The sequence below is a fragment of the Mercenaria mercenaria genome, chromosome 12 (genome assembly GCF_021730395.1).
Source record: "Mercenaria mercenaria strain notata chromosome 12, MADL_Memer_1, whole genome shotgun sequence".
NCBI classification, from domain to species: domain Eukaryota; kingdom Metazoa; phylum Mollusca; class Bivalvia; order Venerida; family Veneridae; genus Mercenaria; species Mercenaria mercenaria.
Window position 1 is genome coordinate 37551388 of NC_069372.1, and position 61732 is coordinate 37613119.

At 35.3% G+C, this 61732-nt stretch overlaps 1 protein-coding gene across 1 annotated transcript; it reads left to right on the plus strand.

The window, feature by feature from the left end:
* Positions 1-33950: 33950 nt before the first annotated feature.
* Positions 33951-50312, plus strand: LOC123535387 (uncharacterized). The gene is made up of 6 exons (XM_053520517.1): positions 33951-34072; positions 34893-34970; positions 40745-40831; positions 41366-41482; positions 46306-47100; positions 47369-50312. The coding sequence occupies exons 1-6, from the start codon at positions 34058-34060 to the stop codon at positions 48722-48724; spliced, it is 2448 nt and encodes an 815-aa protein (XP_053376492.1). The 5' UTR covers positions 33951-34057; the 3' UTR covers positions 48725-50312.
* Positions 50313-61732: the final 11420 nt, after the last annotated feature.

Below are 61732 nucleotides of genomic sequence, written 5' to 3' on the forward strand. Positions count from 1 at the left end.
CTTTAGAACTGGCAGGAAAAGAACAAGACTGGTCTCAAAATTGGTAGTCTAACGCCTTGACCACTCGGGCATGGACACTGCTGCTAAACATTTGATCTCTGTCTATATTGGTTCCTATTTTTAATCGCTAATTTAATGCCGTATGTCGTAGTCTGGGTTCTTACGTCCGGGGTTGGAGAGTACTTGTGGGTCATCTGCCTGTAAATGCACGCAAAGCGACACTAAAAATTTGTCGTAAGACAAGACAAGAAAAATGGCTTCAACTACCATGTATTTCTATTTACTGAAGTGCATAATTCCATATTTCCAAGCGAATGCAATACAAATATGATATGAAATGAAAGACAAATGAATAATACACTGAATGAAATCAAAATTACCTGTAAAGGCACACAAAGCGGCACTAAGAATTTGTCGTAAGACAAGACAGGAAAAATGGCTTCAACTACCATGTATTTCTATTCACTGAAGTGCGCATGCGTGACATAGGAGTGCGGGAAAGTCAAATATGTTTGAGGCTCGTCACCATGGTTAATTAATATGAAAATGAAAATGACAGATGAATGAATGTATTGGAAATATATAGGAATATTGGAAATATGGGATGATAAGACATTTAACATAGACAACACAAAAGGACAATACATAAATCATACAATAGACAGATACAAAAATAAAGTAGGTATCTGACCCTGCGACATACTCCCCCTCTTAGGGAAATGTCGTCCCGACATTTTATATTCTCATTTCAATCTGTACCTTTAAGAGCTGTAATTCTAATATGAAGGTACAGCTGTAAAGCTTAAAACTACCTATCTAGTTCTAACTACTGATGTAATTTCTACATACTTGCTAGAAAAAATACTTGTAAAAGTAATACTACTCAAAAAGAAAAAATGAAGCAGACGTCAGCCCAAAAGCTGTGATAATTGTACACTCGGTGCAAAATTTCACAGAACATAATATATTTCAATATGCTGTTAAGCACATTTCACAATAGGCGAGCTCAACCTATTTAATGTGAATACAGTGTTAATAACAGATAACTGTAAAATTAAAGCTATCCAGGCAATGCATCTTTGCATTACACAGATAAATAATTACAAATATTCAAGGATGCACAAAATGACCAAAAATACATGTACATGGTCAACTCTAATGTATACAAAAATCAGTCGACGCATTATATATTTACATGAAATCACAATTCCAAAATCTGATCCATAAAACATTCCTGGTCACTGTAAAATTACTCTGAAAAAGAAGTGAACTATTCCATTTTAAAACTAACTTAAATGCCAATCATCTGATGTCATCCATTTTGGCTTAGCCCTAGTTCTGACTGCCCTTGGCTGAAATGGCTGTGCTGCAGGATTCAAAGACCTAAGAGCAGGTATGACATATTTATTAGTATTTGTTGAAACAGGGTCCTTCTGAGTATTATTAGAATCTGAAAAAGAAACATAGAACAATTTGATGGATCCAGTACAGAGTTATCTGTTGGTTGATCTGGTTCCTGATTGTCCAACACTTGCTGTTCAGAGCCTGGAATATCAGAATTACCTGAAACATTTGTTACAGAGGAAGTAGTAGTTTGTTTGGAAGCAGGGACTTGTAAGGGGATACCCATAAATGGGAGGAGGAGGTTGCGATGGAGTAGTTTAGGATGACTTTGGCCATGTTCCCGTTTCACACTATATACCGGGAGATCTGGATTGGGCTGATCAACGACTACATGGACGTCTCTCTCCCACCTATCGGCAAGCTTGTTCTTACCCCTGATGCCGACATTACGAACAAGAACCCTATCTCCAACTTCCAACTTTGCTTCTCTGACACGGAGATCATACCTCTTCTTGTGTCGACGTCCTTGTTTCCTGGGTTCTCTGGAGGCCACTTTGTAGGCGAAATGGAACCTACTCTTCAAACCGGAGACATAACTGGACTTGTCTTTGGTGTCACCTTTGTCTGGCTCAATCCCTAAAACCGCTCAATCCCTGGGATGACGACCAAACATCAGGAAATGAGGGGTGAAACCAGTGGAGTCATGTCTGGTTGAGTTGAAGGCGTGGACCATGGTTGGGAGATGTGCCTTCAAGTTAGACTTCTTCTCCTCCTCAAGCGTGCCAAGCATGTTGAGTAGAGTCTCGTTGCACCTCTCTGGCATTCCATTCCCTTGAGGGTGGTATGGTGTGGTCCTCGTCTTCTCCACACCTGCTAGTTTGCAGAGTTCTCGGATAACATCACTCTCAAAATTCCTCCCTTGGTCGCTGTGAAGTCTACTAGGGAAACCATAACGGGAAATGAAAGAGTCGAAAAGAAGTTTAGCAGTAGTATGGGCTGTCTGGTTTTTAGATGGTAAAACCTGAGAAAAACGAGTGAAATGGTCGGTTATGACAAGAATATTCTCAAAACCACCAGAAGACATCTCAAGAGAAAGGAAGTCCATACAAACAAGTTTACTTGGGTAATGGGACTTGACAGAAACAAGTTTGGCAGCATTTCTATCTAAAGTTTTCCTGCGAATACACCTTGAGCAATTACGGATACGGTGCTCAACAAACTGGTCCATTTGGGGCCAAAAAAAACGAGACTTCAGCAAGCTGATGATTCGATCCCGGCCCTGATGACCAGCTTCATCATGGAGGCCATGGAAAACTTTATCACAGAAACACTCTGTCAAAATCAACTGATGGACGTCAAAACCACTCATAGAGCCTTTCCTGTAAAGAACACCGTCTTTAAAAAGCAGAGAATTCCATTCCCGCAAGTACCTTCTAACAGTCATTGGTTCACTTGCTCTCTGGCGTTCAGATAACCAGTGACCGGCCCTGAAAATCTCAATTACTATAGAAATGGCAGGATCCTTAGCCTGTTCCTCCTTCCAGTCAACTGCTTGGAAACTGGTGCCAACTGAATTGTCATCTGGAGGGTTATCTCTAAGTACCTGTTGTGCAAAAGAAACACATTCCATGGCAGGTAATGCCTCATAGACAGAAGAATGAGCCTGCAAAAGAGCTTTGATGGCATCTGAAAACAAAATAGTGTCATTGGTGTCTGGTTTGGGAAGCCTCGAAAGAGCATCAGCATCCAAATTCTGTTTTCCAGAGCGATAGTGGATCTGGATGTCATATGCAGACAAGGCAGCTAACCACCTGTGACTCATGGCATCTAACTTTGCCGTTGAGAAGACATAAGTTAAAGCGTTGTTGTCTGTATGGACTTTTACAGAATTACTATAGAGATAATCATGAAACTTATCACAGATGGACCATTTAAGGGCTAAAAACTCTAACTTGTGAGCAGGGTAATTGCGCTCATTCCCTCGTAACCCTCTGCTGGCGTAGGTAACAACACGCTCCTTGCCATTATGCTCCTGGTAGAGAACTGCACCTAAACCGCTGCAACTGGCATCTACGTTCAAAATAAAAGGTTTAGAGTAGTCAGCATATGCCAAGACGGGAGGTGATGTCAGTTTGTCAATCAATAATCTGAAAGCATCCTGTTGCTTCTGACCCCATGTCCAAGGTGCAGCAGGTTTGGACGATTTAGCCTTCTTGTTGGTAGGGTGACCAACTAGGAGGTCATTTAATGGTTTGGCTATCTGGGAAAATCCAGGGACAAAACGACGGTAATACCCAGCAAAACTCAGAAAGCTTCTAAGTTCCTTGACACTTGTAGGGACTGACCACTCCTTCAAAACCTTGAGCTTGTCTGGATCTGTCTCGACTCCATTTCTGCTTACAACATGGCCAAGGTATTTCACCTGAGTTTGGAAGAACTCACACTTAGAACCTTTTAGCTTCAAACCAGCCTTTTCCAAGCGTTGGAATACAGCTTCAAGACGGCGGAAGTGAGAGTCTATAGTGTCAGAAAAGATGATGATATCATCGAGATAGATAAGACAGTCTTTGAGGTGCAACTCACCAATGCAGCGCTCCATTAGACGTTGGAAAGTGGCTGGGGCATTTGTAAGTCCAAATCCCATGCGGTTACATTAAAAAAAACCTAAGGGCCCAACCTGGAAAGCGGTTTTCTTCTTGTCCTCTTCATTCATGGCAACCTGCCAATAACCAGAACGTAAGTCAAGTTTGGAGAAAAGAAGTTAGAACCAACCAAAGAATCAATAGTTTCCTCAATACGGGGTAAGGCGTAGGCATCTTTTACGGTCCGACTGTTCAATGTTCTGTAGTCGATACAGAACCGTAGAGAGCCGTCCTTCTTCCGGACTAAGACTATATTGGAAGAAAAGGGACTCTGTGATGGTCTGATGGCATCTACTTCCAACATGTCCTTCAAGTGCTCTCTAACTTCCTCGAACATGCATGGTGGTATCCTACGATATGGTTCTTTAAAAGGAGTGGAATCAGACAGTTTAATCTCATGCTCGACCAAGTTGGTACAACCTAGATCAGTAGGACCTGAAGAAAAGATGTGTTTCCAATTACTGAGAAAAGTTCTAGCCTGATCACGTTGATCGTTGGAAAGAGTATCAGAAGGAATAGAAATACCAAGATCATCAAGAGATTTTTCTTGGTTGTGACTCTTGGCAGTATGACCTTCCAAAGGATCAATGGTCCGAACCACCGCAACATCCTGGAGATTACAAAGTGTAGATCTCGGAAAAATAGACAACGGCCGTGTCGTAATGTTACAAATACGCACCGGTATCCTAGAAAAAGAAGTACCGGGAGTGACTTTAACAAGTCTAGGACAGATGTTCAAAGTACAGGAATCATTCGCTTCTGTTACACCTGCAGTCATGTTTCCTACTGACCGTGCTTTTCCGGTTATGGTTGTAGTCTCGAAGGGTTTCACGACAATAACTTTCTCATTCATGGATGTAACTGGTACAATATGATCTCCGGCCAGAGAAGCAAAGGCATTTTGCAATGCAGCAGGAAAACCAGAAATACCTGAAGACCTTACATGAATGACAACATTTGTGCCCACTATCATTGGGACAGAAGAGGAATACCTTGTATCTGGGACAATCAACACTGGGACTGAAAATGGAGAGAGATCAACATCAGGGATGGAAATGTCTAATACACTATACCCAACATAAGGTACCTTGGAACCATTAGCCCCTGTAATATCAAGGCTAAAATCAGATAAATCATGTAACTGTGGTTTAGGTACAAGAGAAGAGAAACTAGATTGGGAAAGCGAAGTAACCATTGACCCAGTATCAATTAATGCTCCTACTCTCTTACCATTTACAATAAGAACTGTCTCATTTGAATGTCCAACAAAGGGCACAGAACTAGGGCTAATACTACCATGGCCGTCTATCTGCCCTGCGATAGAGGCCCTTTCAAGTTTAAAGTACCATCCTTCTTATCATCAGAGGTGTTTGTACTATCTGCACTACTCTGAGTACCTACTTCTCTCCTATTATCTCTATTTATCCAAGGTGGTCTTCTCTCTCTTTGACTTCTCTTGATATCTTTGACTTCCTTATCTAATTCACACAACTTACTCTCCATTCTGTTCATCTGTTTCGTCAGGGCTTCTATCTGTTGGAGTACCTTGCTTTCTACTGATGCTACAAACTGCTTTGCTTCTGCTACACCTTCCTCCTTATCTGTGATCTTTACTTCTGATTTGTGCTCTGCCTTACTTACCTTCTGTGTTCTTAAATCTTCTTCAATTCCTCTAAGTTCTCTCCTAAGGGTATTAAAATCTATTACCTTTTCAAATAAATACCTTGACACATTCTTCAATTCCTGGTCCCTAAGCCCTGACCATAACCTACTTCTTAACATCTCATTTCTACTAAATCTATCTAACATTTCCGGAACACGACTCAACAAACGCTCCAACCTTAAACTATTATCCGCTACACTCTCACCTTCTCTTTGGCTTTCACTGTAAAACATCTCCTTCAACTTCTCAACAGGTCTAACATTTCCATATACACCCTCTAACTCTACTAAAATATCACTGACCGAAGCAGACTCACCAAGATGTAAACGAACTCCTCTCGCAGCACCTTTTAAAGAGCGACGCATCGCTTCTCTAATTACATGAGTAGGGTACACACCTTCATTTATCAAACAGTTGACATCATATTTCCAGATCTCAAACTCTGAAACACCATCTCCTGAAAACTCAGTAAGTTTCGGCATTTTTACTGAACTAGGTAGTCTTCCATGTTCAGGAGGGTAATCAGTTGGTAAGGGAGGTCTAGGTGGGACATACTGGTCTTCATATGACAATGAATTTAAAGGATCTAATCTTGGAGTGGGAGGTAGAAAGGAATGTTGCAAAGACTGATTCTGATACTTGGGCATATCAGACACAAAGAAGCCATCATCTAATGCCGAAACAACCGTCGACCTCGTAGATGGTGTTTGCAAATCATCTTCAGCTCTATATTCTGTATTAAAAGAAACAGAAAGAGGTTCTCCCATAGTATGTCTCCGACGATATATCCTCTCAGGTGTAGGGGTTCCATGCTCTCTGAGAAATGGAACAAAGGTACTGGACAAAATAGGGTTAGGTCCAGCTGCAGTAGGTGGAACATAAACATTTCCAACTGAGGTACTAGGTTTACTAATACTGGGAGGATAGACTGGAGTATCACTGATGTGCATTGCAGAAGGGTCTTGTTGCACAGGAAAAATCTTATATTTCCCAGTACGTAACAACTCTTGGATATATTGCTCCTCCGCCTTTTCCTGAACAGAAGGCAAATCCATGGTAGACATTGTGTTTTAAAATAATTTATATACACACAAAATCTGAGAACACAATTGAAATAAATGTAGAACAATTGATGTCTACACTGGTACACCATACACTGTAGAGCTAAAATGGTTACTCTATGACACCATACAAAATTTCTAAAATTATATTTCATCTTTTTTTTTCAAATTGAAAACACGTAACATAAAATTCAGGTTTATCAACAGGTTCACCAATGTCATTACTGGTACACCATACTATAACGGACACTGTACACACATGAACCTAAATTTCAAAATTGAAAACACGTTACATAAAATTCGGGTTTATGAACAGGTACACCAATGTCTTTACTGGTACACCATACACTCATGAGTTTCTATTGTTATTCACAGCTTCCGTAGTATCAATCACTTGAGAGTACTAAGAAATCATGTTCACAACTGAAATGGTCAAAACACTACACCATACATTTACTGCTTCACAATGGCAACTATTGTACACCGTATAATATGAAGGACACAAACAAGTGCTATTCCTTTTTCAAAACATGACCACAAGGTATTCAAACTTGAAATTCAGAATTTGCATAAATGTCCACAATGTACACCATACATTCGGAATTACTGTATAAGAATCTACAAATATATATACTGTCGCAATAGAACAACACCTGTAAATTCAATTCTCTGAATAAGTTTCAGAAAATTTTGACAAAGCAACACAACACTATGAAATTTATTTTATTTCATACCAATTCAAATTTCAAAGTTCAAGTTACCTCTCCTTGTTAGTTCTTAAACACCGCACACACAGCTTCAATGAAACTTCTTTTCTTCAGAAAAATAACTGTCAATCCATAGTTATGACCGCACTCTTTCACTTTTCACAAAAAGTGACAATTGTACTAGTAATTCCGAAAATTCAGGTTTTGCAAAACACTCTGTAGCTCAAATATTTCTCAACACTTATGTCAGAATTACTTTTTCAAAGTAAATCTAACATCAAAAATATAACAAGTGGCTACCTTGTTCAAACAAACGAAACTGTTCCTTCAAAAATACCAAATATATTTTCTTTGAATATGAATTTGGTAATGTCTGTCCAACTGTCCACTTTACCAATGAAATTCTTCACCAAGTGTACAGCATACCACAAATTCACCAACTGAATTTTGTTACCACTAAATTTCAGAGCACCAAACTAACCTATGATCTAATACTAAACACTACCATTCTGTCTAACTGCTACTTAAAGGTATGATTTTATAGAATCCAAAATATAAAGGAAAAGAGCCAGATTTTTCCTTGTTTTTTGTTTTTTGTTTTTTTTTTCAGTCAGACACCATCATGGATGATAAATGGGATACTCACACAAATAAATTTCACATATTTCAGGGATTTATAGGAATACCCGTCTGGCTACCAATAAGCCGGCTTTCAACAGGCTATGTATACAAATATGGTCTTTAAAAGATTTTTTTTTGTTTAAAGGCCAGTAGATTTAATAACTGATGAATAGATGAAATGTTAGTAAAGGTTAGATTTGCTCACCAACACCATGCTAAGTGAAATGTAACCCTTGTTCCATTTGTTACTCTGCTGTGAATTCTGTGAAGTACAGTGGACCGGTCTTTGTAGTATGACTCTCAATTTCTAACAGTTCAAAAAAGGGTACACAGTGGAATTATCACTGTGACAAAATTCAACCTGAAAAAAAAACAACAGTAAATGTTTAAAATACACTGTCAAAAATATACAAAACACAAAAACACAACTGGTAACTGCTGTAAAAATACATTTCTATCAATAAAACTGATGAATTTTCAAATCTAGATACTTTTAATGTCCTTATATACACTGAAAATAGCTGTCACTTCTAAGTTCCTTGATACTTGTAGGGACTGGCCACTCCTTCAAAACCTTGAGTCACAACCAAGAAAAATCTCTTGATGATCTTGGTATTTCTATTCCTTCTGATACTCTTTCCAATGATCAACGTGATCAGGCTAGAACTTTTCTCAGTAATTGGAAACACGTCTTTTCTTCAGGTCCTACTGATCTATGTTGTACCAACTTGGTCGAGCATGATATTAAACTGTCTGATTCCACTCCTTTTAAAGAACCATATCGTAGGATACCACCAGGCATGTTCGAGGAAGTTAGAGAGCACTTGAAGGACATGTTGGAAGCAGATGCCATCAGACCATCACAGAGTCCCTTTTTTGAAGTGGGTATAGTTAATAGGTCGATATTTTCTGACTTTCATTGTGTTATTTTATTACTATCGGAATGTTTTTACTGTAGCGTCTGTAAATGGGAGGATCAATTGACTGATGTTTACCTTCAAGGAGCCTCAATTTCTGTGCATGCGAACTGTAACTGGAATTCCCCCGCAGTTGACAATCTCTTGTGTAAACATTACATTGAAGTAAGTTAAAACTACCGGGATATTCAAATAATAAATAATTTTGGTATTGCTAGGTTTTCGCTGCTATGTAGAGGTAAAAAAGGTCTAGATGATATGATATTGTTACCCAAATGCTTTACGACGGCGTAAAGTCTACACAGCACGTAATGTAAAAGGTCCGGAAAACTACTTGGGTCCGGAAACTACTGGGAAACCAGTAGGACTCAGTTTTTTTAATTAGCACCAATATTTAAAGAAATTTCCTTAAAAACTACGCTTTGTCTAATGTATCTTTATATTTTACTGCAATTTATGGAATTTTTGAATATTTTCTATCTTTCCAGATGTCGTCAGGGACAATTGCAAGTGCATTTGAATCCAGAAATTCAGGGCCATACCCAAAGGCACTTACGGTTAAAGTTGTGGCAGTGGACGAACCGTACGAGTTCAAATCAAAGACTGGAGAAACAATGAATGGACAGGTGACTGCTGCATCAGATGGAACACAAGTGGCAAAGGTGCTTTGTTATGATCAGACGAAGTTCAAATTCCTGAAGGCAAGTAGTGTGTTAAATCTCTTTCCATTACATCTTTGGCATTTATATAAATGTAATATTAACCAGAGTAGTCATCGTGTACTTGTAAGAGTAATTTACTCTTGATGTAAGAATTGGTGCACTGATTAGGAATAGTAAAATAAATTCCGTTAGAAACAAGCTTTCACTGGCCTGGCATTACAATTGACATCACACGCTTTTGCCGATCTTGCGACGTATGCCAAGTAGTTATACCAAAGGGTAAAGTCAGAAAGGTACCAATTAGAGATATGCCTATTATGGAAGCGCCATTTCATAGGATAGCTGTAGATCTTTTAGGTCCGATAGACCCTGTGTCCGACAAAAAGGAACAGATACATCTTGACAGTGGTCAATTATGCCACACCACTACAACTTCCTTGTGCTTTGAATATCAAGAAAACTGAAAATTCAATTGCAAGAGCAAATAAAACTGTCAAGGTGATAATAGCATACACCTTTTAATTTGTGTCACGTCTACAAATGGTTTTAACACATTTAGTACATTGTCCTCATTTTCCTTTATAAAATAAGTTTTATAGATCTTGAAAGAAAAGTCGTGAGTCAAATTCCTGCCCATTACCTCTCAGAAATATGCATGCTTGACATCCACGCCTCCCATGAATACACTTTCTAGCACAAGAACTGTATCTCATCCAGGTGTACACAAATGTTTTATTACAGGTTGGTCAGACAACTGTACTGAGGGATATCATCAGAAGGCAGGATGAAGATGTGCATGCACTAGCGGTAACTAGTGTAACAAAAGCATTTATGGCTGCACATTTAGTGGTGCCCTCTGAGCACACCAGGGAGAGTCAGCTATTGGTAAACCCACCTTCAGACATTGTGACTGTCACTGTGGCATTGGCATCCCCAGCCAAGAAGAAGGTGCCACTCAGTGCAAAGGTCATTCAGGTAAGTTTTAATGTCCCCAGCATCTACTGATGCGGGAGGCATATAGTGATTGTCCTGTCCGTTCATCCGTCTGTTTGTCCGTCCATCCGAGGTTAACCAAATTGGACCGTTTCGTCTAGCATCAATACCCCTTACTGGAATGACTTGATACTAATGCAGATGTAACCTGTGACCATTCCTCATCTTCAAACATAACCTGACCTCAGTTTGACCTTGACCTTGACCTCATTTTGGACTTGGGTTGCTTTATATGGGCCATCTCTTGGTTAACCAAATGGGACCGTTTCATCTAGCATCAATATCCATTAAAAGAATGAATTGATACTAATACAGATCTGTAAACGGTGACCATTCCTCATCTTCAAACATTACCTAACCTCAGTTTGACCTTGACCTTGACCTCGTTTTGGTGCAAAATCTGTCGACAAGGTTGCCACTGGGGGCATCAAGCGTTTATTGAACGCAGCTCCTTCTTGTTGTTTCACTTTTTCAGAGTTCTATTGTTTTAACAATTCTGTTTCCTTAAGGTAACTTTAAAATCATTATGAAACAAGAAAATCTCAGAATAAGACTTAAAATCAAGACATGTACATGGTTTATAAACTTAATAAGACTTTAAAGCAAGTCATTCCCATGGTTTACAAACTTGTTACTTAAAAGGGAACCTCAAGAAAACTTTAAAATGCAGGAATACCGTACAATCAAAATTTGTTTGAATAGGACCATTAAAGGATAAAAATTTTAATCAGAAAGCATGTACTCATCTGTGTTCTGAATAGTTTGTGATACTTGTGACAATGCCTTCCTTAGTAATATTACTGTACCACATGAAATTACTGTTGATACAATTCTTTCTCCTCATTCGATGCGAATAGTTGGGGCAAGAAAATAGATTCTTTCAAAAGAGGCATGTTGCTGCCGTGCACTCTTGTTAACTTGGATTAGAGGTAACATAACTGATACTGAAATACCGATAACATTCAACTTTTCAAGCAGTTGAAATAATTATTTCCTATCACCTATTTCAGGAAGATGAGCAGAAGACGGTGCACGTCAAAGGAGATCCTGTTCCAATTAAAACGTTAACAGTAGAAGACAAAACTGGTCTAGGGAAGGTTACTCTCTGGAGAGCATGTGCTTCAGCTAATGTAAGGCCAGGTGACTTTGTTACCATAACAGATGTTGTAACAAACACGTACAACAAGACAGTCACCTTGTCTACAACAGCAAGGTCAAAGGTTAAGGTAAGCAATTTGACTAATATATCTAATATTAGCAGTGAGTAGTTCGAAAAAAGGGCCAAGTTTCTGCAGCCCTTGAGGCATTGTTTATCTATTGTAAACTGTGTTCTTTATTGAAAATAAAACAGTCATTATTTGACTAAAACTTTACAAAAAAAAAAACATTAGAAAAATTAATTTGTGAGCTGGTTGGAAGTAAAAGTTATCACAACTGACTGCTAGAAATCTGCTCTTGCTCTTTGCACAGCTGAAACTTGCAAAACTTGAACTGGCCAAAATATAATATCTCGTAATCTCAAAAAGTTAGATAATTTTCTGCAAAATAATGTTTCAAGTGTTCCAAATTTTACCCTTTACAGACATAACCAGTCAAACCATTTTTATGCCATCAGAACCCAGTTGGAATTATCTTTTAGGTTTATACAAAGTGGCACTAGGGCTGTAACAAACGACATTTAAACCATTGGATCTTCAGCATACCCATATATGTGATCACTTGGGCAGCTTTGAAAAAGTGTTTTATGGATAATTAAATCAGTGTGATCAACCAAGTGTATACATTTATTGTAAGATACGCTAGGCCTACAATGCAAGCAAACTTTTCAACAATAAAGTATTGTTGATTAAAATGTTTATAGAGTTATAACCAATTATGATTACCCTGGCAGTATGATATTCCTTCAAAGACTAAACTTTCATTTTTGCTTATGTTTCAATTACAGCCATGTGAAGAACCGTAGTTCACAAGACAAGTCACAGTGGAAGGTGTTTGTGTAACCGGGGATGATGTGGAACTTTTCCTGACAGACGAAACCTGCCTGAATGTGAAGACAGAGATGCTCATGACAGCTCTGTCAACCGATGAAGAGCCAATGCCAGATCTAGAAATGGCCACTTCAAGTGGGCCTTTGAAACTAGAAGTTGTCTGTAGTGGTGGAGATACACTCTCTATTGTTAAACAATGCTAGAATTTACCAATTGATTTGTGTTTAACAGTGCAATGATATTACTGGACGTGCAGTCTTTCAGTTTCAGTCTTGCGTTATTGGATGAAACATATTTTGCTTTTGGACCATAACTTGGGACCAAATTAAAAGATGTCACAAGAAAAGTAATGTTCAGTATTTTTTGTTCTAGTCCATTGTTTAGGCTTCACTGTTAAGTGTTTTAGCCAACCTGCAGTTTCTTGAAAACTGTGCAGTGTTTTGATTCTGCAAGTTGTTGCATTCTGAAGTTTGGTTTGACAGCTTTGTAAGTGGTGCTAAGTGTGTAAATATTTATTAGTACTTTTTTTGTTTTTGTTTTTCTATTAATGACTTGTTTATTTTTGATTTCACTAGTCAAGTGAATGTGCCTGTAAAAGTTTACCAGTTGATTTGTGTAACGGTACAATGATATTACTGGATGTAAAGTCTTTCAGGTTCAGTTTTGCATTAACTGCCTATTTGATATTATTTTTAGTATTTTACTAGTTTCCCCTTAAAAATATAAATGCTATGTAAAGTTTATGTATGTATATTGCACATGAATGGTGTGTTCAGTCAAATATGTTCAGATTGAAGTTTTATTCCTTAAATGACTTTAGTCCATGTTCTTGTACATGTTTCAGTAAACTGTAAGGACTTGAAGCTCCAGTTTAACATGCATTTAGGTAAATGATGTATTTGAAAACTGATACAAGTATTAAAATGATCTCAAACAATCCCCAATATTTATAAATGTAGCCAACTGTATGTCAAACAGGCGATTTAAGTGTAACCAATAAAGATCTCAGCAGGAATATTATTAATCTGTATGTTAGTGATATTTGATGCTTCATATTTGTTTTGTTAAGAAGCTGTCTCTGTTTATATGCCATCACATTTTATTTATTGCATGTTGATAACTTGGATGAAACATATTTTGCTTTTGGATCATAACTTAGGATCAAATAGAATATAATGATGTCACAGAAAAGTAGTGTTCAGTAATTTTGGTTCTAGGCTCATTGTTAAGTGCTTTAACAAACCTGAAATTTCTTGAAAAATGTGTAGTATTTTGATTCTGCAAGTTGTTGCATTCTGAAGTATGGTTTGACAGCTTTGTATATATAAGTGGTGCTAAGTCTGTATATATTTATGATTTCTTTTTTTTTCTATTTATGACTTGTTTATTTTTGATTTCACAAGTCAAGTGATTTTACCTTGAATATACCAGCAAAAGTTTACCAGTTGATTTGTGTAACGGTGAAATGATATTAATGGATGTAAAGTCTTTCAGCTTCAATGTTTGTTTTGACTTAAGGTTATCAATTCTAAAAGATTTTTGTCGAGCCCGCTTGCGGAAGCGAAGACATAGTTGTCCAAATGATTGTCCGGTGTATGTGCGTGCGTGCGTGCGTCAGTGCGGATTTGTTTGTCCGGACCATATCTTTGACATGCATGGAGCAATCCCGTTTATAGTTGGCATGAATGTTGACCTTTAGCGGGACGGAGTGTCATGCGCAAACCGCAGGTTCCTATCTCAAAGGTGAAGGTCACACTTGGAGGTCAAACGTTAAATTCAATAATGACTTTGTCCGGAGCATTTATTCTTCATGCATGGAGGGATTTTGATGTAACTTGGCACTAATGTTTACAACCATGTGACGGAGTGTCATGCGCAAGAACCAGCACTCTAGGTCTAAGGTCAAAGCTCAGATACAAGAATGACTTTGTCCGGAGCATTTCTTTTTATGCATAGATGGATTTTGATGTAACTTGGCACAATTGTTCACCATCATGAGACGGTATGTCATGTGCAAGAACCTAGAAATACTTCCCTTTGTTGTTACTATAAATAGCTTATATTGCAACTTTTTTATTACTGGTCGTAGGGAAAAATCAAGACCACTTTTCTGTAATATAGTATGCATGTTACATCCAATTTGAGGTGTATTTTGACCTATCTCTACTGGTAGGGATTTTGTATGGATTTAGATTTTTTTAAGATTTACTTCCCTTTGTTGTTACTATAAATAACTTATATTGTAACTTTTTGCAGTCATTTTTTTATTCAATTGGCATTAATGTTTGCCTCAATGAGACAGGGTGTCATGTGCAACTCCTAGTCCTTTTGACAGCTGGTAGGCTCGACATGTTGCCCGTGGACATCTAGTATTTCTGGTGATAATTTGCAGTGTTGTCCAGGAAAGCAGTTATGTGTTGAGTATTTTTTTATAAAATCCTGTGTTTATTTCTGTGTTATTTCCTTGGTTTGACATCCTTATATTTCATAAATGCCTTAACTGGTGATGTTTTTAAGATTTGGATTTTAGAAAGGGTTTGAACAAAATGGGTGAAAGTAGGCATTTTTTTTGCATATTAAAGTTTACATATTTCTTAAAATAATTCAAAAATTTAAATTTATTTAAACCGACCTGTCATTAAAAAAAATTCTTTCACGTTAACTATACATATAATCAGTGTTTTATTTGTTGTGTATATCTGAGGCTTAAAAAGCTGAATAAAAATGGTAATTGTTGGATGGTGCTATGCATAATGTTGTCCCGTTTTTTATAGACAAGGGTTGCTTTTGTGACTATGATGAGATAGTATTCAAATAGATGTATATCTGTACTAAAGGCAACCATGTAGTTTTTAAGTTTTTACTTGTTAACAAAATCTTACTACTTCTTATGCAAAATAAAGCTTGTTTTTTTTTTTTAATGAAATTCTTCTGTTCTTTACCTCACTTGACATCCTAGTCATGTTGGTTTTCATCCAAGGTCTGTCACTCCGTCCATTAATAAGCATTTATTTGTTATCTCGCATTTCGTTGGTGGTTCGTTTTCCTTTCTTATTTTATCCAGTCAGAAACTACTGAATAGATTTCAATATTACCCCATGGTCCAAAGTGTGAATGAGACCACTGGGTCAAAGGTAACAGTGACATTGAACTTGTCAGAAATATTGTCAGATACTATTTGGTGGATTTTAGTGAAACTTGGTCAGAATAATCTGCCATTGCGATAGTTGGTTCCTAGTGTGAACGAGAGCATTGGGTCAAAGGTTACAGTGACCTTGACTTAAACTCGTCAGAAATATTGTTATTACATCTTGTCAGATATTACTGTAATTCAATAAATTTTTGCGCAAACTTTTTTCGCGTTTTGCCGAGGTCGGACATATTCGCTAATATTTAATTTCGCGTATGTCCAATCTCTGAAGAATAATTTATTATTATTATAACTTATTAGCGCAAACTAATTTTCGCGCTTCATGGTCATCCGCGAATATAGCAAAATTAATTGGTCGCGAAAATTTATTGGTTTACAGTATTTGGTGGAATTTATTGAAACTTGGTCAGAATAATCTGCCATTGCGATAGTTGGTCCTAAGTGTGAATGAGACCACTGGGTCAAAGGTCACAGTGACCTTGACCTTGAACTCGTCAGAAATATTGTTATCACATCTTGTCAGATACTAATTCGTGGATTTTAGTGAAACTTCGTCAGAATAATCTGCCAGTGCTATAGTTGGTCCTAAGTGAGAATGGGGTCACTAGGTCAAGGTTACAATTACCTGAACATTGAAATTTGAAAAATGTACCGTAGTTGGTCCAAGTGAGGTCACTGGGTCAAAGCTGAAGACACAGTGACCAGATCATTTTCTTTCAGGGGCGGGGGCTTTAGCATAGATCAGAGCTCTTTAAGTCAGCCAACTTCATTGCTTTCAGCGCTTTGATTAATTATACAGGCAATTTTGCATTAAATCAAGAGTATATGAAAGGTAAAGCGTTAAAAACATTAAATACGTTATTTTTTAATTGTAAAAAGTTCAACTTAAAACCAAAGACTTTATGCCAGTTATTCGATGCTTTTGTCGGTTCTATTTTAGGATACGGATCTGAAATATGGGGTTATACTAAGTCTAAGGAATTGGAAAGAATACATCTGAAATTTTGTAAAAGATAATTAAATGTTAGAATAAATACATGATCAGCAGCTGTTTACGGTGAGCTTGGCTGATACCCGTTGTATGTATCTCGTTATGTTAGAATTATTAAATATTGGTGTAAAGTGAGAAATTCCCAAAACATTATTTTAGCAATTTTGTATAAAGAAGGTTTAAATGATTGTAACAGAGGTAGTAAAAACTGGGTATCAAATGTCAAAAAAGTTGTTTTGTGACTATGGATTCTCAGGCGTTTTTAATGAAGATTACTTTGTGGATCCCAATTTGTTTCCTAATGTTTTTAAAGGTAGAGTTGTAGATACTTTCAAGCAAGAATTGGCTGGTACATTGGATCGAAGTACATTACTTAGTAACTATAACCATTGTAAATTCGTTCTTTGCTATGAGAACTATCTTGATATATTACCACGAAATTATAGATTTTATTTTTGTCAATTGAGAGTCTCTGCGAATCCCCTTAGAATACAAACTGGAAGATATGCAGGTAATAACATTCCACACGAGCAGAGATATTGTCAATGTTGTAACCTTTTAGATTTAGAGGATGGATATCATTTCGTATGTGTATGTCCATGTTTTCAAGATATACATAAAAATACTTGAAAAAAAATATTATTATGTCTATAGATGTATAAATTTATCGAATTACTTAAGAGTCAAAACAGAACGGTCTTGATAAATATATCCAAATATATTAAAGAAGCTATGTCATTAAGAAACGCAATTTTTAATTCCCAATAGAGTATTCATAAATAATTGTTCAGCCTCAGTAACAGTTTAATGTGTATGTTCTTTGTATTTTGTTGTATATATTCATTTGCCCTGTACATATTCACGTGATCATGATTACTATTTATATTGTATGTAGACAAGACGATGTACTTATGTATAAGTCTGGAATAAAACATTTTGTTCTGTTCTGGTGTAAGATGGAGTAATCCAGCACCTGTGAAATCACCAGAAACCCAAGTTTGGTATGCAAGAAATATTCTTATGAAAGATATAGATGAAAGGAAATATGTAAATCTGTCAGGTATATTGATGTGTTTTCTTCAAATAGTAGTCTGAAATATTAAAAATAATACAGAAACAATTGTTGTATAGACATTAAAATAAAATAACTATCAACTGACTCTACTACCAGGCTTAAAAATGTGTTTGTAATTGTAACTTTTGGTTGTGACTCAAGGAATACAGTAACACTGCTGATGAAGCATTTTGAATGGTACATTATTTCGACATAACATGAACTTGACAATGTACCATGATGTAGTACTACAATAATAACGAAAAATCATACATGTAATGGCAAAATTACATCAAATTTATGACGATAATCTAATAATACCTCAAAATTTAATCGGTTAATGTTGAGGAGTATATCATAGAAACACTGAAATATCTGATAAACAAACTACATCTTTACCAACAATCTACCTCCGTAACACTGTCCCTAAGATGGATACTAAGAATATTCGGAAAAAGTTGTCCCCCTTTAAAAATGAATACCATTTGTCAAGGTATGAATAAAAACGATTGTTGCAAACTAATGTTCTACCTATTTATGTGAAATTTCAGTGCTGGGACATAATTGCAAAATGCATCAAAACGAATACGTGTAACAGTTCTTTGAAAATTTTGAGTTTCTGAAAACCTCGAACTGTCCAAAAGTTTGCCCCCCTCTTATGATATATTGTCCGAAAGTCCCCCCCCCCCGCACCAACTCCCTCCCTCATGCTGTCCTTTTCTGAAATTCAATGTACATAACCGCAGGAAAGATAATTATTGCAAACACTTCAGGATGTCCAAAAAATATGACCACAAAAAACTGGAATGCTCGCTTTCACTTTTTAAACCTAGTTTATTGTGTTACATGTAGGGTACCTTAAATACTGTATGATTTTTAAGACAAGAACGTGTGCAGATTGGAAATTATACGCCGTTTTTCAAAGTGAAAGTACCATACATTTGAATGGGACTAAAATTTCATTTTCAATTTTTTACTGAATGGCTGCATAATCTCCCTAATGGAAATCTTCCTTCTTGTGGATAAATAAGTCATATTCAAATAAATCAAATACATGTAGCAGAAAAATGCAATTAGCTGCGGTCACTTTTGCACAAAAACCTGAAAAATGTGTTACGTGTCATTAATATATTTATAAGGTAATAGAATATTTGAAATGATCTTTTTCGCGCAAAATTAGCGATTGAAATTCTTTCTCTCTAACAAAAATACCTGTAGGAATGCAAGTCTATACAGACTGGTTTTCGAATTTATCTGCTCTACTACATTACGAAGATTTATTACCGGGAACCATGACACTGCAATAAATTTCTCCTGTGGATAGAGATCTTAATTAACATTTAGTTAATAGGTGGTCAGCGCGTCTTCATAAGTTGAGATTCAGTTTTGTTTTACTAATCTCACTAGTTTAAATCATCATAAAGGTCTGAATTGCCCTTAATCTTCAATTACAATTATGTAAAAAGTATGATACCTAAATGGAAACATATTAAATAGTCTTCTTATTGGTTAGACTAATGAATATGTATAAACAATTTAGAAGTGCATTATGTTACTTTGATGTCAGTAAGTCTTATCTAATAGCACAGTGCATAATAAGGTAAGAAGTCAATTACCGTTCAATTTGATCCATGTTTAAGAATATAATCAGTAGATATATTCAACAATGTATCCTCAGCAGCAAGTATTACAAGTATTGCAAAAATATTTGTTTTTATATAAAAAAAATGATATTTAAGAATAATATTAAACCGATATGGAATGGTGTTGAGTTAAAGTTGGACATAGGCAGAATGAATATTTTAACAATGGATTCAGATTTAGAAAAGGGACAAATGTTTTACAATATAAAGTATTTAGACGTAATTAAGGCATAATTAAAAGGAAATGATGTTTTCCTCTTTTTTTTTTTTTTTTTTGGATTATTTAAGATGGTTTAGAAACGAAAACTCATTTTCTAACGTTCATAATAAGACCAAGCCGAAATCTGTAGATCAGTACCTTTACTTTGCAAAACTTGGATTGTGATAACTTTGATTTAAATGAAGAATAATTTTCTTTGTGTTGGAATGAAAGGAGTATGTGTGCGACTTGCAAAATAGGCACCAATTTATCAGATTTTTAATGGCAAGTTTTAACTCTGCGTGTATGACAAATTATAGAGATGTAAAGCCCTAATATTCCATTGGTCAAAAGTAGCAGAAGTTTGTATTAATGATTCAAAAACCTTAAATCGAGAGGTTTTCGGCCCGTGTAAAATTGTAATCAAGTTATATTTCACATTCCAAGACGTCTGCTAACTGAATAAAATATATTTTTACATAGCAGTTATCATAGTTACTGTTTCTATTCAGTGATGCAGCGGTATAAATTTACATTTTGGTACATGATGATTTTGTTGCTAGTAGCTGCTGTGCCGGTGTGCACATGGGTTCAAAACATAACTCGGGTTAACATATTTTTTAGACAGAAAGAGTTAGATGGAACTAAATTTCTTTACAGAGACTCCTACCTCAAGGTCATACTTAGTGGTCAAAGGTCAAACTTGGTGCTGTTAGTCCCTTTGACACCTGTCGAGCTTGACATGTTGTCCAAGGTCATCTAGTTTCAGTGTAAAATAATTCCTAAGATGTTGTATGGCATGCAGAAGGATAATTGACTGATATTTCACCTGTCCTAAATAAATGACGTATAAATCTGAAGTATTGATGATACGGAATCTTAACATCACCGTGCACCAATCATAATTTTACGTGGTGCAAATTTATAATCATTTATTCTACTAAACCTTTTACTTCATAGACAACTTCCATATTTCTATGTCTAAGACATTTTAAGGAACAAAAAAATTGCGGCTTCTTTGATGCCATGAATCAAATATTCGTCTTGTTACATAAATACCAGCTTTGATTCGTATCCACAAGAAAGAAATATACAACATTTAGAATGTGCAAAAACTGAGGTATCTCTCTCGTATGATTGGACAAGTTTAAAATGACCCGTAAAGTCATTTATAGTCGGAAGAATTCTAAATCGATATATTCAAACTATAAACACATGTTTCCTCTTTTTTATGACACATTTTGTTATTAACATTGTGTCTTTGTTTGAAAACAGAATGAAAATTTTACGATTTGTGAACCGTCCTTTTATATAATTTATTTATCCCTTGTGATACAAATTATTCACAAAGTAACCTTTCTTTAACATTTTTTTTAAATAATGTAACTTTGAGAAGCTCTACGTGGCCCAATTGTTTTGTCACCAGAGTATTAGAAATTTAGAAAAGGGCGATAAAGTTTTATACGTTGCTAAACATGATCAACTTATTTTTACGAATTCAAATGTCCTAACGATGGTTGACTGATTCGAGTGTTCCATATCCAAAAATTATCATCTGGTACTGTTCTTTAAGAAATATATTATCTTAAGTCTCTGCTAAAGTTTGCAAGGTTCGGCAATATTCTAGGATTTATAAGCCAGGCTACAAGTCCCCCAAAACATAATTTTCATCTTGTAAATTTTCAATAATCAAAACAAACCAAAAAGTTGTAGATGTTGCTATATAAATATCAGTATACTGACAATTGTTTTGAAGCGTTACATACATGTAATTGTCATGTGAAATAACCCTTTCTTTCTATGATTTGGTGTTGCTTGATTTTTCTTTCTCAAATGTAAGGCTAAGCGTTAAAATAGCACCGACTGAGTATTTAGCCCCAGTCGCCTGTGAAACAGGTCGACGCGCAACCAGTACGCCATTCTGATTAGTTATAGAAAGTGGTATGCTGATTTCCCTATCTGACAGACGAGTCTATAAATTAAACAGTCAAACGGATGTGCGCATTTGAAAATACCTGATGTTATTTATAGCCTAGATGTAGCGAAATGGACAATATAAAAGGCTTATAAACTTATTTTACAGCTACAGGTATGTCATTTTATCTAAAACTAGTACAATGTTTATCTTACGGTTACTAATTAGTTCGAAAAACACGTTAAATTAAATATTAACTTAAAATTTAATGTCATGTTGTTTCGGTCCAGTTACTTTGTTTAAGGTTCTTGTAAATCCTTTTGAAACCTCCCCTCGAGAAACTTTTTGTTTTAGGTTTTTATCCCACATAGACGTTGGTTTACTATAAAAAATATATACCAAGCTGTTTATAGTAAGTAGGAAAGATTTCCAAGACAGGTTATTTTCTATTGAACGGCACATTTTGACCTATAGCACATACAATTTGACTGTTCACGTTGTATTGTGTAGAAGATATCAAACATCTTTTTCAAAAGTATTGTATCATTACTTTTTAATGATTATTGTTTGTCTAACATATGGAGTTGAAAGTGTTACAAACCATGTACATTTAAAAACAAAACATGCAAAACGTACACAATGGAAGTTAAATTAAGGCTGTCTAAATAAATATATACATTAACTATTTTTCCCTTTCCGAAGTACCCAGATAAGTATGGCAGACACACAACAAAAACAAATTTAGAGAAAAAATATGTTTGAAAAAGATGTTTGATATCTTCTACAAAATAGAATGTGTACAGTTTCAGTACCTGTGTTTTAAAGCAAATACATATTACCGAACATGAGGACTATAATTGAATGTATTTTCTACTTCTTCTAAACATTGCCGTATATATATGCTATGAATATTACAGTTCCATCAGGTATAATGTCCAAAATGAAAATTTACCTGAGGGGTGGTCTTAAACGTTTTACATGAACCTAAAGGGAATATGAGCCTAGTTATTTCAGTATAAATTGAAGATTTATATTATTAGATCTATTCATAAAAAACTGGGCTATGCAATACCATTTAACTATTTAGTAAATATAAAATGTGTAGAAATGAAATCTATATAAAGACACATTTGCATATAACTGTATAATTATCAAGACAAATGGGTTAAATTTCTGTTCGGCTGAGGTTGTTCATGAGTCATTAATATATTTTCGTATCATTTTAGAGATGGTAACTTTTGAAAATAAACCATTATCTTTTGTTGTTTTTATCTGGTGGATTTAATTAATAGAACTTATCTCAGTGTAAAAATTAACTGAATGCAAGCTTAATACCTATTCGTTTAACCAAAACAGAACATATTCTGAAGACAGAACCAACATGTTTTCCCTCCTGTAACAAAAATATCAGTGACTGATACTTTATCATAAGATACAGTAAACACATCCATACCATAACAATATGAAAGTTTGAGACTTATTTCAATAGGAAAAATAACATCTACGTCCTAATATATTTCATAGTTAAAATATTAATTGTACTTTCAATTCGGTCAATGGATCAAATTTCAACCATTGTTCTTTTGAAAGGAAAACTCTGATGTTTCTAAGTACTAAGGTTATAGGGATAAGAAGATAACAGTGGAAATTATAATCGAAGTAATACAATGTTACAGCTGTTATGGCGGTGACGTTTAAACAGAAAACTAAGAACAGTTACTGTGTTTATTGAACATAAAATTAGAACAATTGCTCAACAAATGCGAAACATGTCCCGTACCGAAAATAGCGGAAATGTTTTTAAAAAAGGTTTACAATCTCGTGTGTTTTTATATAACTACGACAAGGATGCTGTCTGTAACAGAAGAGAAATTTGACAAGAAAAGCTAGATAAAAAGTTCTTTTCTGAAAGTCAAACAATATTTTGATAAGCTTTCAAAGATATAACCATTCTGTAAAAAATAAAAAAAAAATAAATAAAAAAATTATGACCATGTATCTTAAACATTTGATATAATTCTTCTATATATTGTTATGTAACAGGAGTGAACAAAAAGTATGTTTAACATCATTCTATTGTAACAGAAATTAAAATATATATATATATTAGATTTACATTAACTGTAATAAAGATTCTTATCTTGTTAAACTGTAACTTTATTGATCATTATAATTGTACAGAAAAATATAATGATAACGAGATGACAGGTTTGATGCTCTGTGCTTCCGAGAAATCTACCCTTACCTATTATCATTTATTGTAACACTAGTGACGTATCATTTAATTATATTATACCAGATTTACATAGCACCCAATCTGACTAAAGTACTTGATCTTCTAAACAAAGATCTGAGGATGACCCATTCACATTCGTCTTCTGTATATTTTGGATTTCCAATATTGCTACATTTTGTACTTTTATTTTCGCAAATCTATTTTTAATTGAACCAATCAAACGACTTGTTCGAATGTCAAAGAGTAAGAAAAGTGTGCAGTCATTCCAGGGTTCGAACCCGGGACCCCTCGCTTACAGAGCAAGTGGCCTACCGACTGAGCTATCAAGCTATCTGACACATTACGACGTAAGAATAGAATTGTTAATATCAAAAACCAAGGCTAAATATAGATTTGCAAAATGTTGTAAGTTAAACTCTGATTGGCTAGCGAAAGGGTCGTCAGAACGAGGCTATCAATAGCTCGTTCTCAGATCCTAAGCGTAGCGTAATAGGAAATGTACTTTAGTCAGATTGCATAGCACCCTTTTTAAAATAAACGCGTTTAAATACACTTTACATACAAAGATAGCCACCCACCACGACAAATTCGTATCCTCTACTAATACAGACACAGAGAGAGATAAAGAGTGAGACAGAGGGAAATCTGACCAACACAGTTCTTTAACATGTCCGATTAATAGCACTGATACACGCAAATCCGTTTCTTCTGGCAAGAACCTGGATACCGGACTTTTAGTTAGGTGGGAGACACTCAAGAACATCTCAGAGAGTTCAAGTACTCTGACCATGATACGAACGATTGACCTTTGAATTGACATTCGAAACGTTACCTTTAGACTGCCGGGCAAGTACTTATGTTTGTCGAAACACATGAATGATTCAACGTTGATGACAAGTAATCAAGTATCAACTTTGCATCAACGCTGAATCAACATTATTTGTCCAGTGACTTGGCATTAAATGTTTAAGTATAATTTATCTTCTTTTTAACGAGCAAGAAAGAAAATTGAATAACCGTATGCTATTTCAACGTTTTGCCTTCTTCCGTCAAACCGTGTGATATTGATCTTTTTAATATTATTCTGCAGGCTATAGTTCTTCAGGCATTGCGATTCCACGTGCTACAACCATCTTTCAACTCTTTGGGCTATATTACATCAGACGACACTGCTTCACTTATTATTTCTGATTCATTTGTTTTCGGATTTGGTTTTATACTTCCTGGAATTTCTGGTGTATCTGACACCACTCTCTGCTAGTCCATCCATGTGTTGTGTCAACTCAGGTATTTGGTTTTCCTTCATTTTATACATGTACAATGTATATTTGTCAGCTCTCTACAGTCTTGTGTTTGGCTTCTTCGTGCATTTCAAGTTTAAGTGTCAACGGTAATTGTTAGTGATCGACAGGCATTTTAACCTGTTTCTCTCTCACCTACTTCAGGAACTACGTTGTGTTCTCTTACTTATGTTTATGTCAAGATTGTATATTTTTGATCGTAATTCTCACTGCTTGTTTATGCATCGCTTTTGTTTTGTCCGTACCTACGGGTACTGTATCTTCTTGCACTTCTGCAACTACTGTTTGAAATGTAATATCTTTTGGTTTTTGCTCTTCATGCTTTACTGACCCGTGTGTTACTACTCAGGCATCTGTCGACTCATTGGGAAAATCTTGTTCACGTGTCTCGACCACTTGTGTACATGATGTCTTTCTAGGTTCTTGATCTTCATACACTACTTTAATATTAATCTTAACTGGTTCATCATTTAACTTTATGGGTTTACAATAAATTACACTCGCGTATGACCTGAATACAAATCCATTTTGAGGCAGAATTTTTCTGTAGTTCAGCATTTGACATAACCGTGTCGTCACCTGTAAAACTATATAAATGAGTTAGCTTTTTGACATAAATTTAGTAAATTAGATCATTTCTAGACTGCAAGTAACCTTAGAAGAGCACTTGTTTCAATCATTCATCGATATGCCTGTCTGTTCCATCCCAGATCAGTAGGATGTTCAATCTCATTTCTTCAGTACTGTTTTAAATGTTGCGCAGCGGATTTAAACAAAATACAAAAATATCTATTCAGGGATGCACTCAAACTAAAAATGTAAATTGTCATTCACATAACATCTTGTTGTATCCCCTGTAACAGTTAAATAAAACCCCAATAGTTTCCATGCATGTAAGTAAAACTTTTCTGATTCAGATTTTGAAATAGTGCAAATAATATCTTGTTATCATATTGTAAATACAGCTTGGTTCAGACTCAGTGGTTGGTATATTATTTATATTTACAGACTAGACGTCTTTCCTGCTACTGCCCTGGACGTCTCTCCTGTTACAGCTTTCTTGTGAATACAATTTAAATAGCAGACTCCTTATTGTTAAAATGAAACTTAACAGTTATCTTTAAAGTAGGCAACACATTCAATTACAACTTGTATATGTGTTATTAAGCTGTATGTGTCAGGATAGTGGTTATATGACCCAGGGAAGTGCCTACGCCTTTAGTATCTTGAACAATGGTTTGGGTCCAATCGCTAAGGTGACTATGTCTTAGACTAGCTGACAAGCGATGTAGAATGTCCTTTGTTATAACGTAAAGCTGGTGAGACCAAATATCTCATATATATAGAATTTTCCTCTGGCTACCTTGCCTAAATGATTCGTGTACCAATGATTCGTAAATGATTTTTAATTATGAGCTAGACAATTTCAGGGATCAGGCAAATCACAAAATGTTTCAAACTAACAATTTTCAATTAGCTCAAATTCCTATAGGCTGGAGACTCTATACTTGACTGGTCTTTTTGTTGAAGTTCCCGTCAGACAATGTCTTTGAATCAACAACATACGAGTCCTATCGCATAGATGCTCGGCCTCTGTCCTCTCAACTCTATATGATTGCCCTGATACCTGGATGCTCAGCGCCTATATGCTATCACATGTAGCATTCAACTACCATATAGGTATATCCCCGATGCCTTGGCTGTACTTCGCCAGTAATGCTGAACCGTCTATAAGCTGGAACTTTCTTACTATCTCAGTAGATTACCAAACTCTGGGTCTCTGTCTCAGCTTCCCGATGCTCAGCCTATATCTGCTATCGTCTATAGCATTCAACTACCCTTAAGGTAAAACGCCTATGCGCTGGCCCTATAGCTCGAAACCTTGTTGAAATTCTGCAACTCTTTTTTAATCTATGAACTTCAAACGTCTTCTTTTTAATAATTTATCCGCCCTGACAGGGTAACTGCAATAGTCTCCTTATAAAGGTACTGGGATAAATTATTAGTTGAATCCTCGATGTGTCTTCTTCAACCGCTGGATACCGAATGCCTTCTCCGGCATCCATCTACCTATTTATACCCCAGCAGACGTGCTATTTTTAGAACTTGTTTCTGATTGGTCTAAATTTAAACATAGCGTTTTACAACGAGTACTTGCTCTATCAAATATCTGGTTCCCGTTAACTTTTATATATGACATATTGTGTGATGCTGGGATCCAGCTATCTATATAATGAACCCAAATCAGCCACAAATGACCCAAATTCTATTAATTACTGCAATTTAACAATAATTATAGCAATGGCAACATAAAAAAGGAGTCAAACACTATCTGTGCCTATGTGTTACGTGTTCAATATATCAAACATACAAATTATTCTGACAGTATGTATGTTAAAATGTAAACAGTTGTCTTTGCTGTCACACAACATGTCTCTCTTGTAACAACAAAATTAAATATACGGCGGGAGAATTAAAGATATTAGCACTATGCTTGCTGATGTATATATTTTATTGGATTATGAAGTTATTGAAACAATGTTTGAAGTTAACTAGATCTGCTCTTCATATAGTTTATTTTATTCGCTGTTTTGCAAATAATTTCATTCCTGTAAGAGTTTGCGTTTTTAAAAATGGCCGTTATATGAGTGACTGTTACAGGAGTGAATCATTTTGCCTATTTGCATATTAAAAATAATGATGGATCCCCTAGGAATGCATGATGTGTTATCTTGGAATTGTCGCTTTTGAAACACTAACCTTACATTAATGAAGCCTCGCGTGTTTTTCATTTAATGAATCATTACTAATATATACATTATTAATAATCGTTAGAAGGTTCTATAAAATCTACGTTGTAGAAAAAATTATTTCGCGAAAATGTAAACCATAGACTCCGATTATGAAAACTTGTTTTCGAAATTTATTTTAAAGTAGCAAAAATGAAGCACCCGACTTTATGTTTTTTGCCAAATTTTCTAATTACATTCTGATATTTTGAAAAATCAGGGTTTAATCAAATTCTACATTGTAGTTAAAACTTCAAATAATGGTCTTAAAGACTTTACATACGAAAAAGTATACTTTATTTTTGAGGCACAGTTTAATCGGCTGATGAATTCTTAGTGAACATCATTCTGAATCATATAAAACCTTTTATCCAACATAAGAATATAGCATTGAAAGAAATTTCGAAAATAAAAAAGAAAGAATCATTGGCACAATTATATTATTTATTGATTTTCGGTTTTGCGTGTTTAAATTTCATTGTAGCCGCAACTATTACTGTGGCTCAGGTGTACCAAATGCACGACTGAGTAGAAAGGGATTACATGAAGTATGGAGAATAACCCCCCAAAAAAGAGCAAACGAGCAAACCCTGTAGAAAATGACATCAACGTTGTTGTCATTGGACCATGCGCTTCTGGCAAAACAGAGTTATGCAATAGGTTTGCAGGAAATGATTTTATTGGCAATACCCAAGCAACTATTGGTAAGTATAGGCATGATATATAAGTCCTGTTATGCTATGGGTTGTAGCATTTTAGTCAAGATGCTTATTCTTTAGGTACGGTGCTTTGGATTATGTGGTCAACAGTTATAAGTAACTAGCTTTGTATCGAGAATTATACACAAGTTCTAAGTACTAGGGAGCGTCTTTGCATTTTCTCTCATGAACAGACTTCAATTAACCGAATCTGTTATTATTTTGCTTGCTTGCATTTTCTACTTTAAAAGAATTGTTTTCTGCAGCGAAAATAATGCGTGGCTTTAGGAGCGCAATATTATTCCGCTAAAGAACGAATACCTACAAATGTATGAACTTATATTAATTTGTTTTGCAACAGGGGTAGGAAAATCAAATTCTTCATACTCACTCAGTGACAATAGTACATTTTGGAACTTAAAAGGCCGAATCAGAGTCACAAACTGAGACAAGACTTTTGTAAGATAAAAACTGTGATTGTCCGATAATCATTATTGTATTTTTATGCCCCCGATGGGAGGCATATTAGTTTTCAACTGTCCGTCCGTTCATTAGTTAGTTAGTTCGTCACAACGTTAACTTTTTGCATGAAGGCACTTTACTCACGAACCACTGCACGAAGGACCTTCAAACGTCACAAGCTGATAGTACTTATTAAGTATACCACCCCTACTGACTTTAGGATCACCAGGTCAAAGGTCAAGGTCACAGAGCCAACGTTACCTTTTTGCATGAAGGCACTTTACTCGCGAACCACTGCATTCAGGACCTTCAAACTCCACGTGCTGATAGTACTTATTGAGTATACCACCCCTACTGACTTTGGGGACACCAGGTCAAAGGTCAAGGTCACAGGGGCCAACGTTAACTTTTTGCATGAAGGCACTTTACTCGCGAACCACTTCACCCAGGACCTTCAATCTTCACATGCTGAGTACGTATTGAGTACACTACCTTTACTGACTTTGGAGTGACCAGGTCAAAGGTCAAGGTCACAGGTGCAAACTTTCACTTTTAGCATGAAGGCATTTTTCTCGCGAACTACTGCACCCAGGACCTTCAATCTTCACATGCTGATAGTACTTATTGAGTACACTACTCCTACTGACTTTGGAGTCACCAGGTCAAAGGTCAAGGTCACAGGGGCCAACATTAACTTTTTGCATGAAGGCACTTTACTCGCGAACAACTGCACCCAGGACCTTCAATCTTCATATGCTGATAGTACTTATTGAGTACACCACTCCTACTGACTTTGGAATCACCAAGTCAAAGGTCAAGGTCACAGGGGCCAACATTAACTTTTTGCATGAAGGCACTTTACTCGCGAACCACTTCATCCAGGACCTTCAAACTTTACATGCTGATAGCATTTTATGAGTACACCACCTCTACTGACTTTGGGGTCACCAGGTCAAAGGTCAAGGTCACAGGGTCCAACGTTAACTTTTTGCATGAAGGCACTTTACATGCGAACCACTACACCCAGGACCTTCAAACTTCACGTGCTGATAGTACTTATTGAGTACACCACCCCTACTGACTTTGGGGTCACCAGGTCAAAGGTCAAGGTGCTACTGGGGCATTTGTCAGCCATTAGTTACAGCTCTTGTTGGAACTATTTTTCAGAAGTAGCATTTTGTGCATTGCCTTTTGGACATGATGGGAAAGAAATATCTGTTGGTGTTTGGTAAGTTTGTTAGTCTAACAGGAACTGAAGTTAAAAACTTACGTAGGTTTGTTTACATATAATCTTGTAGGTACTTTTACAGTTTGGTTGATGTACTTACTTTTTTTATAAAGTGCTCAGCGTGAGCTATTGTGATCGCTCAACATCCGGCGTCCGTCCGTCCGCTGTCAGGCATCCGTTCGTCCACACATTCTTTAAACAACATCCCCTCCTAAACCACAAGGCCAATTTTGACGAAACTCCGCAGAAATGTTTCTTGGATGGTCTTCTTTAACAAATGTTCAAAGAAATGAATTCCATACAGAAATCTTCTTATCCAAAACCACAGGGCTAAGGGCTCTGATATTTGGTATGTAGCATAATCTAGTGGTCCTCTACCAAGATTGTTCAAATTATGCCCTAAGGGTCCAATATGGCCCCGCCCGGTGGGCCACATGGTTAACATTGACTTATATAGGAAAACTTTGAACATCTTCTATTCCAAAAGCAAAGGTGTAAGGCCTTTGATATTTGGTTTGAAGCATCCTCTGGTAGTCCTCTATCAAGATTGTTCAAATTATCCCCATTACGGTTAAATATGGCCACACCCTTGGGGTCACATGATTTATATAGCTTTATACAGGGAAACCACATGCCCTAGGGCTTTGATATTTTATAGGTAGCAGCATCTAGTAGAATTCTACCAAGATTTTTCAAATTATCCCCCTAGGGTTAAATGTGGCCCCGCTCCGGGGTCACACGGTTCATACAGACGAATACTGGGAGAAAAATTGAAAATCTTCGTGTTTAAAAGCATATGGCCTAGGGCTTTGGTATTTGTCACTATGTAGCATCATCTAGAGGTCTTCTACCAAGATTGTTCAAATTACCCCTCAATGTGAAATATGGCCCCGCCCTAGAGGTCACATATTTTATATAGACATATATGGAAAAAAAAATCATTGCATATTAGTAACTTGAGAACCACTTGACCCAGAATGTTTAAACTTCAAAGGATGGTGAGAAGTTGACCGGTATCGACTTTGGGGTCACTCCATCACAGGTCAAGGTCACAGGGACCAGAACATGTAAATCCATTTCAAATCGGTAACTTGAGAACCATTTGACCTAGAACCTGCAAACTGCAGAGAGTGATAGGAATTACAGAGTATATGAACCTATTGGTTTTGGAATAGCCCGTTCAAAGGTAAAGGTCACATGGCTATCTGTTCGTCACACTTCATTTTCGTTCAATAACTGGAGAACCGTTTGACCTAGAAACTTCAAACTTCATAAGGTGATAGGGCTTACAAAGTTGATGACTCCAATTATTTTTATGGTTACTATATCAAGGTCAAGGTCACATGGCCTAAAAATGGAAAACCGTTTCTGATCAATGACTTGAGAACCATTTGATCCAAAATGTTCAAACTTCTTAGGGTGATTAGATATGTAGAGTAAATGACCCCTATTGACTTTTGGGTCACTTAATCAATGGTCAAAGTCACATGGACCAGAACATAGAAAATGGGATCTGATCATTAACTTGTGAACCATTTGACCCAGAACTTTCAAACTTAATAAGATGATAGGACTTACAGAATAGATGACCCTTATCATTATTGGGTCACTTGGGCAAAGGACAAGGTCACAGAGGCCTGAACATGGAAAATTCTTTCCCGTCAATAACTGGAAAACTCAACATGTTGAAACTTCATAGGATGATTTGAGATACAGAGCAGTTAACCCCAATTATTTTTGTGTCACTTGATCAAAGGTCAAGATCACAGGGTCCAGAACATGGAAAACCGTTTCCAATCCATTACCTGAGAAACAAATAGGGTCAGACGGTTGAAACCTCATTGGATGATTGGACATGCCGAGTAGATGATCCCTATTGCAGCCTGAAATCAATGTCTCTTTGACTTTTGCTCCTGTCCCCTACTGACTTCTTGCCTAGAACTACTATGCATAGGGGAGACATAGTTGATATGTAGCATCGTGTCGCAGTCCTTTACCAAGATTGTTCAAATTACCCCCTGGGGTCAAACCTTGCCCCGCCTATGGGGAGGGGGCACATTGTTTAAGCAAACAACTAAACTCATATGAGCGATATAGGGTCATCATGGCCTTCTTGTTAATAATTAAATGCATCTTAACACGTAGTTTTTTACGTTTTCCTCGCTGGAGTCACTGCCTTACATCATTTATCCTGAAAACCTGGAAAAATACTTTGATTCGCCATGCAGAAACGTAAAACATACATGTACAACGAATAAATTGCATGACAAAACTAGCAAAATTACTATCCTTCTAGATATAATTTAAATGTAACAAAAATATGTGCACATGAAATAATTCAACAACCGCCAAATGACAGAAGAACTCCAAACTTGTAGTTGCCAGAAGTCATAAGCAGATATGTCATTATTCATGATATAACCATAATAATAGAAAATAAGTAAATTTATAGCTGTGAAAAGTATATGTAAATAGTGCATTGTACTTTTAATAGATGGCATCAGTGATGCGATTTTCTAGTATACACTAGTTTTTAAAAACATGACTGGGGTCCAATGTTTTTAAAATCAGTTCAGCGAAAAATCAGACCGCATGACCCTCACATTTTTACTAAATAAAGTTTAGAAGTATGTCAAAATTCAATGAAAAATCAGTTTCATGTTGTCCTATTTCGCCGGCCCCTTAAAGGTATTTCTCTTTTTGCTCTACCTCTTGAAGTGACACTGACCCTTATTTTACATGGTTTAAATTATGCAGGGATATCTTTTGCACTGCATTGTCAATATTGCTACCCTTGAACTGTCTCAGAGTTCTAACTTAATTTCAACTGAAGTTGACATAAAATGTTTTCTTGTTTCTCCCACGAAAGGTTGAGCATTCCTCTTTGATTGTGTACGACAAGATAGGTGACTGACTCGATGACAGTCAGTTTTATAGCCTACTGGGACTAGACTGCTTTGATATCTGTTTTTGTAAGGTATTGTCAGGTCCTTATGGTATATCTCTGTTGTTCTTCCTTCTGCAAGTCCATTGATGACATGGATGCATTGTTATTTAGGTTTATATATTAGAGTGAATTTATACGAACTAAATCACCACCACAATATACCAGACCAATCGGCAGTACAAACGAGCAATAGCAAGCACATGCCACAGCAAGTCCACTAACCTAATAAGGTTAGTTTCGATGCTGCTGTATATACATACCGAATCGTACCACACGTCCGTACTGGTTAAATATTTGCATATATACTCAAATTTCTGTATATATAGAATAAATGTTTTATATATATTTTATTAACACGAACATGTCTGTGATGTACATATCGCACCTTTAGTTACCATTTCGTGAAATAGGCATTCCTCTGGCGGCGATTTTTTAAAGCTGTTCTGTATATTTGGAACAAGATGGAGGTTAAATTTGAGGTTTGGTGCGCATTATTCAACTACCTAGTGATATTTTTTTGCCACTGACTGTTCCTTTATTGGCATATTTTATCCCCGTCTCAACTATTTTAAAGATAATCCAGATTTTAGAGGTAGTACACATGTATACTGTACTTAATGTATTAATTTGGTACTATTCTTAACCTATGCACAGTATTGTTAATACATATAAACGCGTTACATTTCAGTTTACATAACATAGATATAGAAATAATTCATATTTTCAAACATGAATTTTGGGTCTAGTATACCCTTAAAAGGCACAAACGTATTTTTTACTTTTCGTTAATTATTTTCAGGGACGTAGCTGGCCATGAAGCATATTTCTCATTAAACGAAATTTTTATGAGACTAGCACATGTAAGTAATATTTAAGTACATTTAAAAAAAAAGAAAACTATAAAAGTGGCGTGGGGAAACAAACAACAGCTCACTGATGACTTTCCATGAACTTTCCAAACTGTACAACACTTACGATTCTTGTTAACAGTCAAACCTGTATTAAACAGCGAGCAAAGGGAGAAACATAATTTGTCTGCTAAAGGCAGCTGGTTGCTTAAGGCAAGTTGAAATAAAATGTCAGTCTGGGACTTTAGTTGACGGTCTGCTTAAGGCAAGTGACTACAGGTAACTGTTAAGTCAGGTTCAATTGTAAATAACAATGGTTGGTTGGTTGTTTTGGTTTCAAGCCACAGGGAAATCATTTAGTCCAGACGGTGACTTTCCAGCATTCAGCAGCATTTGAAACCCGCAAATGCACCTCCGAGCATAATTTCTGACACGGTGCGACCACATAGACTGACCCTCAGATCTTCCATAAGCCAGCATTAGAGATGTTATGAATAAGTATATTTTTCTACATTGGAAACCTTGCATATTTTAGCATATCTGTCTACATGTTAGGCTGGATTTTGCCTTTTAGTTTATCTCTAGTTGTCTTAGTTTAAACACATGTATTTTGCAGATTATCATATTGTTACAAAAGGTAAAAATATACTTTAGCAGTTTTACGAATCTTTGTATCATACTGAACACTGAACAGTTATTGAAACTTGACTTGACTGGTCTTACGAAAAAAAGGAATGACAATGGATTGCGAATTAATAGACTAATTGGACTGTTGTCAGCTGAACATATTATGTCGATTATTACTTCAAGTAGAAATTACATTCTTTTTAAGGGTATTGTGTTTGTATATGACATAACAAACGACGGTAATTTCATTCAAGCAAAGGAATGGATGGAAAAGCTTAAAACGGTATGAAAATTTTCGACTATTGCTATTTACAAGAAATGGTTCTACATTGACTGCCTTTGTATACCATATTGAACATACATTTTACTGTGCTTTTTCTTGCCCTATTCGGCAGAAAATATCTTAAGGTTCATTCTCTTGCCCAAATCTTGACATTTTGGTGTTTGTCTTAAACCATTTTGTGAAATTTTATTGAAGAGTAACACTTTTTGATGAATGAAACTCCCACTGAAAATGATTAGGCTCTCTTTTGAAATATATATTTTGAAAAATAAATGCCAACTTTTATCTGAAAATCCGGACGAAGGACAGAAAATCTTTTTAAGGAGTCATGTTTTTTTTTCCAAAATCGACAGCTACTGCACGCAAGCAGTATTCTGTTTTAAATCGTGACCAGAACTTACCTAAATAAAGCATCTACTTCCTGCGAGCAATCAATTTTCAAATAAATGTAGTTAAAAGGCCTGTTTGTTCCGATCAGTTCATATAATTTATATTTTCTCTTTTTCTTTCATATTAACATCATTATTTCGTTACTGATTTGACATTACACTTGTATTTACAATAAAAATCCATTTTCACATTGCAACGGTAATACACATAAAAGTCCGATGTGACAGTATTTTTTTTTAGAAACGGTTGCTGTCGTTAAGTAATTGACAGAATAAAATGTAAATTTCAGCACTTATTTTCAGATTTTCTTTTGTTGTGCGTATTAATGTGATCAGGCTTTAGCACATGCCTTATGGAGTGCGTAATTGTGGCGCGTATCGTAAAAAAAGTTGAAGGACTAGGTTCTAAAACGTTTAATTTATGCTTAAATTTACATGCGATACATTATGCATATGATCATAATTTAGTGGAACAAATTTGGACTATTTCTATCGGATGTTTACATGACTGCGTTGTCAAAAGGTCCCACATGTGTTGACATAATTATTTAACAGATCACATTGCTCTGATAAGAATTGCTATGAAAAGAACGAAAGAAAGTGCAAGTTTATAAATGAATTAATTCTTTTGCAAAGTGTTCAAAACAAGGTTGATACTTTAAGATTTTGAAACGATCGAACTGCGCAGTCATGTCCATTTTTAAATGTATTTCCTTGGTGAAGAATATATGCGTGTTTCACTGTCACGACACAAAAAATTTAGATGCATTGTTTTTGTGCCCGACCAAACATTGTTTTAAAGTAAGAAATACAAATATTGGACAGTTTGTAACACTCTGTATCTGTATTAATTGTTATATATTTACGTTTCTAAAGTAGAAGTCTTTCGTATTTGTTTTATAGGAAACATTCTATGATGTTGTCAATGTAAATGTGCTATTGCATTTAGAATGTACAAATAAGTTGTCAAAAACTAAACATTTATTTTCCTTTCCTGTCTGTAACTTTCAATGAATGTATTGAAGCTCAAATGACGTGGTAGATATAACAAGCTCAAAAGATAAGTGTCATATGAGCCGTGCCATGACAAAACCAACATAGTGGCTTTGCGATCAGCATGGATCCAGACCAGCCTGCGCATCCGCGCAGTCTGGTCGAGATCCATGCTGTTCGCTAACAGTATCTCTAATTCCAATAGACTTTGAAAGCGAACAACATGGATCCTGACCAGGCTGCGCGGAAGCGCAGGCTGGTCTGGATCCATGCTGGTCGCAAAGCCACTATGTTGGTTTTCTTATGGTACGGCTCATATATAGAAGTTCCTGTTATTATAAACAAGGCTTACGAAACAAATTTACTACGTTATGAAAAGCGTACTTATTATGATGTTGATATATAATAGACACATTCAATTACCCCAATGCCTTCCCATACTCGTTTCCTTCAAATTCATTTAAAACTTAGTATACATCATCAACATGAAGGGGACGTTAGCAATGTATCGGGACTTTTATGCCCAATTATTTTTCCTGGAGTTGTTACCCTTTTTGGATTTCAAAATATCACAAAGTAATCACATTGTGAACTCCATCCTGCAGTTTCCATATCCAACTGAAATGGAACTTGGTATACATCAACAAAAAGTGGACATGCGCATATTTTCCAGACTTTCATTGTCTTTATTTTGTCTGGAGTTGTGGCCCTTATTTGACTAAACTATTACAACCGTTCTTACTGCTTTGTAGTTTCCTACAGTTTTCTTCATTTCAAAAAAAAACTTGTTCAGCATCATGAACATTAAGTAGACTTTGTTTTATATTCAGATATGCCCATGTTTGACTTGATAACAATATTAAATCGAAGGTATTTTCAGGGGCGTATGCCATACAATGTCGACATCATTCGAGTTCCTTTTGTAGCACTGTAAATTTCTATGCATACTTGTGTATTGATAATAGGTACTTTTAATTGTGTAGACATACATAAATTTGTTACACTGTAAAGTGAAAAGGTTATTATAAATTACTTAATGTTGCCGTTCCTTTATCTTTCTTTTACCCTTACTGAGAATGATTGAACGAACTGAATGCTGTATTTTAACACTTGTTCAGGAAAACTAAGTATAGCAAGTGCACAATGTTGAAAAAAACAACAACAAAAAACAAGCAAATGAACGCAGCTGGACAGTCAGTTATCGGTAATGACGATTAATGTTGCGATTTCGAGACTTCTTGACAGTACTTGTTTATAAAAGTACAGGAGGAAAATATACGTTATGTAGAAGAACTCTCTAAAAACGTTAGTTATGCAGAAAACAACAAAAACAAATAATGACATCGGTTCCGTAGACATGCGTTTTTTAAATTTTTCTGTTAGCCCGGAGACATTAAAAGCTCGCACAAAGCAATGAATATGTTAGAGCCGTAGCTTCAATGTTTATGTTGCCTTTATAATGTTTCAGGGGCCCTTTACGGATGTCGAGTCTCTGACTCGCTTCAACTAACCTTAACGTTCCGAAACGCCGTTGAAGAAAGTTACCCATCTGACTCGTGGAAAATCGTTAAATTTACCAACTGTTGGTTTGTTGTCAGGCTTTAATAAAAGCAATGCTAAAACCCTTTAATGAAGTTCGATGTTAACATAACAACAGTATAAACGTAATATTTGAGCTCCATTACGTTTGATTTGTGTAAATGTCTGAGATACGTACTTTGTACAGTAGTTATAACCTCTGCGTATAGACTAGTTGACAATAGCTAGTTTGGCAGTCAAATTATTCAAAGCACGTAATGTTTGTGGAAGAAATTGTTACCAAGTTGAGAATAAAAACGCTTTTTAAATTATTAAATTAGTAAGACCGTTGGAAGAAATGTAAGGTATTTCAATGACCTCCACAATTTAGATTTCATTTCAGGTTGTAGAATATATTATTAAAATACGTTTTTACTGTATCATTGGAATAGTGCTATTGGATCTACAATAACATCTGTCGAGAATGATCATCGGGATAAGGAACTGTCCTTCAAGATAAATAACATGAAAATTATACGTTATTTTATTTGGCCTGAATTGAAAACGATTCCTCCGTACAATATTCATATTTATAGTAACTAAAAAGAGGTCCATCATGTTAACAAAGGACGTCGAAAACAATCGTTTAAAGCATTCTAAAGTACATTTTTAGACTAAATTGCAAGCCTTTTAAAACCTAGTTGGGTTATTTAAAGGGTGGCGGGCACTAGATAATACTTTGTCTGTATATCAATTCATTTTAAGTGGACTCCGCATGTATTTCGTAGCATGAAAAACATGACCAATTTGGGTCTCATATTCGTCTTCGTACGACTTAACAAAGAGTCGTAGTCGTAGTTTGACTATCTGGTCGTATACTTCGTACCAAGATGAATTCATTGGTATATACTTTTTATGTTCAGTAACAAACCCGTAAATCTAAAGAAGTTTGACCCACTCGTTTTCCGATAGAATGAACCTTAAGAAAAATATTTATCTGTCTTGTATGTTACTATTGCTGGCGTATAAGGCTATAGTTGAGAAAATCGCAACAATACATATGAAAGATGTAAATGAGCTAGTTTGGTTAAGTTTATATGACACCGTTTTAAAAACTGCTGACTCATTTTTAAAGGCTATTTTCAAACCCTGCCCGAATCAACATATCTTAAATCTGTAAAGAGGTGTTGAGATATCTTGTATGATTTTTACTTAGTGCATTAGTTTGAAAAATCATGTTTTATATTTTGCTCTTATTGTTTTCGCCTTTTTGAAAATTTACGCATAGGTTAAATATAACGCTTCTCATATATTTATGCTCCCCTTCGAAGAAGGAGAAGTACATTATTTTGCAGATGTTGGTTGGACGGTCGGTCCGGATTATATCTAAAGGGCACTTTGGTCTAGAATCATCAAAGTTGAGAGGAAGGTTGATAATGGTTGATAATGACATGCAAATGGCCACTATGGGTCAAAGGCAAAGGTCACACTGGCCAAGAACAGTTGAACGGTTTCCGGATGATTACTCAAGAACGCAAGGGTCTTAGATCATGAAAGCTAATAGAGAAGTTGGTCATGAGAAGCAAAAAATCTGTATTAATTTTGAGGTCAGTCGGCCAAAGGTCAAGGTCACAGTGACTCGTAACAGTTAAACCGTTTCTGGACGATGACCAGAACGCTTGGGCCTAGGATCACGAACTTTAATAGAAAGGTTGATCATGAACAGCAAATGATTTCTATCGATTTTGAGGTCAGTAGGTTAGAGGTCAAGGTCACAGTGACCCGGAAGTGTTAAACCTTTTCCGGACGATAACTTGAGAATGCTTCACAAAACTAAATAGGGCGATTGGTTATGACCAGCAGATGACGCTGGTAAATTTTAAGGTCATCATGTCAAAGGTCAAGGTCACATTGACCCAGTAAAGTAGGTTAAAGGTAAGGCCCACACTTACCCGGAACAGTTTAACTGTTTCTGGACGATAACTTGAGAATTCTTGGGCCTAGGATCACGAAACTTTATTGAAAGATTGATCAAGACCAGCAGATGACCTCCATTGTTTTTGAGGTCATCAGGTCAAAGATCAAGGTCACCCGGAAAAGAAGATTCGTTGTTACCAAATAACTAGAGAATGATTTGATCTAAGATCAAATTAAATACTGAGATCACTTATGACTGGAAAATGACCCGTGATTTTATATTTGAGGTCAGTACGTCAAACGTCCAATGCACAGTGACCAAATAATTTCTGTTTTTGGTGCAATTACTGAATGCATCAAGGTGGCATTTTGTGTTCTACGAGCTTTTGATAATTTTTAAAAAATCTAAAAAGGTAATGTTTCCTGTGATTTTCGTCGATGTTTAGTTTAAACTAACATGTCACATATGGTTTTCATTCGACGTTTAGTTAAATGACATGTCCCATAGTTTAGATACGGCATATTTGCTAACATTTCCATTGCTGTTAGTTTCCATTATGTGTGTTAATAAATAAGGACAGGTATTATCTGTTTTTGTTATGGTACCAGTTTAAAATGACGTGTTTTGATTTCTTTATTCATTTGGATTTATGGTCGGAAGTAAGAATTTTTATGTTTTTCATTTGAAACTAGTCCATAATGACGTTTCTCGTGTGTATACATTTTCGATATTTGTCTAAAATGTATCTGTCTCACAAAAGATAGACCAATACAGATTTACTTTGCAAAATATTCGTCAGACTGTTCCATGCAGGAACTAATCTCTCTTGATACTGTTAAAAAATTAAGTAAACTAAATTTGACATTCAAGGTAGAAAGTGTTTGGTAAATATTCAATTGTCTAACGAAAAAACACTATTAATTTGCCTGTAACCGACATGTATAAGTTTGTTTTAGAAAATGACTGACTGTGAAGTGATTGTTGTTGGGAATAAGTGTGATTTAGAACACAAAAGAGAAGTGAGCACTCTCAAGGGTTATGAGGTATCTATTTATACTGGCAAGCTTGATTACTTTTCAGAATTATATATGACCGAGTAAACAAAATTTATTAACTCCATTTGATTTTGTGTCATCTACAAGGAAAATATTGACTTGTCCTAAGATTATTTTGCGTTTTCTCTCTGTATTATGACACTTGTTTCATACAACTTCGTCATATTACAATAAACCTTCCCGAGGGTTTTAAAGACTGTGCTCATTCTGATGCTATAGATAATAAGCATCATCCTTTCAGAAGTCATTATCCATTTATTTATCAACCGTGACACAAAATATCCCCGCAATAGTCTGAACATAGCTGTAACAAATGTTGTAAATAGCAAAGTACAATAAAAATGATTTAGTATAAAATACCTGTTATTTTTATTTCAGCTATAAGTTTCGTATTTTAGTGTTTTTCTTTGTTGTAATTTATCAAAGTTGAAGAAATAATATTGCTACATGTAAAAAGTAACTGCTTTGAAACACTTTTGCAAATGAATATTTTTGTCTTTTTTTTCTTTTTACACGATTTAGCTTGCCTTCGAATATAGTGCAAAATACTTCGAAGTAAGTGCCAAAACTAACGCTAATGTCCATGAAACATTTAACAAACTACTAAGATCTACATTAGCAAGGAAATATGGAAAGAAGGTAACAACTCTTTTAATAAAACATTTTGACATTCTTGTTCATTGCTGAAAGAAGACCAAATACAATACGAAACGGGTTTGCATTTGATCCCTTTGATTGCTTTTATCATTCACTTATTCAACGTTTTTACACGTATTGTTCTTATGTAATACACAATGTACTGTACATTAATAAAACTTCTGTCGTTTGATGATTGAAAGTATGACTAACCATATGTCAAACCTTTTAAATAACAGGTTTTTCTTAATTCTAAAGATCTCAAGGAGTGAAAGCATGAACATTTTGAATCTGAACGATATCTTTAATGTTGTTAGATTTATAACCAAAAATGTATTTTTCTCTGTGTTTAATGCTTATCTTTTAAAAATGGGTTTTATTTTAGCAAATTTTACAGAGAAATGTTGACTGTACGCTAACTTGGATATCTAAAAATTTATGTGATAATCGATCAAAAAGTATAGCCAAAATTGAAATTTTGAATTAGTTTTGTTTAAAAACGGATGAAATTGACAGTGAAAAAATACTCTTTGATGATAATTACAGAACTAGTTAGGCGTAGAATAGTTCCTATTAGACATTTGCGAATTAAGTCTACGTGGACTGTGGACACCTAAAACGACAGATTTTTCAATGGGACCGTCTCAACATAATTTGATTATATCATGCGCGGTAGGAAAAAGAGTTTATAACGGCAAAAGGGTTTGGGTTATTATATCATCACTGTGCGGTAGGTGATATAAATTCGGATGTGCCTGTTTTTAGCTCGACTTTTCGAAGAAAAAGTAGAGCTATTGCACTCGCTCCGGCGTCGGCGCCGCCGTTTGTTAAAGTTTTAGATAAAGTCAAATATCTCTGTTACTATCAAAGCTATTGACTTGAAACTTAAAATAGTTATTTACTATCAAAGTCTACACCAGAAGAAATAATCCCCATAACTCTGATTTGAATTTTGATAGAATTATGCCCCTTTTCAACTTAGAATTTCTGGTTAAAGTTTTTGATAAGGTCAAATATCTCTGTTACTATCAAAGCTATTTACTTAAAACTTAAATAGTTATTTACTATTAAAGTCTACACCAGGAAAAACAATCTTCATTACTCTGATTTGAATTTTGACATAACTATGCCCCCTTTTTACTTAATTATTTTTGTTAAATTTTTTGCTAAAGTATAATATCCCTGTTACTATTAAAGCTTTTGACTTGAAACTTAAAATACTTTTATACTATCAAAGTCTACACACGGAGAAACAATCATGAGGAAGAATTGACCTCATGACCGATATGGCAGAAAATCGATATCAAGGGAGACAACAGTTATAATTATGGTATTGGTAACGGGTGACCGGCATTGCGATGTCGATATCTATTGCCTCCGGGTATTATCACCTGGATGTTTATTTCAATTTCAAGAGGTTTTCCATAACTGACATGCACTTTTAATTACAAAGTATGTAAAAGAAGGGACTTTTCGTACGAAATTAAGAAAGTCATTACCATAACAATACTTAGTATGTAGTTTCTTAAATGTTATTTAGTATTTTTTGTCTTTCAAGTCACAAAATATCAATAAATAAAACAAATAAATTTTAGAATTGACCTTTTAAAAACCATGTCGAGTTATAATAGTTAATACTGCTCTTTCTTTTCTGTGTGACATGTAGTATATGTTATCAAATGTTTCAGACCCCAGGTTAAAATCCTGATAATGACCTTGTTAGACTTTTACAACCACGTCCATTTTTAAGTCACAAAAATACATATATAAGTTGTATTTTTTTGAAAATGATTGATTACAATTTATACTATAACATGTGTAGATTTGATTTGATTTTTTTTCTTCTCTAAAATGGTTAAATATCATACATATATCTATTAAGTAATTCTTTATATATCGGGAAAGTAAGAAATTAAATGAATCGAAAATTATGGTATGTTTGTAGAATAAATAAAAGGGAGATTTGTGTCACCCTTGGTTAAATTGATCATTTTCTCTTTCTTTTAAAAAATATTGGCAATCAGCGTGGTACAGGTATTTTGACATATTCAATGTGAATATAACTACACAGATTTTACCAAACTGTTGCGAAATAATAATTTAAAAAAAAACATGACGCGAAAAAGTAAAATGGCATTATATTATATTCAAAACGCATTTATAGCCTTATCAGTGTTGTATATGTCTGTGTTGTTTTAACGCTCCTTATTTAGTGGTAATCGGGGGCCAGTAAAATGGATATATACGCGTGATGGATCAACAATTTCTATCAGCTTTCATAACAGTATAGAAATGACATTCATGTAAAATCATTTCAAATTGAACATGTACAATCAATTATGAAAGTTTCATAATGACGATTTTCATGATAACTGAAAAAAATAATGAAACCAGTTCAAATTGTCACGAAAGTAAAATTATATTTCCACACAATAAAAAAAAGATCATGATCATTTTTTTCTAATTTCATAAAAAGTTAGTTAATATCATGAAAACATACGGATTGCTGATGCAGTTTAAAGCACTGACTTAAAAATATTTTTATATTTATCTTGCATTCATGGAAAGTTTATCTGTTATCATGATATTTTTAGTTTTTATTAAAACCGTCGTCATTGTTGCAAAAATTGGCCAATAGAAACCTTTCTCGTTTCATATTTAATTGACATACATTGTAATTGGCATAACTGACACTGATATTTAAATGAAAATTAAAAAAAGGTAAGAAAAACAACATAAGAAGAAATTCGCATCTCTTTCTTTTTAGAACTAGGATATTAACTGCAATATTTAATTGAATTTCTCATGTTGTAAAATTTGTGATATTAACAGAAAAGGAATTATTTGCGAAATAAAATTGAGTTAAAACTTACACTCATTGTGTCGAATAAAACATTCAATCACAAATTAACTAAACTGATTAAATCATTTACTTTAACCTTTTGATCACGATACCGCATGTTCACGCGACATTGATATGTCGTCTGCATATGACGCTACAACAACAACTTCGCACTGAAGTTAATTATTCTTCAAAATCAGTGGAAATTAACCGTCTGAGAACGAATCAAATTTTTATTTTACAAAAATGAAATAAATATCATTCAAAAGATAAATTTATTGAGAGTAGGAAATCATTTGCACCTAAGCTTACATATCAATGGTTTTATACAAAAAATTGCTTTTATGAAACGCATGTATGAGATTTTTACACATTTTATATGGAAAATAGAAGGGAAAAAATGACGAAATGATGGCATTAAACATCATGTCAGGAACGAATCAAAAATAAAAATAAAATTTAATTAAAAAATACCGTGTGATGAATCAAATGTTGAACTTTGGTAATATTTTTGCACCTAAGGTTTCTTATTTTTAGTAATTTTGTTATTAAGTGAAATGTGTACATGCCCTTCTTATTTCTATATAGAAAATCTGACCGCTATCGATTATTGGCCGGAGGAATATTCTTCGGTATGTCCCATTACCCTGATTGGAATTTTGACAGAGTTATGTACCGCCGTATTAACTTGGATATTTTTACTGGCAAAACTATAATTCAGAGTCAAGCACTGAGAAAAGTCGAGCTGGCTGTCTTACGGAAAGCTCTTGTTCCGTGTTTCTGTCCATCAGATAGAAGTTATGCTACAGATATCGCCAAAAATATTGAAGCGAGCCATGCGCTCTGCATGTCGTCATAATATGGTGAACATTTGGGCCAAGTTTCTTTAAAATCCTTCAAGCAGTTCAAGAGTTACACATCGCACACGAAACAAAGTTATATGACCTTTGACCCCTAAGTGTGATATTGACCTTGTAGCTAGCCATCCAAAACATGCGCTCTGCACGTCGTCTTGATGTGGTGGACATTTGTGCAATGTTTCTTTAAAATCCTTTAAGGGGTTCACGAGTTACAGAGCAGAGTCGACACAAAATTGCTAACGGACAGACGGACACACAGACAGACAGACGGCCAGATGAACACCTGTTGTATCTAAACGACGTCCCCACCGGGCGTATTATAACAACAAAGGAATGGAGACGCAAGCTATTACGTTTTCTACAGTTTTCGCAATGATTTACCTACTGACCTACATTTTGATCCGAGCTGAACCAGTTTAGATTTTTTCATGTCGGACGACGACGACAATGGAATACAGATATATTGCGATCAGACAAGCTCATCTTTTCAACTTTGGCGCAGATGCGCAACTTATAATATTAAAGAACATTTCAGGAAAGTGTTATGACGCTAGATCAAATATTTTTGCGATATGTATAACAAAACATTTCTCTGGTGAACAGACGGACGGAAAGACAAATCCAAATCTTATCCTGTTCTGTGACATAATACGCCAGACCTTACCATCATTATAGGAATATTTTCCTACGAAACATAAATTAAAATAATCATGTTGAGACGGTCCTCTTGAAAAATTGATCGTCTTAGGTGTTCACAGTCCACGTAGACTTAATTCGCAAATGTCTATTACCATCCTTGTAGTTCTCAAGAATAAGGCATAATTTTATAATATCGTCCTGTATCTAAAGAGAAATCAAGGCAGACTCTTGTCAAACAAGTGTTATACGAAATGACATAAAGTAATGGTCATGGTTCTTTAGTCACATTCCTATTATCAGCTGCCGCACTAAAAATATGGCATTTTCTGTCTACCAATCAATTCCATAGCAGTTTAAGCTAATGATTGGAAGATAAGGATTTTAGATACTTTGTATATTATAATATTCCAACATTTTATGGTTGTTCCGCAATTAATTGATTATCGTTGCATTTGCACTTTATCTATTTTTTACTTCTTATTTAGGATACAGTTCCTGAAGAAATCGTACAGGATCCATTTGCATTACTTTTGTATGAAAAGGCTTTGCAAGCAGGAAAAGAGAAAGATAAGTCAATTCGTGTTAATGTAGTTGGAAACTTTAGACAAGGTAAATCGACACTAATGAGAAGGTTGTTGGGACAAAAGATCAAAGGGATTCAAAGTACTGATGGAATAGTTGTAGAACATTACAAATGTGAACAAGACAGAGATGGGAAATTACGCTATACCAAAGCTGACGACATTGATAAATCAGAATATATCAAACGAGTGGTCTCTGTCGCTGTGAGTGAAAAGAATAAATCTAAAGCACAGGAAACACAGTCATTGACAGAATCAAACGTTTTGTATGAAACGAAACAAAAGATCTTAAAATCTTATGTTCATGAAGATGACAGAGATTTACAAAGCGACTTGAATGCAGAAAGAAAACGTGTTTCATCAAACGGAAACGAAACAGTTGATGACGTATTGAATAAAATTTCTATTTTATCTTCAGAGGAAAAGGGGATGTTTGCAGAAGCTCTGAAGACCAATCAGGCTTCTCCGCAACAAGAAAGACAAACCGAATTTGATATTTGGGATTTTGGCGGGCAGTACATTTTCTATGCAACTCATACAATCTTTCACAGCAGAAGGGCAATTTATCTGTTGGTGTTTGACTTGACTTTAGATCTGGACCAATGTATTTTAGATGAGAAATATCCAAATGAGTCAGAAAACAGAAACATGAAATACTTCATACAGTTCTGGATGAGTTCTATCCACTCGTTTGTTGGGTAAGCAGATGGGTCTTTGCCAAAGGTAATTCTTGTTGGAACTCACAAAGATAAACTTAGGGGTAATAAACATGAAAAAGAAAGTTATATCAAAACGTACTTTGAAAACATAAGACAGATATTTGATGGAACGGATTTGTCTAACCATATTCATTCTGATGACTTTGCAGTTGACAATACTGATTTTAAAGATCCTTCACTAAATTCTCTGCGTGAAACGATCATTAGGACTGGAGATGAACTGTCAGAAACAATTGAAATACCACTGAAATGGATTCAATTGGAGAAGTCTCTGTTTGAAAAAAAAACACCTTAAACTTATTTCAGTTGAGTTCGTCTTGGCGATAGATGCAGAAAATGAGTTTCCCCTGGGTGATGTGGAACAGGTCAAATTATTCCTTCTATTTCATCATGCCAAAGGCACATTTGTTTATTTTGATGAAGAACCAATATCAGAATATGTTGTGCTTGATCCTCAATATCTCATAGATGCATTCAAATGTATAATCACAAGCGAAAGATTCTGCACAAATGAACCAGAAATCCGTCCACTTTGGAAATTGTTACTGACAGAGGGAAAACTTGAGAAACAGCTGATTAATCGCAAGTGGGGAAAACCTGAAAACGAAATCGACATTTTTAAGGAAAACAAGGAAGTTCTTCTTTCATTTCTTGTGAAACATCACATTATATCAGAAGCTAAGGTTTTTGATGAAGACACTCAACACTCGACAGGACTAGGCTGGTTTGTGGTTCCAAGCCTGCTTGGTGACCATTCATCGCGAGCAGAGAAAACAGAATTTCTCAATGGAAAAAAACTGACAAAACTTCGCTATGTGTTAGTTTTCAGTACCTCGCCAATAGTGTCTACAGTGTACAATCGCTTAGTATCAGCTGCAATAGGAAGGTGGCCAATAGCAAAAGCTGGCAAGAAAACATTATTGTTTAAAGATATGTGTATAGTCAGACTGAACATGGACCACGCTGGATTGATAGAGATTAGACATGACAGCATTGAGATGACAGTTGTTAATCTGTGTCATACAACAGATGTTAACAGTGAACAAGCTGACAGTTTCCGACGATTTTTGGAATCTGTAACAGCACACGAATTTCAGAAGCTACGGAGTACAGAAGAGACCAACGACAAACCATACACCATTTTCTTCAGATGCAATCACGATAGTCATGGTGCAGATGGAAGTGAAAATCTAATTTCTATGGATGAAATGAGGAGTGGAAAAGTAGTTCCATGTCCAGACCTGAAAACTCATGATATCGACATAGAAATGTCAAAGGAAGAGTGGTTTCAAGACAACAAAAAGATAACAGTCATTCCAGACTACCAGTTGACAGACAAACTACTCAGCTGCTTATCGCCGTGTATTGGACAAAACTGGCAGTTGCTAGGACTCGAACTTGGGCTGACGCAAGTTCAGATAGATCAAATTATTGAAGATCATCCACATAGTGCTGTCATGAGGATATATTTCATGCTCCGAAACTGGTGCAAAGAAGATGAAGGTAAAGCAGTGCTAACGGTACTAGTTGAAACACTGCAGCGATGTCCACATGTGCAGATTGATTGGGACAAACTGAGAAACGTTTTAGATAAACTACATTAGGAGGTTCAAACGAGCTCATTCCATGGAACATCGTTATTGATCAACTAATATGTTAGTGCTGATATGGTACAAACTGATAAACATAAACCTTTAGAGCGTCAAAAGGAGATGATTCATTCGAACATTATTATAGATTAATTGATCAATTAATGATGATTGGAACAAACTAAGAACTGCATTAAGATGTTCAAACCACTCATTTCATTGATCATCATTATAGATTAACTGATTAGTTAGTGTTAATTGGGACCGACTGCGAAACGTTCATAAAGAGGTTCAAACGAGCTCATTCATTGGAACATCATTATAGATAAACTGTTCCTTAGTGTTAACTGGGAAAAAGTGAGAACTACATTAAGATGTTCAAACCAGTTCATTCCATTGAACATCATAAAAGATTATCTGAACAGTAAATGTTTATTTGGAGAAACTGCGAAAAGTTGTGGATGAACTACATTAAGAGGTTCAAACTAGCTCATTCTTTGGAACATCATTATAGATAAACTGATCAGTAAGTGATGATTTGGGAAAAACTGAGAACTGCATAAAGATGTTTATACGAGCTCATTCTCTAAAACAGCGTAAATAAAATGATCATTTAGTGTTGGTTTGAATAAATTCAAAACAAGACAGCAGTCATGATCGAACTGGGATAATGTCTTCAAATGAGCATAGATCAAAATAAACTTAGAAATGTTTAAGATTTGATTTTTTTATTACTTGAAAGTAAAACATATGTTACAATGTAACAGATGTACCTTATGAAAGAGATATTAACAGTTAAGCTTGCTTTTAAAGCTTCCAGTGTTGTATGTTTTAAAGCTCTTTTGAATCGATAATGTTACTAGAGTTGTTCGTAAGCATGAATGTTGGTACTGTACTAAGGTTACATATTTCGATTCCTTTATATAGTGAATCTTGAATATTACTTACTGGAGATCCTTATCTGTCAACAATGTGATCATGTGTAAAATAGAAAAATATCCCGAACCAAATCAATTACTTGTAAATGTAGTCAACAACATATAAATGCTTGTCTGTTAATTTTATTTTTTCAATACAGATTTTTTTGTGTTGTTCTTCTTTTATTTCAAATGACCATTTCAAGAAAAAAACCTGTTTTTTTTTTTTTTTTTTTTTTTTAAATATGCCAGAAACATGCAAATCCCGCATGATTATTTATTTAACTTTAAGTGCAAATCTAGGGCTATAAGGGGAAACGACTAAACATAACTGAGGGTAAATAGGTAAACCCTATTGGTAACATAATCTTAGTTACTTAGATGTAGCTGCAGTTTTCATCTACTATAATAAAAAGAACAAAAATGTTATTGTATATATTCACATCTTACATATGCAGCTGTTTTAACTTTTCAATATACCCCTCTAGTATTTCAAAATAAAGTACTCATCTCTGTCATTTTCTCAGAAAGATAACGAATAGAAAAAGTAAAATGAATTGTCTAAGAAAATGGACATACATTTTTCGTAATATTTTCCATTTGGCTGAGTGATACAAGGGCTTGGGAGTGAACTTGAATATTAGTTTTAATTAAGGTAATGTTCGCATTACAATATTACAAAATGATAATAAACTACCATTTTCTGTGTCACTTTTGTAGAAAAATTTAATTTCTTAAAATTTTTCCTCTATGTGAAAGACGCAATGGTTGGAAATTGTTTCGAATTATAGTGGAGTTTATTAAAAGAATTTAACACAGACGAACAATTTATTTTTTCATTTTTGTGACCGTTGACACTTAGATTTCCCCTTGTCCTTACGTCTGTCTGTCCTGATGTCTGTCCGTCCTGATGTACGTCCTGATGTATCTGTGTCATGCATATCTCTTGGGGGGGGGGGGGGGGGGGGGGGGGGGGGTGCTCCGTCGCTGACTTCGAAACACTTGCGGATTTGAATCTCAATCTTCACGTGAGGAGGCCTTCCAGCTTGTTTACGGAAGGTCGGTGGTTTTACCAAGGTGTCCCCTCGTGATGAAATAGTGCAGGGAGGGGCACCTGGGGCCTTCCTCCACCATCAAAGCTAGAAGGTTGCCATATGACCTATAATGGCTATGCTATGTGCCGGTTCGACGTTAAACCAAAAAAACAAAGGAGAGAAAAAGAAATAGCACTCATATTTCACAAAGTATTTGACATAGTCATGAAACCTTGCAGAATTATTATTCAGCGTATGAATTTGGACACTTTGTGTCTTGTTTGGGTCATCCAGACAAAGGTCTGGACCAAGATATGAAGAAAAAAGGTCTAAAGGTTTGTGCCACAAGATTCTCAAGAGGTATTTGAACTTGAGTCATGAAACTATGGGAATGTTGTTCAGCACATGAATTTCATTCTGTATTAAATCCCTCCACATCCACTCCAAAATTACTCTTAGTTTATATATCATCTTGCGTTTTTGATGATAGTTTGTAGCATGCAGATCCCTACCCCATTGACTCTCACCCTAAATCCAAGATAATATAAAAGTTTATTAAGTCTTGCATTTTCAACATGTAACATTATCATTGTGTGGTGACAGTAAGATGGTAAGAACGCTTTTTATGAATATTAGTACTTTCAATCAAGGGTATAACGGTTTACTTGCGTTCAAATGGCGGCATTCTTAATTTTGAATGAAACAACTTCAGCACGATACTTCTACTCATTTAAGAATGTTTTGATGACTTGGTAGACATGGTTGATATACTAGACGCACAGGTAAGTACAGGTTCAAAATCAATGAACACCGTTTTGCTTAAGTGTCCACCGTAATGTAATAGATTTTCTAAGAACTACTTTGAAAAGTTCAGATTTTCGCACCAAATTAGTCGCGCTACCAAGTTCAAAATCTAAAAATAGAAACATATATCCATACAAATGTTGAAGTTTTTTTCACTCTACTCTAAATGGGAAATAAGATACGGCGGTGGTGCTCAATTATTGAATGTAAAATAATGTCTGTTGCTCTACAGATATAGTTGACAGACGGGGCCAGTCAACAAGCTACTGCTGAGGTGAAAAAGCGTTTCAGGCACTGTCGAAGAAAAACAAAATTTTCTTTTCCCCGTCTATTTTTATGGCGCATGCCTCAAACCCTGAATTCATTGTTGCTCAGCTTATTACACAGAAAACATGAAGATGCCAAAGGGAAGTTACTTAAACATTATTATGATAAAAGTAACAGATGCCAATTTATTTGGATCGGAGACGTCAATGTAAAATATGTAACTACTGACATCAGATACGATTATGGTTCTTTTGATACGGCAAAACGACAGTTTATTTGATAAGTACAAAACAATAAGAATATATTTCTATTCTATTTTCAAGATTCTGGATGCACTTGTTTAAAAAGAAATACAAACTCTATATGTAAATGGGGCAAAGACTATACATTTCTTTGAGTTTTAACTTGTTCTAAACTATGGAAAATGGGATCGAGTATTGACACACAACTTATTGTTTGTAGTTGGCTCTTTCATATTTGCATTCCAGACGGCTATTTTCACTGTGTTGGAATATAAGATACTTTCACTGGTGGTAGGCGTAGACTGGAATTTCCGTCTCGAGGGTAACTGGTTTTGAAGTTAACGAGGTTCTGCCGAGTACCGCTAAATCAGTTACCCGAGAGCCGGATATTTCCTTCTGCACTGATTGATTTTTTTCTTGCATGCTAAAGATGTCGAATTTAACAAAACAAAAGTAAAAATAAATTCAAGCAAATGATTTTCTTACAGCACTTTTAACAAAGCGCAGAGTTTTATGACCGTAAACATGAATTACGTCATGACTTTACAAAGACGAAAACAACGTAATAGTTTTGTTTTATCATCTGCAGTGAAACGCTATGTTTCGTTTCATAAAATGACGTTTGTTTTTTCTTTTAATAAACGAAAAATAAGGCGGAAAGAAACACTTTCAAGGAACAGATACAGTTCTTTTTACTACATTTACTGTACGAGATTCATCTTACAGCCCGGGGGTAATAAGATGGAGTTGTTCAGCTCCAGTAAAAAACTCCTACTTGCATACCAGACTAGGATTTCTAGTGCTTTCACCGGTGCTGGAAAACTCCATCTTATTACTCCCCGGGGTGTAAGGTGACTCTCGTGCTCTAAACGACGTATATCGAACTACATCTATGTAGTAGGTTGGTGTAGTAATTATAATAATGTTAGGTAAACCGAATAAAAATCAAATAGTTTGATAGTACCTCTTTGTTCTTTACACTATATTTTTCGGTTACAAAAACCGTTATTTCACACACAACGTTTCGCAGCAGATGTTGAAATAAAACCAGAACTATTACGTTGCGTTGGTCTTTGTATGGTCCTGATGTACTTCCTGTTTACGAACGTAAAATTTCCGCGCTTAGTTAATGCGCTTTAAAAGAAAGTCATTTATTTGAATTTATTTTTACTATTATTTGTGGAATATGGCATGTAAGAAAAAGATTTAATCCCTGGTGGTAGGTGCAGGTGGGAATATCAGGCTTGAGGGTAACCGTTTTGGTCTTGTAACCGTCTTAAACAGTTACCTTCGTGGCATGATACTCCATCTGCACCTACAACAAGTGAAAGAGTCTTATAGTCTGCTTTGTTATCTTTTTTTTTTTTTTTTTATGTTTGATTTTGTTTTTTTTATCTAGTACATCACTTTTTTCGAAATGGCTCTATCTCAAAGTCACAAACAAAAGGCCAGCAATTAAAAAAGTACGGAAAGTTACGACAAATCTGATTTACCTTAAACGGAAAATCACTCAGGAGGATTCACTGAATAGTACGTCAAATAGTATAAAATCTAACTTAAAGTAATAAATGTTTTGAATATCTGACATAACGTCCGACGGCAAATCACTGTAAGCTTGCTTCAAAAAATAGTCACGCTGTTCTAACCGATCTACTGACGTTATCGTTTTTTGCGAAATGGCGTCTAACATAACTTCTGTTACTTTATGACTATATTTTTTCCAATCAAAATGGAGTACTTTTTTGGGAAAGTCGATTTCTTTATTTCCACAGTCTTATCAGGATTTCAGTTTGGTTGATGCAGTTTCTGACCGATCTTTGCTTAAATTCTGCCATTTCGTGTTTTCTTTTTGGCGGGGCGAAAACACGACAACACGAAAATAAGACGTTTAGAGGGCGCCGACACGACGCATTTGTTTGCCGAGTTTTTATGTTGGCGGGTATGAATATGTCGTATTGGCTCCCTTTATTTGTCGTGCTGTCGTGTTTTCGCCCCGCCGACACGAAAACTCTACAAACTAGGTATTTGTCGAATTTTCGTGTTTTCGCCCCGCCAACATGAAAACACAACAAAAACTTTATTTGTCGAGTTTTCGTGTTTACTTGTTTCCGCCCCGCTGACACGAAAACACGACAATTACATTATTTGTCGACTTTTCATGTTTTCTTGTTTTCGCCCCGCCGGCATGAAACCACGAAAACTCGAAAACACGACAAATATTTTATTTGTCGAGTTTTCATGTTTTCGCTTTTGCATCTTCCGTTAGACACGCGCACAACAATTACTGAACTGAGCACAATATAACTGCATGCTAGAAAATATAAGTTTAAGAATAAAACTTGACTTATGTTCTATATGTGTTCTTATGTTATATTTCGAGCGAATACCATTTTGTTACATAAAAAAAGATAACGAAAGACGAAGGTCGAATATCCAAATAATAGTTTCTCCCAATTTAGACCAAACAATGCATCAGAGGCCACCATTGCAATCCTGTATTTCAAAAATGTCCTTGGGAATACAATCTGACCCCCAAAATAGGAGGGCATGACCCCCTCACGTACCTCAAATTCATACCCATATTTAAAAAATGACAAGGGAGAGACCCTGTGATTCTACTGTCAGGAGGGGTTTAACCCCTGCACCTCACACTTTGGACTAAAAAATGCAGCAGCAGCCACCATGTATTCATATATATCAGACATATCCAGGCGGATACGTCCTGACCTACCTAACATGAGGGATTACCCTCTTCCATACCTAACCCCACTCAGCTCGCCGATGCCGCCTTCATTCTTTAACTGTTACCGCTCACCCCACCCCAATGAAATATATCTTGAACCGGGTCTGTTATACATACACTTTGTATTCTTAAAACGATAACTGACATCTGACATATTATTATATTGTTTTATATTCTCAGATCTCCTTATGCAGGTTAAGTGAATATAAATTAAGTTTGAAATGACGGTTCGTACATATAGAAAGGAAAGTGCTTCTAAAACCCTTTGCCACTGGTTTCAGAATAACATAGAATTACTACGTTCTATAAGAATTGTCTGAAAAAGTATTTGTCATGATTTCGTGTTTTCGTGTTGTCGTGTCGGCGGGGCGAAAACACGACAAGTAGTGTGATTTTTCCATAGAATTCCTTAATGAAAACCAATCTTTTCAAAGCAGTCTAGGAAAAATATCTAACGGTGTGTGTCTATTGTAGTTCATTGATAAAACACTTACCATGAAAACATTTATCCAGAATATACTGCCAGATTTTGGAACTTTGCAGTTTCCAACTTTTGAATAATAGAACTCGTTATAGTTAGCCTTACATTGTTCACGCCTTATATATATTGTCGCATCATGGCAAGCGTTTTGGAGATTCTGAATTCTTTGCACAAGCTCCTTCGCAACTGTGACATCAGACCGTTTCGTCCAATCAATATTGCCGTAATGGCCGTCAGTGACTATTGGCGCGTTTTTATCGAATATATCAATAGGTCACGACACACTAAGTAGCTAAAATGAGACCCCAAATTGTAGTGGTGGTGTATGATCTAAGTTTCCATGAAAAATTCTGTCATGTTGTTATTTCATTATGAAAGTCGCCATATGACCTAAAATGTGTCGGTGCGACGTTAAACCCAACCAAAAAAAAAAAAAAAAAAAAAAAAAAAAAATGAAAATGCTACCTATATGTCAAGCATATATCTGTCATGAGATTTTAGCAAAAATAAATGCAAAGAAAATAAGGAAAAAAGATCTACAAAGCAAACAAGAAATATCTTTAAAAATGATGGTCGGCGAATTGTAATAAGGAAAGAAGTTTATGAATTTTTCATCTTACATTCATCTTTCATCTAACATTTTTCAAATTGCAAAACTAAACACCGCACTTTATAAATTTTAATGGTTCTCTTTTAATTTTTCGCAAAGGTTTCGTAGGGTTGCAATTTTGTTTCGTTTATCCTTAGACGAATATTTACAGCTGCAGTAGTTTGATGAAGATTCATGAAGCGGTTCATGAGAAGATGTCATTAAACGTGTTTATATTTTAGCTAAATTGGTCCCTATCCCCATTTGTAACAAAATAGCAGGAGACCTTACGATATTGTTACACATCGAGTTTGATAAAAATCCATTACATTTTAGTGGTTAATGCGAAGAAAGGCATATCTACTTTTAGCTATAGTGGTCCCTAATATGGCCCAAGTTCCTATCTAAATAAATGGAAGAGGACCTTATAATGATGCTCCAGACCAAATATGACAAAGATCCACCAAGCTGTTCATGAGACGCTGTATAAAGGCATTTCTAGTTTTAGCTCTAGCAGCCCCTAAAAGGGGTTAAATGTCCCAGCTGAACAAAGTTGGCTGCGGGCCTAATAAAGATGCTACAAATCAAGTTTGATTAGAATACATGAGAAAAAATCAATTAAAGGATTTTTTTATTTATTATTTTTATTTATTTCTAAAATAGGCCAACTGATCCCGCTTTAACAAATGCATATTCGCTATTCATGAATCTTTGGACAATGACGTCACACCGATAAAAAAGTGAAGGTCAAGCAAAACATACAATTGTAATTATTTCAATATTTCTGTTTCATAAGCAAAGTTTGACCGTAGTCATATCACATACATAAACTGTATGCAGCGTACCTTCATTTCAGTGTAATGAGATGCAGTCATTATATAGCATATATATAATAAAACAGATTTCAACTGAGTTTAATATTTGCATACCATACTAAAGAAAAATATTCATATATAATAAATCAGTTAAATAATTTATAACAAATATATCAAAGCAAACAAGTACTCATTTTAATATGCAATCTGAATAAGTCACAAAAGCAAGAAACCTTTTCATATACAGACGACAATTGTAACAAGGAAAATCTTTTAAAAAGCACTTCTCTACATAAAAGACTCTTATCACACCCTTATTCATGTGATACGCAGACCGTATTCAGCTCTTTCTTTAATTTGATATATGTTGGTATTTGAACATGTTTTTATCATATTTATTAAACTTACTTATCATTTTGAGATATATCAATATTCTTGCTAAATATACTGAGCCAAAGTTAGCTTTAAAACTGTGAACAGCGTCGTTTAGGATAAGCTTTGTCTACATTTCACTCAGCGTAGCACAATCAACAGAGTGAAAGAAATTGACACTCTCGTCCAATCAGACAGAGTGTTGCATAAATCTTCCATTTTGATAAATTATCTATAATGCGTTATCAAGTAGTTTGATTTGCAACCTGAAGTCACGTGGCATAGGTAACGAAAACGAATTTAGACGGCGTCGCCGAAAAAGAAACTGAGGTTAATTTGTATCCGCCATTAAGCGACCTTTATTTTTCGCGCAATTTTCCTATTTAGTGTCTGTATACCTATAAGAAAAACTTTTTCTCTGATATTGTGCCAGTTTCATTTGAAATGTACAAACAACCCAAATGCATGAAATAATACAAGACTTTAGCTTGATATCAATAATTTCTAAGGTTTTATGGCATTTTCAGTAACATAAGACAAAGCGACAGATTTTGCCAAAAATAGCTGTCGCGACATACTTCCCTAACTGTAGCCTTGTTTTGCCCTGTTTTGTCATTTTCTACTTTAATCTACATACAAATTACATATTTAAACTGTTAATTATATTCATTTTTACCTCTAATTGCCAGAAATCAGCAATCTTTAGACTGTAAATATGCAGCTTTAGAAATAAATACACCCAAAACAGTGAAACAGTGATATGTTTGGGTTTTATCCTCATTTACAACAAAATTTCAATTACTTTGTCATTTTCTATCAAATTTCCACCCTCATCGAGCCAGCTTTCAATATTTAACAATGTCACCTTGTATGTTACAACACACTAAATAGCTGTTCTCCTAGGGCCTTTATTCTATATAAAATTGACATATTTCCAATTGCCGCAACACACATCAGGACCTATTTTAAATGTCTGTAATTTATATGTACTTGAAGAATATTGTCAGTGCTGAATAAAAATCAAAAGAAAAGTAGGGTTCATTTTGATGCAAGAAAGATAGTTTCAGTCAAACACACAAACAGCAAAATCAACTAAAAATGAGACCCCAAATTGTAGTGGTGGTGTATGATTTAAGTTTCCATGAAAAATTATGTCATGCTGTTATTTCAGTATGAAAATGCTACTACATGTCAAGCATATTTCTGCCATGTGATTTTAGCACAAAAAATGCAAGGACAAGAAAGAAACTAGCCCGACAGAGCAAAACACACTGAGGACTATTTTTATCCGGCATTTTTTTCGCGCCATTTTCCTATTTAGTGTCTGTATGCCACTAGAAAATATTGGCTTTTTATTTGGTCAAGGTATCATAATTCTTGCTATATTGACATATCTTTTTGCCATTTCCGAAAATGCGTTGTCCAGTGGTCTGGATTTAATGATTTTGTAGAAAAATGAATTCTTGAAAGAAGATCCCTTGGAAGCACCGAGAACAAGGCAAACTGTGAAAATTGCAGACTCGGTTTGATTGAGTCTGTTCATGAGCAGTAATGGAAAATGCAAACTTCCCACGCCCCATAGCACCGGCTTAAGCAGTATTTAATCTTCAAATCTAAATGAGTTGAAATCAATGATCCCGAAGGTCCAGAAAATATAACGACATTGAGATGAAGTCGGGGCGACATTTAACGACCGCCACACAGCACTTAACACCCGCTGTTGTTAAAGTTAATAAAATCTGAAAGAAGATCCTTCGGAACCATCGAGAACAAGGCAAACACTGCCCACGTCCCTAGCACCGGCTTAAGTAGTATTCAATCTTCAAATCAAAATGAGTTGAAGAAAATATAACAACACTGAGAAGAATTCGGGGTGATCTTTTGCGGCCAGATTTTAAGTTATTCTTGACCTCACCAACAACACCATTTTAGATTCCTCTTGACTTAATTAGCAACACCGGATCTGAAAGCACCGGAAGTCGTCATTAAGTGGACGGTTTCGCGATGAGCTGAAAGTAAAAGAAACTTATTTAGGCCACACCAAATTGATAAGTTGTTCATCGGATTTTTTTCTGAAAAAATTGAGGCGGCGAGCGAAAAAAAAATTTAAATATTTGTTTAGGTTTTTGAAAAAATCAGGAGCGAGTTAAGAGCGAAGAAATATATTTATCTTCATTTGGCTCTCGGCTGAATAAAAACCTTAAAATAGAATGCATAGCCCTTTTAAATTAAAAAGTAAGTCCCCAGGGATTGAGAAAATCTGACCTGCAGACGCACAACAAAGCGAACTCGTGAAAAAAATGTATTAACAGTGTCATACAGTACACTGTAATCAAATAATGCATGCTTTTGAAAATGCTGTTAGAAAATATGTAATAAACAACAATGCATAACCTTACACCATACTTATCACATACATAAATTATATGACTTGAATATATACTGCTATGAAAATGTAGCATTCTTAGCTGACTTTACAACGTTTTTGATACATCAAATATTAAGTTTTATATAATGACCAATAGCTCTGTACTTTCAAAGCTTCTGACTTCACTATCATGCCCCTTTTACTGGCAAAGCTCTAATTCAGAAAAGTCGAGCATGATGTCTTATTGTACAGCTCTTTTTCTAACTTTAAACTTTCATAACATATTAAATTTGTTGAAACAAAGTCTCAATTAAAGTCTGAAATGGAGATTAATGTGCATTAACATTAGTCAACTAATTGATTGGAAAATTTGAAAATCGAAACGGTTCTGAAAACAACTCATAATGTACATTTCTTACCCCACCAACTTTCGTATGCAAATGCTTATCATTTGGACAGGAAAAACAGAAAACAGATAAGTGACATGCATCAATAAGTATTTACCCTTACCAAAATAATGTAGATTGATGTTATCAAATAAATTAGTAAGCTTTTCTTCATCCAGTTTTCAATGAAATAAATCGGTCTTTTAGCATGTAATTTGGTAAACATTTGAAGAAAATGGCGTAAATGCATAAAGGGGAAACAACTTTAATGCAACTAAATATGTGTTATGATTTATTATAGACGATGTGTGCGTAGTATGTGTTTATTTTGATTAAAATTCATTTGAGAACAATCTAGGATTGGAATTATAAGCATTTATACACTTTTACGTCCGTAAAAAGTAGCGCACCAAAAATTTTTGGATTGATTTTTTTTCAATGGGGCGAGCGCAAGCCAAAAACAAAAAAAAAATATTTTTTTTGTGTTTCTGAAAATATACGAGCGGCAAATCCGATGAACAACTTTTTAATTTGGTGACGCCTTAGCTCTTAATGTGAAGTCTAAATTATTCGTTGTGCCCTCTAAATACCCCAATATAAACAAAAGGATGTGCGAGAAAACTTAACATCACCAGTACTATATTGTATAGGTATTAGCCTGAAATGATTATAATAAACACCTGCCTTATTGTATGAATTTGAAACACATCCTTTTCAAGTTCAATCGTTGACATAGTATGAAATTGTAAGCAGGAATTTCTTATTTTGGACCTACCTAGGAAATCCTTGGACAGTAATTATGTTACAGCTCGAAGGAAATTATTTGTAACAGAAATTAATACTGCTAACTGGAGCAGATTATTTCGATATATATTCTGTAATTTTCTATATAAAAGCAGCCAATAAAGATATTTGCTGGATATACTTTCCGCGCCTGTAACGTAATAAAACTTATTAGCGTCTGATAGACCTTTCACGCTTCCGTAGAATCAACATTTATTATACGAAATCTTTCATCACTAATATTTCTGAAATATCCAGGTCTGAAGCTCTCAAATACGGAAATATCTAACATCAGAGACATATACTGACACTTTTAGACAACACCAAAAAGGACATTTCGAGCAATTTGACAAAGTTCCAAAAATCTCCATATACCCGTGCTCCGTTACGGACCCCTGGGGGATTTGTGTTTATTCCGAGTCCAAATATCTTTTCGTATATGAAACGCTGACATGTCGTGCTACAGCCCAGGTACTTTCAAATCGTTAAAAAATTCTAAAATTGACTCCCCATAAGCAAAAACGTCCACGTGCATACATTTAGACTGGGTGACCCCTGCGCACGACCCATGACTATAGACCAATGCAGATGCGACTTTCGTTTTCAAGTTTAGCCTGTGTACTTTCATTTTCTTTACTTCCGGGAAACGCTGAAGGTCGTCTGACATAATTTTAAACATCAAAAATGTGCTCGTCGTCCTAAGGATTTATTTTGAAAACCGTCTGCGTTTGAGAATTTGTATTATTTTTGATTCTTTATATCTAATACTTTGTTATACCCTTTGGTGCAAGGACAGAGTATCTGACTCGTTACAAGTAGGGTGCAGGGTTCGAATCCAGCCAAGGCGGGGGCGAAATTATTCCTTGATATTCAAATTCCATAATTCCACGCATCATTTAGGGATTAGTAATCTGAAACCTCAGACAAATTCCAGCAAGAATGAATAGATAGTATAGGTTTGTAAAACATAATAGTAACTATTAAAATCAAGAGTCGAAAAAATACGATTTAAGGACACACTTACCTACCAAAATGAAGGTGAAACATTGAACTATACCTTGGTACTATTTTAATAACATTTTAAGTATCATGATTCATGATTCTTTTGCGATAAGTATACCGCCTCGGTAGCCTAGTGGTAGAGCGTCCGCTTCGAGTGCGGGAGGTCGTGGGTTCGATCCTCGGCCGCGTCATACCAAAGACGTAAAAAATGGTACTAGCA

Excerpts from the sequence above, each read along its gene's own strand:
- LOC123535387 (XM_053520517.1), top strand. Across the intron at positions 34,971-40,744 it reads GGATGGAAAAGCTTAAAACG|AAAATGACTGACTGTGAAGT; the intron begins GTATGAAAATTT and ends AGTTTGTTTTAG. Across the intron at positions 41,483-46,305 it reads CAAGGAAATATGGAAAGAAG|GATACAGTTCCTGAAGAAAT; the intron begins GTAACAACTCTT and ends CTTCTTATTTAG.